This window comes from Artibeus jamaicensis, unplaced genomic scaffold, assembly GCF_021234435.1.
Source record: "Artibeus jamaicensis isolate MK-2021 breed Jamaican fruit bat unplaced genomic scaffold, CSHL_Jam_final contig_797, whole genome shotgun sequence".
In the NCBI taxonomy this organism is placed as follows: domain Eukaryota; kingdom Metazoa; phylum Chordata; class Mammalia; order Chiroptera; family Phyllostomidae; genus Artibeus; species Artibeus jamaicensis.
Window position 1 is genome coordinate 22247948 of NW_026521977.1, and position 72089 is coordinate 22320036.

Here is a 72089-nt window from a genome sequence, read left to right on the forward strand (position 1 = left end):
ATAGATCAATGAAATAGAATAGTAAGTCCAGAAATAGACCAACTTAAATGTAGTCACTGATCTTTGACAGAGGATCAATGGCAATAGAATGAAACAGAGAGTCTTTGCAACTAATGGTGCTGGAACAACAGGGTATCCACACGGAAAAATGGGTCTACACACAGACTTTACACCCTTCATAAAAACTAACTTAAAATGGATCATTGTCCTAAGTATAAAATGCAAAACTATACCATTTCTAGAAGGTGATGTGATGGAGGAAGAACTTTCCTCTACCCTTCAAGTTTCTTTTAGATTGAGCTTTTAATAAAAAAGATGAACAAGAGAGAATAACCAAATTTAATTACATATATATGTATGGAAACCCTGCTTACAGGAGAGAACGAGAGACAGAAGTAGAAAATAAGATATATATGACTTTCTGAGCTAAGGATAAGGTAAAGTACCTCAGGGCTTCAGAGGGGAGGAAGGTCATTCCTGGGATCTTAAGAAGAACAGATGTTCAGTAATTAGAAGTATGTTCTGCCCTACAGATAAGTCAGAGAACATAACTTCTGGTGATACTATCATTATGGCAAGGCACCTAATTTAAATTCTTTAAGAGAGAGCTAAAAGTTTCCCCTGAGTTTGAGGGTCTCAATTGCCTTCAGCTCAAAATAACTCACATGCCAATGGTATATCTTAAGGAGGCCTATTCTGAATCCCAACAATAATTTAAAAATTAATCTATATGACTTTGGGGTATGATGGTGACTTTTAGATACAACATCAAAAGCATGGTCCATGAAAGAAATACCTGATATGCTAGTATTCATTAAAATAAAAAAAAAATTCTCCTCTGTAAAAGATAATGTCAAGGAAATTTGAAGACAAGTACAGACCGGGACAAAAGATTGGGAAAAGACACTTAATAATAGGCTTTTACTCAAAATATACAAAGAAGTCTTAAAACTCAACAATGAGAAAATAAACAATCCAATAAAATGGGAAAAGACTTTAATAAACATCTCACCAAAAAAGATACACATGTGATAAATAACCATAAATGTTGCTCCACGTCACATGCAATCAAGGAAATGCAAATTAAAATAATGAAATACCACTACACACCTATTGGAATGGCTCAGACCCAGAATAGTGACATCAAATGCTAGTGAGTGTATAGCAAATGGAACTCTCATTCATTGCTGGTGGACATGCAAAAAGGTATAGCTACTTTGGAAGTCTGTTTGGCTACTATTACAAAACTAAATGTACTCTTATCATATAATCCAACAATCATACTCCTTGGCATTTACCCAAAGAAACTGAATACTTATATCCACTCAAAAATCTGGACACAGATGTTTATAACAGCTTTGATCATAATTGCCCAAACTTTGAAGCAACCAAGATCTATCAGGAGGTGAGTGGATAAACTTGGATATCCAGACAATGGAATGTTATTGAACATTGCAAAGAAATGGGTTATCAGGCCACGAAAAGCCATGGAGGAAGCTTAAAGGCATATTACTAAGTAAAAGAAATGACTATGAAAGGGCTATGTATTGTATAACTTCAGCCATAAACCATTATACAAAAGGCAAGACTGTGGAGACACTAAAAGATCAGTGGTTGCCAGGAGTTTCAGAGTGTGAATGTATAGGTGGAGCACAGATTTTAGATTTAGTGAAAATAATCTGTATGACATCATAATGATGGGTACATTATATAGGAGGTCTGTCCAGAAGTATCCAGCCAGTAATTTGAAAAAGAGACATTTATTGAAGAAGATACAAAAAGCATTCTGCATGGGACAGTGATGCCTCTGTCTTTTTCAAAGTAGGCACCTGGAGACCTCACACAGTTCTCCCAATCTCCATCAGTTGCCCCATTGTATTTTCCTGAATCTCATCAATGGGCTGAAGTCTTTTCCTTTTCAAAGGCAATTTTATTTTGGGGAAAAGCTAGAAACTGCAAGGTACCCAAACTCCACTGGGCTGGGTAATTTGATGTTTCATCAAAAAACTGTATGTGAGATGTGATGCCTGAGTGAGCATGTCGTAGTGATGAAGCTGCCAGTCACCAGTTGCCCATAGCTGTGGCCTTCTGAGTCATCAGAATAGAGTCCACAGAGGAATATTCAAGCTTAATGCAAAGTTTGATGCAGATTTGTTGCTCTACTCTCTCAGTCATTTTGAATGTGAGGGCCACACAGTATACATGTTCACTCAATGATTTCTACCACCCCACTGACAAGTGCAATGAAGTCATCATTGTTCGTGCATGTGCATTCCAGTCCACTGTCCTTGGCTGCCAGGTTATGTAGATATCATGGGAACTGTTCTCATTATATTTACAATGATTAGAATTTTTCTGGACAGACCTGGTATTTGTCTAAACTCTTTTTTAAAAGATTTTATTTGTTTATTTTTAGAGAGAGGAAAAGGGAGGGAGGGAGAAAGTGAAAGAGACATATCAATATGTGGTTGCCTCTCAGGCACCCACTACAGGGGACTTGGCCTACAACCCAGGCATGTGCCCTGACTGAGAATTGAACCAGTGACCCTTTGGTTCTCAGGCTATCACTCAATCCACTGAGCCACACCAGCTGGGGCTTTCTAAACTCTTAGCTTGTAGGAAAGGAAGAGTAAATCGTAATGTAAACTGCGTATTTTGAATTATGATATTAGTGTAGTTTTATCAGTTATAATAAGCATATCACTATGGTGGGGATATCAACAATGGGGGGCTATTGTGCCAGTGTGGAGGCATGGAAATCTCTGTACCTTTTGCTCAATTTATCTGTGAACTTTAAACTGCTCTAAAAATAAATTCTTAGAAATTGCATTCATGTGAACAATAGTACCATTAAAAAATAACACCCAAGATGTTTTCAGAAAACAAGTTGTTAATGGGCTTCAAAATAATGATATAGAAAAATGTGAGCTAAACAGAAAGAGTAAATTAATGACAAGAAAGAAGGTGAGAAAAACAAGTAGCAATTAGTATTAAATGAAGCACATTATGAATTCAACACTTAACAAGCAAGTTTGTTTCATTTATTGTCTTGTGTGGTAGAACATGAAATTTTTGAAATGAGAGAAAGAGGTGACAACTTAGGAAAACAAGAAACAAGGATCAGTTCACTAAGAATGAACACCCTTCAGCAACAATTCTCTAAGTTACATTAAGTGTGTACATAATTCTTTCTACATGTTATATAATAATTAATTTTATTGCTGTGGAGACTCAATATTAATATAATACCCCCTTTTAATACTGTTACTTCTCTGGATTAATCAAGGGTAGATAGCATCCTAAATATTTTATAAGTCTATTTGGACAAGTTTGTTCATTACATGCCCAAATGAGGGAGGGTACAATTTATCATTCTGTGCTAGAGTCTCTTCCTTTATCACTCCATACTCACTTCCTTGGCAAATTCATCCACTCCCAAAACTCTAGGCACTAGGTATATACCAATGAAACTAATTCAACATATGTCCTGAAATCCAGAAGTATATATCCATCTGCCTAATGAACATCTCATTTTGCTCCCCAAATGTTGAAAGCAAGTGCTTCCTAATTCACTGTCTTTTACCTTCCTCTCCCAACCTTCCTGTCCTCCCTTGCTGTCCACGTGAGTGAAGGGAGCCACCATCATCTAACTGCCCAAGACAGAATGGGGTCATCTTTCTTTGTTACTCCCCCTGCCTTATAATCAGGCTTCACAAACTAAACTCTTATCCACCCTCATCCTACATGAGTTTCAAATGAAAATATTCTCTTCATGCCATCATTTCCCTTCTTCATGTCAACCTTTTACTGGAAACACTTGAAAATCCTCCCTGAAAATTCTAGTTTCCTTCCTACGTTTCCCCCATTATTTTTTTCTCCCCTTTAATGTACCTCCAGAAGAATCTAAAATAACAATCTGATCTTTTCAGTCACTTATATAAAACCTATCAAAAGCTACTAATTTATCTCCATTAAAGCGCATATTTCTTTCTACATCCATTCTTAAAAGTTTGAGATAATTGTTAAATTCACACACAGTTGCAAGAAATAATACAGAGAGATCCTGTGTATCCTTTACCCATTTTCACCAATAGAAAAATGCTATAATAACTATAACTCATCACCACAATCAGAAAATTGATATTGATACAACCCATCAATTATACATCTATATATACCTATATATAAATGAAATCATGGTTTATTAAACCCTTCATAATGTGGCCTCTACTTCACAGCTCCAGCATTATTTTTCACTAAGCCAACTCTAAACCATTGATTATGATAAGTCATAATTACACTCAACATTTATAGATTGTTTTACAACTTTCATAAAGCATTCACCCTGTGATCTTATGTTCTTAAAGAAATCCCATGACATGGGAAAGGTATATATCACCATAGCCATTATTTTCAGATGAATAATAAATGCAAATAAATTGTTTAATTTGGAATCAGAAATCAAGTCAATGGCATCTGAGTAAAGTCATAAGGTATAAAGACTTGGATGATTATTATATACCCAGAAATGTATTTGCAGTATATCATCTAATCTTCAATGCTATTCCATGAAGGAATCACTCTGTTATATGAATTATATCATCTAATGTGAAAAACCATGTATTGTTATAGATGAGGCTTAATGACATCATATAATTGACATAAGATCACATCACTATTCATGATGGATTCTACCTTTGCTCCATCTGCTTTTCAAACTCTATGAAAGCTTTAGTGTGCTTATGAGTCCTTCACAGATGATTGCTTTTTTGAACACCTAAGAAAGTAATTAAGACCTGAAACCTGAAGATATTTGTTGTTTTGTACACCTACTTGGTGTTTTACCCTTATCGCACACGTGGTCATTTAGAGTAAATGTAAATGTTTGAGACCAGTTTAATGTCAAGACCTCATTCTCACTCTCATGGAGAGATGATGATCCTAAAGTTCCCATTGGAATAGTAAGAAACAGTTGTAAGAAAGCAAAGATTCATCAAAGCATCGATTAAAAAGGTGTGTCAAGATGTAGGCTGTGGATCCTTTCCTTCTAACTGCAGTTTCACTTCCAAAATTTCCTGCCACAAGCTTGTAAAAATGCTTACTTATGTTTGAAACTTGCTTTTTGTGTAAGAGGTAGATGGCATTTTCTTGGAGCAGCACAGAGTGGGCTGGCAAGCTAGCAAAGGGGGGGCCAACAGGAGGGGAAGAGAAAATATTTTCTCATGGTGTTTCTTTCAGCAGCAGCTGCTGTGATGTGCAGTTGACTTGGCATGGAAGCTCCATCTCCAGGTCAAGGAAGTGAGGTCTCCAGGGACCCCATTAAAACTTACAGTTAAATCACAACAGGACACACCCATCCCAGTCTCCATGTGATAACTGTATGGCATTCAGACTAATGTGCAATAACACAAAAAGAGGTTAAAAAATATCATCTCCTCTTCCTGTATGATCAGCTTATCAATCTGAAACATCCTTCTCAAAAGACATTAAATTTCATTAATGGCCTTTGGTGTCTTTAAATCACTTAAGTGAAAGTTTTAGTCTCATAGGGGAAGATAAATAAGCATCTTGTGTTTTTTTTTTTCTGAAATTGTACCTGAGCAGGGTTTCACCTTCAGCTATTTGGTAATATCTGTATGATAGTACTTCTCCCCCTACCCCAATAAAATTGGACTATTTGCATCTGTCCACCATTGTATATAGGATATAATTAAAGCAATTTCCCACTAGGTTGTTGGATTTTTCCCCCTCATATACAATTACTTTTAAAGAGAAGGTAGAACCACCCAGGTAGCTTAGAGAAGCCATTCATGTTTGAAAACTGTTTTTTTCCTGAGATCAATTCAATCCAACTCTCCAAGAAGTAGCTGAAAAATCTTTGGTGACATGCTCTCTCCCTTTCCTTCAGGTTGTTTTTTCTAGAGGAACCCTGCTATCAGGGCTGCTAAAAAGACACATGTCCCAGGGAGTAAATGTGGACTAAATAAAGACACAACAGCAGGGAGCGGAGCTTCATTTGTGCTTCTTTGAAACGTTAAAATAACACTCAGCATCGTCAAGAATCCCTGACTGCTGATCACAATGCATAAAATAAAAGTCACAGTCCAAGTGAAAAGCATCTCATTCCCAGGGACATACTTCTCAGGGCTTTGCAATCTGAACAGTTACTAAATTCAGAGCCTCCTATTTTCTTTCTCATCTCTGTCCTCCAGGGGTAACAGGGGCCTCCAAATACAGTCTTAGTTGGCCTGCTCTGGCTTAACAGGGCCATCTGCTGTGGCTTCAAAGACTCTCCTGGGTCTCTGTTCTCTTCTCTGAGAAGAGCAAGGATCTTTAACTTATCCATTAGCTGTATGCTAAATTTCTATGTATAGGTTTACTTTATTTTAAAGACTTTTGTCTTAAATAAGAGTTTCTTTAAAGTCAGGTCTTTTTAAGGCACTTGTGCTTAACTTTTTGTTCACAGTGTGGAAAAAATCATTTAAAAAAAAAGCAAACAAACAAGGGGAAAAAAAAACCCAGAAGCATGCATTGCCTAAACAAGAAGTCCTCTTTGTATTTGTAAATAAGGCAGAATACATAAGAACACATTTAGCTCGGGATGGAATTTGTATACTTTAAGGAAATGGATTTATAATGTGTTCATCTACTTAGCAAACACATTGTAATGCCAGGATGAATTTTGTAACCATCAGTGTCTGGCTTCCACTACCAGAATCAGTATTTTAAAATAACCAGATTCACTGTAGGATATTTTGACTGAGTTATACCTAATCCTTCTTTCCTTCCAAAGTCATTAACATTGTCCAAATAATTATGGGCATTCTGGAGAGAGTACCCACAAATATTCTTTTCACATTCTGCAAAATGTTGAATACTTGGGCATTTTAGAGGGCAAGAGTTCACTTTTTCATGAATTGAAACCTGAATGAAGCTGTACTGCTTAGTGTCTATAAAACTTGCTCTGGTCATGAGAAGATTATGGAATTATAGAGAACACTTATTAAGAGTTGACTATATTCCAGACATTGTTCTAAGTGCTTAGCATACATGAACTTATTATATCTTTTGCTTTACACTATTTCTAAATAATCATGGTTATGAAGTAAGAAACCACAATAGGATATAGGTCAGACTCATAACTTTTTAAAGTTCTTGATTAGTTTTGGTTATATTTTTATAAATTCTGGCTTATCCAAGGCTATCACCCACCCTTCCTCCATGTCACTTCAAGGTGTAGATGGCTCTCCCTTTGGTGATAAGGCTGCCATTTTGATCAGCTGATTCTAACTATGCGTTCATATTCTGAGTAAGAAATAGTTTCTCTATAACCTGCTTTCAACGGAGCTCTCCCTATGTGGGGAGATTGTGCTGGCCAAATGCATCCACTCTGGACTTTGCCCATGAAGCCCTGTGAACACAGATGGTTAATGGCTTTATCCACAAAAGATTGGAGCGCATTCAGTGACTTGAGCAAATTAAATCCGTATGGTATTTGGGAAATCAGAGAGGAACCAAATTCCTCTCAAAGTCAGGGAGCTACTGTATAATGAGTGTATAATATTCTGTGTTTTGGTTAATAGATAATATATAGTTATAAATATTTTTAGGTATACTAAAATTCCCTTTATGTGTTTGACCAAATTGGGGCCTTCTCATTCAAACCATGTGATTCTAGATTGCAATGTAAATTGGTGGCAAACTCTCTGAACTGCAGAGTAACTAGTTTGAAGAAGAAATGAAATGCTTTGGTGTTTCAGTGGATGACCTGAAAGTTAAACATTTAGAGCAAGGTCTGCTTTTACAGAGAAGGATAAAATGTAGATAGAAAGGCAAGAGGCAGCATTTAGCAGGAGAATCTAAAGTTTACTATTACTGAGCTTTTACATTGCTATTCTTTTTCCTCCAATTGAAATTCAGTAATTCATGCCCATGTTTGGAGATACACAATTTCCACACCTTGCAAACTGTTTTTGAAATGTACATTGTCCTTCACGAAGGAAAAAAAATAACCCACTATATTCCATCTGCTCTTCCATATGCTGGTCTTTATGTTTAAAAAAGAAAGTGTTAGTGTTTGTTAATTCTTTTGGAGAAATTATAACTAATGGCTGAAAGAATTATTTATATTTTACAGAGATAAAATCAGAAAATTAGACTCAAAGTAATTTAACAAAGAGAAACCTTTTAAAAAGGGAAGAAAAGACTGGTGAAGTCTTAATGCCAGAGAACATCTTCAGATTTCCATTCCAGTGAGAATTCCATAGAGCATGACATAAAACTGCACAAACACACATGCAAGAAGAAAAGAAAAAGAAAGAGAATTAGTTGGTTGTGGTATGAACATCAGGGATCTTGTCAATGGTGTTGTTTTGATTCATAAAACTTTTCCACCATTTGCAGCTGTTTTAGTAGCTATTTCAGGTAGCCAAATGAATGATATTGAGCAATGAATGCTATTTGCTTTGCCTATCTTTAGGGATAGACTGGGGGCAATAAAAGCACAAAACTAATAGGTAGAAATCTATCACAGTGACATTTTACAACATGCCAATTTTTTTCTAGTCACAAATTTACCCTCAAATTCTCCATTTTATTTTTCATGGGGTTGTTTCAGATCACAGTTAAACCTCTCTCTTTAGGAGAATGTTACTTATTTTCATTCATTATCTACCATTTCTTATCTCTGTTTATATATGCTGTAGGGTGATTGTATAACTAATAATAAGGTCTGCAATTGTTAGTACTCCCCTTCATTGTGGACTCCAGTTTGTTCTTGTTAATAACAAAAAAGAGTTTATATAAAATACTTGTTTTAGAAGCTTTTGAGTCAGTGAGATGAATACTGTATATCGTTAACGAACTATTGTTATTTAATTCTCTAGTACTTAATATTTACTCATGATTTATGGCTGTAATGCATGATGATATAACATAGCCAGGGATGGAAATAGGAGGCTTTAGTTTTCTCATCTGATTTGCCCTTCATTTATTTAGCAAGGGCTGCTATTCAAATTCTAAGGGCTGTGGATAAGGAGGACAAGGAATGACTAAGTTAAAACCTAATTAGAATGGAGATGTGGAAATTCTATTATCATTTCTAACACCATCACTAGCTATTTTTAACTTGATTACTCTAGTTAATGATGAGAGTTTATTTCAAGTCTGTCAAATACCATATTGTGTTGAAAAATACATTTTGATTTATACAAGAAAAATGTGTATCCCATAACCTTGAATAAATTCAGAAAGTAAAAACATTAATGTTAGTTATATTACTTTAATATGAAGTGTTTCTTCACTAAATAATTGATGTGAGGGGTTTGATTAGTACAGACATAGAATATCACTGATTTGTGTAAAAGTGTTAAAACTAGTGTAAATTACCATAGCTTTACCATAGTAGTTGGTTCTCTGTTAAAGTTCATGCAAAATTTTTATGTTCTGCATGGTTGTTGTGTGGTTAATGTAGTCAGTCTCATCAGCTTCAGACCAAGCCAAGGATCTCTGTATGCAGAGAGGACCAGGTATTTCCTCAAAGGATGTCATTACAATTCTGTTCTTTGCTTGAGAAGGAAGAGTTTTCCTCAAAACAGAAAATTAGAACTGAGTAAAGTAATACCGTGTAGGGTTTGCATTTTCTCATAGGTGAAAATGGGACTCATAAAGACACTGTTTTATGGTTTTTACAGTTTGTTTTTGATTTGTTTGTTCTCTCTAGGAAAAGGATTTCAAAAACTTCTAGGCAACTGGTAGGAAATTTATTTAAAAAGTCAGAGGTCATGTTGGAAAGGAAGATTCTTATAATCTCCAGCTCTTCCTTGATATTAACAATGAAGAAAATTTATCAGAGCATCTCAGGATAATCAATATCACTAATAGCAAGGCATATTGCTGAATAGCAAGGAAATTTAATGAGAACTATGACTTAAATCAACAATCAAAGGAAAAGCGTGTGCGTGCATGTGTGTGTATGAAATCAAGCAGATATAGAGAATAAAGTAGAGAAGATAACTCTTATCAGCCTCCATAGAGAATGGGAGAGCAAACATCATTCTTAGTTTCTCAGGGTATCATGATGACTTCTATTTTGTTTATTTTATTCATTCCCAAGATTTATCAACTCTGGTTTCCAGGAAATTATTCTACATGTATTTATATATTAGCAGCTGCTCAACTCGGTAAAGGTAAACAAAATCTTTAATAATTTGAACAACATGTTATATAGTCAAATAGGTATTAACAATATAGTTTTCTAGTTATAGTACTATTCTATAATTTTTAATGTTATTATTGAATAGACATTTTATGAATGGTATACAGGAATTCTGTGTTATTTTTACATTTCTTTGTGAATCAGTAAATAGCTAAACATTTTTTAAAAATTATAAAAAGTGATCTAGCATTCAAATCTAGGCTTCTAATACTATTCTCCTGTAAAAGAGTTTAGGTCTCAGATAAATTGCTGATTCCAAGACTGAGTCAAGAAATACACAAACTCTGATGAGCAGAGTCTTAAAGTGCCAGAAAGTCAAAAAGTGCTCAGAATGTTTCCCAAGATAGGGATATTCTAAAGGAACTCAGAAGCCAGCTGAAAGAATTTCCAGTGTCCAAAACTGGGATAAACTGAACAATAAGATTAATAAGATTGTACTGGATTATAATACAGAAGATAAAATAAATATCTATGAGTCCATACTGATATAAATTAATGATTGAGTAAATATATAAGCAGGGAGAATAGAAAAATCTTCTGCGCTGAAGAATTCCAAGTAACCTAGATAGTGAAATGGAGCATAATTTCTCATTCCTCAATTGTGGGCTACTAATATTGATTTCCTTCAAACAGGTATGAAAAGGTAGGAGAAAGAATACCTGTACAGTGAGGAATCCATTTCCTTAGCCAGGTCATGAATGTCAACATCAAGGCTTTAAGTCATGTTCCAGTAAATACGCTTGATATGATGTGATGAAAGTGGCATTTTACTGCTGTGGTCTTCTTCTCAAAAACCCAGTTCACTCACAGGAGACACAGCAAATAAATCCCAAGTGAAAGACATGCTTCAAAATGTCTGCCCAGTAATTGTCAAAACTGTCAAGGTCAACAAAAACAAGGAAAGTCTAAGAAGCTGTCACAGCCAAGAAGAGCCTAAGGTAACAGGATGGCTAAATACAATGTGGTCCCTGGGACAGGATCCTGGAAGAAAAATGCACGTTGGATAAATCTAAGAGAATATGGGTAAAGTATAGACTTTAGTTTATAATGTCATAATATTGGTTCATTAGTCATGATAAATGCACCACAGTGCTGTAAGATGTTAATTATAAGAAAAACTGGGTGTAGAGTACTATCTTCACACTTTTCTATAAATGTACAACTATTTTAAAAATAAAAGTTTACAAAAAATACGAAGACACTACTAACACTAGTTTTTGCCCAGATTATTTAGAATTAATTTTATAGTTCTATTTGTTGAACAAACCAAACGATCTTCATTTGGGCTTTATGCACACACATACACATACACGTTGTGGAAAATTTATTAGGGAGCAACATTGACTATTATTTTGATTAGTCTGCTTTGTGCTGACATGACATTTTCACTTTTATAACTTTATTATTCATTTTAGTATCTGTGTAATAATTTAGTTTTCTCATTTATGAAGTCAGGATATTAATATCCACTCACCGTATTGCTGTAGGACTACAGTTAAATTATATTTGTAAGGCACTAGTTGACATTCAGGCCACAGATAAATTATACATGAGTATCTAAAGTCAACTTTCCTGAAGGTGTGCTGCATATCACATTTAAAATTCATGTTCTCTAGAAAAGCTGGTATTAAATTGATAATATACCTATACATTTACCTATAGGTAAATTTTATAGGTAAAATTTTATTTACCTATAGGTAAAATTTATACCTATAAATTTAATAATTATATCTTAAAATCAAGGAAATTATTCCCCATTGATTATTAGTATTACTTTCAACTTAGTTTCATGTGCAGTAAAAAGTTGCTATGTACCTATAGCAGGTTGTATATCCCACACATAGCCACATCAATATCTCCCATCCCACTTGTTCTTCTGCAATATGGCCTTACCACTTCCCTTTCAACAGGTGAACCCTCATTCTCCTGTTCTTGTAGGATGGACTCAATGACTTGTCTTTCTCAAGTGGAATGAGTCAGATACGATATTGTGTGATTTTCTAGTCTGACATAGAGACTTTTACCCACCAAATCTGTGGGTTTAGCTAAGCCACAGAATTGAAGCTGGTTTATCTTGTTTAAGTCTATAACTATACATATCCATATCAAACCTCACATTCTTTCACATTTTAGAAGTCTAGTAGGGTTTTTTATTGATGTTTTGTTTTGCTTTATTTCAATTTTTGTAGGCATTTATATTTCTGACTAGGAAAATCCATATATATTTTTTATGTACTAGAATTGGTTTCTATTATGTATTTTCCTCAAAAATTATCCCTTTTTATATCCACTCTTCTTACATAAGCCTACATTTCCAGGATAATATCTAGTAATAGTGTTGACTTTATTTTTATTTTATTTGTGATTTTAACTACAATGAATGTAGGATGTGAGCATAAATATATTTTTTATTGTGTATTAGTCTGGATTCTTGGCTGTCAGTAATAGAAGCTAACTGTGAATAAGTTAACAAAAAATGAATACACTGGAAATATTCTGGATAGTTAGCAAATCAATATAAAAGTAGGACACACAGCCAGGTTTACAAGAAAAGTTGGCCATTGTCAATAGGTTTAATTATAGTAGTATATTTATTGCCCCTGAATACCAGAGCAGACACTCCCTGAATCATTTGTAAATGGTTAATTTGAGTCACTCATCTTGGAAGCTGCCATTCTTTTAGTATGTTTTTCACTCCCAAATTAAATTCATCACACCAAAGACCTTTTAGAAGATTAGATTACATTACTAAAACCCTCATCAGTAGTCTTAAGACTTTGTGCTGAATTGACAGGAAATGCTGAGTTTGTGTTATAGAATGAAAATAGGGAGCATATGCTTCTAGGCACTGCAACTCTCTTAAATAAACTAAAATTGTAATTTTTCTTTATGCATTCTTAAACATAGAGGGAGTACATTTCTGTCCCATGGTTCTAGGCAGAGTTTTTCTTATGTCTTTAACATCAGCATGAGCATGAAGTCATTCATTCGTCTGACTTTGATCTTGGGTGGTTCAGTGTAGCTTCTGCTTCCCTCTGGTTGAGGCAACATAACCCCAGGGAGCCAATTTCCCATAACTGATGTGGTCTGAGACAAAGGTCCAACTGACTGCAATAACTCTGGGGAACTAAGTCATTCAGCTTGCTGTGTTCATCATTTAGTCTCACCCCATTGTCCCAGTCCCATTTCAACATTAGTATGCAAATGAACCCAGTGGCTTCTCATTAGCCTCTGATATTTAAAAAGGAGACCTCCAGTTTCAAGTAACATTTATTGTCTCTAAGCAAAAATATCTGGTGAAGGGGTAGAGGAAAGGAGACAGCAGAACACTCCTAATTGCTATCCATAAGTCTTCAGCATATAACACTTGGATGTTTGTCTCTTAGAACCAGAGAGAACTACAACACATCTTTATAATTCTCCCATCTTCTGCAATGAGCACCCTAGAAAATATTATAACTGTGTGTAAACATTAGTATTTATTTGACAAAGCACTCCTAGATGTTACACCTAATTTAAAGGAGTAAGATACTTCTACCATCAACAAATATCAAAGAGTGAATAATTTGTTGAAGAACAGAAACTGGAGAAAGCTTTGAAGTATGCACTTATTGATTGGAATATTCTTAGTGTGGACCCATCAGAAAGACTCTAACTTGTCCTCCATCATGCACTTTCTCATTCTTTCTTCTCTCTCTTTGCCAAGTAAGGATTCTCCATTCTATGTGACTTCTTTGTTTTTATGCCACTCAGGAAAATGGTGCATTTTTCTTCATCTAATCACTGTGTGTGTGTTTGTGTACTTGTGAAACTTTTAAAAGGAATGTCTTTGCTATAGAGTGCTATTTTTATTTTATGATATTTTGTGTTTTATAGTACATGAAAACTATGAGTTTTATACATTTATTTTGTCACTAGTCATATGCTCAATACATTTAAAGTATTAAAATAATTTCTAAAAATCTATATTCTTTATATTATCAGTTTGACCATTAGTAATTTATAATAATTATGTCATCTTATAATATTTAAATACTTAATTTTATCGTATTAAATTGTCCAGGATTACCCCCAGATTTGTGAAATAGTGGTGACTAGACTATGTATTCTTGTTCTTCATATTAATGCAAATGCTTCTAGTTCATTTCACTGTTAAATACAATGCTGTTATTATTAATCTTTGTTCAAAATACTATTTATATTAGCTTGTAACATTTTTGCATTCTTATAGCAATCTGGTAGCTCTCGGCATCTCTTTTAATATCTTGAATGTTCCATTTTTAATTATCATCTTCTGATTTTCTTTCTGTCTTTGGGTTTTGTGAGAGCAGAATCTAGCTACATCATTCCAGCCAATCATAATTTTATTACCAACTTATGATATGGTTATATTTGTTGGCTGACAGAATTAATAAAGGAAAATAGGAGGTAAAATGGAATTAAATTATTAGTTTTGCTCTTGTAAAGGATTGATCTTAACTGCTTTTAAAGCCTCTCTGTGTATTAGTCAGTGAAAAACATCCCAGAGATTGGTAACTCTTTGCCAATATCCTTAGTTTTGAAAGCTTTTGTGGTTTCAAAAAGACTCTACAGTATTTTCGTGGGCATTTCAAAAAGAAGTTGAGAGAGGACAACTAGCTCTGCCCCAACACAAAGTAAAACAAAACTTTAAAATTTGTAATTATGTATGGTGATGGAGGTTATCTAGACTCACTCTAGTGATCATTTTGCAATATGTATAGATATTGAATGAATATTTTTACCTGCACAACTAATATGTCAATTGTACCTCAATTTAAAAAAAAAGAAACCTTTTAAAAAAGATTTTGTTTATTTATTTTTAGGAGAAGGGAGAGATAAACAGAGGGAGAGAAATATCAATGTGTGGCTGTCTCTCGTGAGCCCCCTACTGGGGACCTAGCCTACAAGTCAGGCATATGCCCTGACTGGGAATTGAACTGGTGAGCCCTTGGTCGGAAGGCCAGCATTCAATCCACTGAGCCACAACAGCCAGGGAAAAAAACAGAAAACTTTTATCCACAGCAAAAGAAAACACACAAAAAGATTCAAACAGTATTTCTTTTTGTTTCTTCTCATGATTATTACACCAAAAATAGATTGATATAGCCAACTCTTACACTTAAAATCATTGATTCCTTCTTTCTTCCTAAAATACATATGATATATTCCAACTATTGTCCAACTATATGTGCTTGTGACTAGGATAATTGCCACACATTCAAGTTATATACTAATAAATCCTTGCTCTTCTCTGTGTGAAATTAAATAGTTTAATGGAACAATCTTTAGGTAATACAAAACAAGGTACCCCTTGAGATAACTTGTGTAGTCATGCTGTTCTGTTCTTCAAAATACTGGAACTCTTAGATGCTGTTGGTTTTATTTTTCCCTGTTTGGAGCCCTTTGTTTGGTGATTCTTAAAATTCAACTTAGAACATATTACTCATTGATCCTAAAACTTCATGTCTCGTTGACAGTGTAATACAGCCCAGGTTTAAATTAAACTGTAGCATTTGGAACTGTTACTGAATAGTGACATGACCTACATCTTTCTACTCGACCTTTCTGAAATTATAAAATATCCTGTCTCCCTGGCATTTTTACTTTCATAGTTTTCTCTTCTTTTAGCTGCTTTAGGGCACTCTTCCAGACTACCTCGAGTTTCCAAAAAGAATTGCATGACTTAGCTATAATAGCCCCTGACTGCAGCAGAGAAACAGTCTTTCTTAAAAAAGTTAATGGATTTTTCAGAATGCTGTCTGGGATGCCACCTCTGCCCACATCACTGATTCATGAGTTCATCTTTGGCAAGACAGCCACAGAATTACTTTTCTACAGAGAACCGATAACTTCTTGGGGGAGAAGAGGGTCAGCGCGTCACTAGGTGGCTATCATACAACATAAAGCCCAGATGCTCTAATGCTATAGAAGTCGTCAAGTATTTTAGAAAATGAGGTTCTTGCTGCTTGAATTCCATCAGGTGGCAATTTTTATTCTGGTTTCCTAAAGTCACTTCGTTTGCCTCTCAGCATTCCCCGGCCTGCATCTTATCAACTTGACCTTGAAGGGGTATTTGATGTTCTGTCAGATTCCCCATTATTTATGGCACTGTGTTGTGTAGATAGTATCTTAAAATAAACCAAACAACTGAACAACAAAAACAATGTCAACCTGTCTTTGCCTCTTTGCAGAATATCCTAAGGTCTATAAAACCTTCTGGCAAGTGATGACATTAGAACTGATTCAGATCTCTGTGTTTGTGTCTCCTGCTTTTGTAAGCATTATTTAAGCTTTTTTAAAAAAATATATTTTTTACATCCAAAATTGTTCTATCCAGCAAAGATTTCATTTAGAATGGAAGGGCAGATAAAGTGCTTCTCAGATAAGGTCAAGTTAAAGGAATACATCATCACCAAGCCCTTATTATATGAAATGTTAAAAGGACTTATCTAAGAAAAAGAAGATAAAAATATGAACAGTAAAATGACAGCAAACTCACAGTTATTAACAACCACACCTATTTAAGCTTTTTTATAAAAGAGTTTCTCTTTTGTTTAGAACTTGAGCCATAGGTAGCAAAAATTCTTCCTGATGTTAGTATTTCTACTCTGTTTAATTTTGACATATGCTAACTTGTTTGTGAGATTTAACAGCAATGGATTACAACATAAAAATGGAGACTTTGTTATTCTCTGTATGGAATGAGAATATCTTGGCCTCTCTAGAAGGAAATTATTACAAAATTATAATGGATGCTACTTAAAGGGGGCGTTCAAGGACCTAGCTACTTGAAGGGAAGTGGGAGGACCACCAGGGAGCTTCTTAGAAACACAGAATCTTGGGTCCCTCCTGAGATCCCCTGAGTCAGAATCTACATTTTCCCCAAATCCCCAGGTGACTTAAATGCATATTTAAGTTTGACCAATACTGTTCTAGAAGCTATAATAGAATTAGCTACTTTGTTTTATGCAATCTTCTGTATGGCATGTCAAACAAATAAATATTAATCCCATTGAAAAGATAAGAAATATAACTCAGAATTTCTTTAAGTATTTCAAAAGTTCTCAAAGCCATACAGGTAAATTAGGATTAAGGGTGAGAAAAGTTTGTCAGAATTTGAATCCAGATATACTTGACCAAAACCCTAGCAAAGAACCTATTTTTCATTTTCTGTTTTTAAATAGAGTAGCCTTTGCTAAATCTAATATAAGTGCTCTTGATATTTTTGGATGTCTTCAAGAGACTAATTTTGGGCTTCTATAACATAACTAGGAAAACAGAAATTTCCAATTTCCCTCCAGTGGATAAAAAGTTTAATAAGAAGGTTACATAATGTAAAACTCATGCCACTAGCACTAAAACATGTTCAATAGAACTCATAACTTGCATGTCTTATAAACTTCATTTTGAGTGTGAAAATATGATTTTATACTTTCATTTATTTGCTACTGAAGGCAATACTAATGATTGTTTTCCCCCCTAAAATGCCATGTTAAGGCCTGAGTTAGCATAAACAAGGATTTCAGTAATCAAATTAAGTACATGGGGGAAAGTATGACAAGATTAATACTGAGCTAAAGCATCTCCTAATTTTTTGTAAAGATTATAAAAATGCTTTAGAACTTGCTCACTGTTAGTAGATGCATTTCTAGGATGTGAAACACTGTGTACTCTTCTAAAATGAATACAGTAATGTAAAATCCTTCAGAAAAAAAGCAAGAAAAAAAATCTATGCTCATAGTAATTAATCATTATGCTGATTGTTGAGACACTGCAGAAAACAAATGAAAGAGAGAATCCTAGAAGCAGCAAGAGCTAAGGGGACAGTCACCTACAAAGGAGTTCCCATCAGACTGTCAGTGGATTTCTCAAAAGAGACCTTTCAGGCAAGAAGGGGCCGGAAAGAAGTATTCCAAGTCATGAAATCCAAAGACCTACAACCAAGATTGCTCTATCCAGCAAAACTTTCATTTAGAATGGAAGGACAGATAAAGTGCTTCTCAGATAAGATCAAATTCAAGGAGTTCATCATCACCAAGCCCTTATTATGTGAAATGTTAAAGGGGCTCATCTAAGAAAAAGAAGATTAAAAAGATGAACAGTGAAAGGACAGCAAATTCACAGTTATTAACAACCACATCTAAAACAAAAGCAAACTAAAAGGACAGCTAGATCAGGAGCAGAACCATAGAAATGAAGATCTCATGGAGGGTTAGCAACAGGGGAGTGGGAGGAGGGAAAGGGGGGAGAAGGTACAGAAAATAAGTAGCATAGATGGTAGGTAGAAAATAGATAGGGGGGAGGGCAAGAATAGTATGGGAAATATAGAATCTAAAGAACTTGAGACATGTGGTCATAAACTAAAGGGGGGAATTGTGGGGGAGGAGTGTGCAGGGTGGAGGGGAATTAAGAAGGGGAAATAGAATAACTGTAATGGCATAATCAATAAAATAAAAATAAAAATAAATGATAAAGGTAAAAAAACCCACAAATGTGTGCTCTGCAGGTGCGACTCAACATAAGAGTGGGGTAGCAATGCAGGGACTATATGTGACAGATGAACATTCTAAGGCAACCTGACAAAAGATTTTAGTAAGAGAAGCAGGTAGGAGCTCTAAATTGAATGTGAAAATATTTAATTTCCAGGACACCTTGGGGTGGTTTTTTACAGCAACAGTAGAACTTTCAAAAATAAGAGAAGTATGTTTCCCTTAACGATACATTATTTCCCATGGAAAGGCTCAAAAAATAAAGCTTGGAAATAATAAGCTAAGGGGAACTTACTATAGATGCAATGATTTTCAGTTTCCTGTGACAAGAGAAGGATGACTTTTCAGTTCTAAACATTTGTCTTTCAAATGCTCTTTATTTATAAAATATGGCCAACACTTCAATCTTTCCACAGTAGAGAGTGGTTTCTGCTGAGTATATCATATGTAACAACTTTTTATTCTTTTTCGATGATACATAGCTGTTTCATTCTTTGATAAGCAATCTTTATCATTCACTTCCATTCTGAAGTCATTTACCCTCATATAAGAACCTGTTAAAACTAATTATCCAAGAATCCATTGAACTTGCTTTTGTTATATCTGTAAGAAGCATCCTTGATGATATTCTTGGTAACACTGATGACATATTAATTTTGCATTTCATTGAATGTTAAAAATTGACTTTTGATATCTTTTTATTGGCTAAAGTCTCCAAATTAAATACAGCAAACTGTTAATATATCTTATTTTAAAGTGCATATGTTTGCACAGAACTCGTATTTAGAATGACTCATGGCTTTCTGGATCTCAGAGCCTGTATGCAGGTTTAAGCCGATCGTGGTGGTGGGGTTGGCATAAGACTAACCATACGGGAGTGCCCATATTGTGGACTTCTTGGGAAGGAGCTATTGAATGACTGACTGCCTAGTTTTCCATTCTCCACCAAAATGAGAACAGGTAGTTTCCACCTTAAGTCGAGTAATGGACTTTTAACATATCTACTTATAAAGCTTCCCTTGTGTTATGTGGGGTATGAAGGAGAGGAAAACCAGTATATACCTTTTGCCTGGAAAACTTTGAAGGTAGAGAGAGGGTTGAGACTGAACTGAATGTCCAGAGATAGCCATGAGGCAAAATAAATGTTCCCTTATCCGGAGCGGACTCCACAAAAGCTGACCAGACCCATATCCTCATGAAGGGACACCCCTCAGGTGTTCTGCCCTGGGGACTACAACTGAAAGACTACATAGGATACAGGGTCAGGAACAAACATGGTGGGGGCAGTCATATGCTTATATTAAAGAAACACTAATTTTATTTCATATGATTTAGCCTATAAGCCAAGTATGAAATGGCATTACAGTGCTAAATCAATGGAAAAAATGTCTTCTAAGCTACTTCACAAGTTCTGCCTTGTATCATCATTTAATAAGAAAAAGACATGTAAGACAATGCCTTTAGAGCAAAAGAAAAGACTATTTGGTTAAAGTCACTAGACTTCAGTGATAATCAACTGATCCTCATTGATATTCATAGGGATAGATGAGTAACTAGTTTCCTGGAATAAGCATTCATTTAAATAATTTCATCAACAAATTGCTGAAGCATTTTATCATGCACAAAAAACTTACTCCAAAAAGGAGGTGGAAAATAAAATCACTCCAAGTCAAGATTTGGAACATTTTTTTTTTCATCCAGAGATCATAGCCTTCAAACCTGAAAAGAGTGTAATGAAAAGTCCACACCTGAAATGAAGCTATGAGAGGACTCTGTCTGGTTGTGTAGGTTTTCATGGTGACTGAAGAGGTAAGGGAAAGGGTATAAATAACCCTAAAAGGCAACCACTGAAAGGACCAGTCTGTGAGTATCTCTCAAAATCAACCATTAGAGTAACAACATCTACCAAATCAATCTTTTGGCATCTCCTTTGCCACCCTCCCTTTGCTAGAAGGCGGAGCCAGGCTCAGCCTAGTCAGTAAGAAAGGAGTGGAGATATAGAGGTGAAGAGAAGAAACCAATGATGATGACAATAATTTATCTTTCCTGGTCTACCCCTTTCAGTTCGGGCCTTTGAAATCCAATAAGCTAGTTCTATGTATAAAGAACAGAACATAAAAAATTGCCATTTTAGAGAGCCCAAATTATAAAATTTTTATGAAATATCAGAAACATGTTAACCAAGTATGCATGAAAAAGTGTTTTTTTTGACAATCATGTATGTAGTGTGTTATTTATGTCAGGCAGTTTTCTAAGCAATTCACAGCTGTTAATCATTTGTAATCTTTACCTGCCAAAACAAAATTCTGAGGGACTTTTTCTATGAATCTTTCATTTTAAGTTTATTGGAAAGAATTAGAATAAAAGATTGCAATAAACACATACATCTAACATTACTACTTGAGTTTTGCATAATCATAAAAATGCCTTGCGAAACTACTTTGCCTAATGCTTTGATTTGGGTTAACTGCTGGTTTTGTGAGGGTCTAGAAAGTGTAGGTTTTAGTAGAAATGCACTTTTCCACAGAGTGAGAATATGCAAATAGCACTTTATTAAGACAAAATTATACTTGAAATGCTCATCAGATCCTTGTAAAGCTTTTCTAACATGCTAATTGAATCTATGCATGGCTGGTGGCTGATGAGAGTCAATATAACTGTAAATTTCATACCCAGGTGATCCTCAAGAAGATCTTGTATAAAAATAGAGTTTGAAAGCAATTTTTAAAATTGTGTAACGTGTGAAAACAACTAAAATCTATAAACCTAACACCAAATTCATTTGGAGAGGCTGAAGTAAAGAAATAAATATTTTCCACTCATAATCTATTCTAGTTTGTAAGTGTAATGGCTGAGACCCATGAGAAATACAATGTCCATTCTCATCTCAAGATACACAACATAAAACTGTGTTTACCAAATTTGAAATATGTAAAATTTTTAGTGAACTCTTCCAAAATGCTAATTAAGTAAACATATTGTCACTTTACTTTTAACAATTAATTTATATACAATAAACTACATGTATGTAAAACTTACCATTTGATAAGTTTTAGTATATGTTTGATGTGCATGTATGTCAACATATCAAATTTTAAAATTATATACATGTAATTTACCAAATATATATAAATATAAGAATATATAACTTATCAAATATACATGTATATATATATGAGTTTGTATATATATATATGAGTATGTGTATGTATGAGTATATGAGGTAGGCAAAAGTAGGTTTATAGTTGTGAGTTTATTCTTGTATTATTTATTAATCATTGTATTATTGTCTATATGAACAAATGTAAACATACATTTGCAGTTGTCCACACAACTGCAGTTCACACAACTGCAAGTATGTTTTGTAGTTGTGAATACACACACACATACACACAAACACACATGAGAGAGGGACCTCAAAAACCCAGAATTTATTTATTAAAAAATTGTGTATCTACTCATATGTTTAAACTTCAGTCACTTTCAAAGTACTCTCCATCTGCTGCCATACACCAATTGAGATGTTTTTCCCACTGCTCAAAATGGTTTTGAACTCATCAATTTTGATGCCTTTTTAATGCTTCTGTTGCTTTTGTTTCACTCTTCCACATTGGCAAAATATTCCCTTTGAGAACTTTTTTCATCTGGGGGAACAAAAATGGTCACCTGGGGAGGGATCAGGTGGGTGAACAGGGAGGGTGGGGCATGGAGGCCAGGCCCTTTTTGCTAAAAAAATTGTAAACACCCAGTGCAGCACGGGCAGCTCTAATCACAAACCACCCATTAGCCAATGGGGAAATGTGTTGAAAGAGTCTTGAAAAAATTCACTAAGGCCAAATTCAGCCTCTCACAACAACACCAGCTGGTAAAACTGACAGAGATGGGTTCTCAGAACACTCATGTACCAGGGGAAGCCTATACTACAAGAGGCCTTCCCTCCAGAAGGTAATTCAATTTTTAGGCACCTTCTTATATATGTATCTTTGAAACCATTACAAATTAACATAATAAACATATTCATCATCTATAGAACTTTTCTCCTGTCCTTTTGTAATTCCTCTCTTCCACCTTTTCTACCAGATGGTTTGTACCTAGGCACATGCTTCCTGTTACTATAGATTAAATTGCATTTATTAGACATTTATATAAATAGATTTATATAGTGTGTACTCCTAGTCTTTGACTTTTTTGTACTTATCATGGTTGTTTTTATTTATTTATTTATTTATTTATTTATTTATTTATTTTTTATTGATTATGCCATTACATTTGCTCTATTCCCCCCTCCCTTCCCCTCCACCCTGCATACCCCTCCCCTACCATTTCCCCCTTTAGTTCATGAACATGTGTCTCAAATTCTTTAGATTCTGTATTTCCCCTACTATTCTTACCCTCCCCCCTATGTATTTTCTATCTACTGTCTATGCTACTTATTTTCTGTACCTTCTCCCCCCTCCCCCTCCTCCCACTCCCCTGTTGCTAACCCTCCCTGAGATCTTCATTTCTATGGTTCTGCTCCTGATCTAGCTATCCTCTTAGTTTGCTTTTGTTTTAGGTGTGGTTCTTAATAACTGTGAGTTTGCTGTCCTTTCACTGTTCATCTTTTTATCTTCTTCTTTTTCTTAGGTAAGTCCCTTTAACATTTCATATAATAAGGGCTTGGTGATGATGAACTCCTTGAATTTGGTCTTATCTGAGAAGCACTTTATCTGTCCTTCCATTCTAAATGAAAGTTTTGCTGGGTAGAGCAATCTTGGTTGTAGATCTTTGGTTTTCATGACTTGGAATACCTCTTTCCAGCCCCTTCTTGCCTGTAAGGTCTCTTTTGAGAAATCAGCTGACAGTCTGATGGGAACTCCTTTGTAGGTGACTGTCCCCTTAGCTCTTGCTGCTTCTAGGATTCTCTCCTTCATTTTAATCTTGGCTAATGTAATTATGATGTGCCTTGGTGTGTTCCTTCTTGAGTCCAACTTCTTTGGGACTCTCTGAGCTTCCTGGATTTCTCGGAAGTCTATTTCCTTTGCCATCTTGGGGAAATTCTCCTTTATTATTTGTTCAAATAATTTTTCAACTGGTGGTTGTGCCTTTCCCCTTCTGGTACCCCTATAATTCGGATGTTGGAACGTTTAAAGATGTCCTGGAGGTTCCTAAGCTTCTCCTCATTTTTCTGAATTCTTATTTCTTCATTCCTTTCTGTTTGATCATTTTTTTCTTCCTTCTGGTTCTCTCCCTTGATTTGAGTCCCAATTTTCTTTCCATTACTATTGGTATCTTTTGTATCCCCATTCATTTCAATTAATTTAGCTTCCATATGTTTCTCTAATTTGTGACTAAAGTCAACCAGTTCTGTAAGGATCCTTATAACCAGTGTTTTGAACTGTGCATCTGAAAGACTGGCTATTTCTTCATCACTTAGGTCTATCGGTTCTGGGGCTCTGAGTTGTCCTAGAGCCATTTTTGGTCTATTCGTGCTGTTAAGTGAGCGGAGCGAAGCCTTAGTTGTTTACCAGGACGGGGCGACCCAGGTCGCTGGTTTGTGACGCTGTGTGTGGGGTTGGGGTCAGAGGGAGCAATGGCGTTCCTCTCCGCTAGCCCAGCGCATCCAGTCACTCACACGCCTCGGGCTTGTAATTGTGCGAGCCTGCTGCACCGCGGGTTTCCCTTCTCACTGGTTTCTCCGCACGTAAATGCGCGAGACCGACCCACCGCGCCTCTTCCCTGTGCGCTCCGGCAGCCAGCTCGCTGGCGATCAGCGCCCTCGGTTGCCTGCGCGCCGCGCACCGCCCCGGGAATTTTTTCTTGCTAACCTGCTCCGCTGCTGGCCTCGCTTCTCGTACCGGTCCAGCCGAGTATCTAGTTGTCCTTTGGACTCCGTATTGTCGATTTTCCGTGTGGCTTGGTTGTGACTGCTGTTAAAAATAGTTGTTCTTAGATTTGGTTGTGCACAGAGGCGAGGTGGATCCTCCATCTACGTCTCCATCTTGGCGGAAGTCTCATGGTTGTTTTTAGATTCATCCACATTTATATGTTTATTAATAATAGTTCATTCTTTCTTACCACTGAATAGTAGTATGTTGAATGGATAGATTAGAAGGTATATCTATTGAACTAGTAGACATTTATTTCCAGTTGTTGACTATTAAAAATAAAGCTGACAGCAGTATTTCTGTGCTAGTCTTTGTACCAATATATGTATATATTTTTCATGTGCAAATAACTAGGCAAGGAGTGGCAGAATCATATAGCCAGTGTATGTTCACTTTTTAACTTTCTTTTTTCAAATATTTTTGATTTAAAGAAGAGCTACAAAGATAGTACAAAGGATTCCAGTGCATTTATAACCCAATGGTACCTGGTGTCAATATCTTATGTAATCTTAGCTTATTTTTGCTTTTTAAATAGATTTTATTTTTTAGAACAATTTTAGATTTACAATAAAATTGAGCACGTAGTATGGAGATATCTCATCTACGTCCTGCTACTACACACCCACCACCTCCCCAACTGTCAAAATCTCTCACCAGAGTTGTCCTTTTGTTACTATCAGTCATTTGCATCGATACATCATTGTCACCAAAAGTCCATAGTTTACAGCAGGGTTCACACATGGTGTTGTACATGCAATGGCTTTAAACAGATGTATAATGACATGTATAGTATTATGCACACGGGTTTCACTGCTATAAAAACTCTCTGTGCTCCCTCCCTCTCCACTAACCCTGGATTTTTTTCCCCCACCATCTCCATAGTTTTGCCCTTTAAAAAATATCACCAAATTTAAATCATATTATATATGGTCTTTTTCAGATTGGCTTTTTTCATGTAAATATATGAATTTCACTACATATATTTAAGACTTTTTAGCTCATTTCTTTTTGGAGGTCAACATTCTACTCTCTCAAGGGACCCCAATTTATCCGTTCATGTCATGCTGGCTGCTCCAATTTTGGTAATTATGAATAAAACTTTATTAACACCCGTGTGCAGCTTTTTGTGTGGACATTAATGTTCAATTTGGATTCCAACCAGGAATGAATGAGAGTTCCTGTTGCTTCACATTCTCCTTAGCATTTGGTGTTGTTGGTGCTCGGGATATAGACATTCTTTAAGGTGTGCAGTTATCTCATTGCTGTTTAATTTGTGTTTTGCTGATGAGATATGATTAGAAATTTTTTCTATGCTTATTTGCATTAGTATATCACCTTGAGTGAGGTGTCTGTTAAGGTCTTTAGCCCAGTTTTTATTGAGATTGCATTTTGTTGTTGAGTTTTAGGAATTTTTTGTGTATCATTGGTAGCAGTCTTTTGTGAGATATGTCCTTTGAAAATGTTTTTTGTCAGCCTGTGGCTTGTCTTCTCAATCTCTTGCCAATATCTTGTAGAACAGAGCTTTTAATTTTAATGAAGTCCAGATTATCAATGATTTCTTTCATGTATTGTGCATTTGGTATTATATCCAACAAGTCTTCACCATCTCCTGGTGGTTTAGTTTTAGTTTTTCTCCTGTGTTATCTTCTAGGAGTTATATAGTTTTGCACTTTACATTTAGATCTATAATCCACTTGGATTTAATTCTGTGGATGATGTATGGTATGTTTAGAATATTTTGAATTTTGCATGAAACATTTTTATATAGATTTTACCTTTGTTTAATGTAATTAAATATAACTACTCATATTCGTCTAGAGCTGAATATTTGAGATGGGAAAGTTATGATATGATATTTTGGAAAGCTAAATTACAGGAATTGCTATTTTTATGCACAGTTCTTTCCACATTGTATTTAAACAGATTTCAAGCTTGAGAAATTATATATTCACTTTAAGTTACATATAGATAAAAAAGCTATACTTTTCTAGTTATAGAATATTCAAAGTACTGTCTTTCTTTCAAATATTATCACCCTGTTGGATAAAATTTTTGTAACCAAGTCTGCAAAGTAAATTAGAGACAAAAGGAGAAAAAAAGCAAAAAGTAATTTACATGTAATATATTTTAGTGATAGTTGATGATATTTGTCCTATGGCCCAAACTTCAGAATTATATATTTAGAAGATTCAATAAAGTTTATTTAGTGTAATTACTTGCTTTCCTGATGGTGGACTAGAGAGTCAGTGAAGTTCAAAGACTTGATGAATTTCTTGCAGGAGATGGTTACAAGAGTGATGGTTTAAATACAAATCCCTGACTGTCTGGTACATAAATTCCTGGCTTCATTTATAAAGAAGGTAGTAAAGTCTGTAAATCAAATGGTATTACAGAATAATCAAGCATCAACTCCTCTTCTTTTAGAGCTTTGTATGCTTCCTACACCCATAATAACAGTACTTGCAGTTGTTCCATGTTATCTGTTCTCTCAATTTTCCTTAGTAGTAAAGTTCAGATACTTTAACTGAGCACATAGATATTTGGGATAAAAACTACACTTTCCAGTGTTTCTTGTGAAGTATGGTCATAAGACTAACTTCTGACCAATGAGATTCAAGTAAAAGTTTTAATTACAAATTCTAAAAAGTGTTCTTTAAGTGGGAGATACACACACACACACACACACACACACACACGTATGTATTTTCCCCTATGTTTTGCCTTCTTCTGGCTAGAGTTTGGACAAAGTGGTGAGTGTGGAACATGTTACACTATTACATGGTAAACCTGCAGGTTGAGGGTGAGAGAACAACGTGACAGTAAAGGCCTTGAAATCTAATACGTTCGTTGAACCATCATAGACTTTTTTGTTCCACCCACTTCAGGTCTACATGCCCTAGTTAAAAAAAAAAAACAACTTTCCAATACTCCTGGGGAAGTAAAAGCCACTTGATTTTATAAGCTTATACCTGGGCTTGAATAGTAAACCACTTGTGTGGGCGTCTAATAGATTTCACTGATACTTTATTGCCCAATTTATCAACTGTTAGGCCAAGAATGTTGATCCCCTAAGTTTTTACAGGGGATTCTGGGGCAGCCAGAGCTCTCAAGCTGGTTGGCTACCATGTATCTCAAGATGGCTCAAAGATATTAGAAAATATTGCATTATAGTCATACATGCACTTTTAAAAACCATTTCTTTTGACTTCTGCCATTTTAAACATGAAATCATGTATTCCAAGGTAGCCTAAAAACTTCCAAAGCCTCACCTATTTTAGGCTGGAAAGAAAATCTCTTACAATAGAAGCTCCCGTCTTCATGTTTCTTACAACATAGCGCTGTCCTTTATAAAATGGCTTGAATTTTGGCTACAAAGATATGAAATTACTTAGTACATTTCAGGGTGAATATTAATTTTTGAATTATTATATAAGAAATGTGTCCAGAAAAGTGGCCTAATAAAAATAAATTGAATCATGGGCCATTCATATCATGACAGATGATGAAAGTCAGACGATAGAGGAAAGAGGTCAAAATGAGTTTGACAAATAACCAAAGTTAATTTTTATCACCAGCAATAAACTATGGTACATCCATAAAATGAAATAATATGCAGTTATTAAAATGAGTAATGTGAATTTCTATGTAATCACACAGAAAATGTATCTTCATGAAGATGGTTAAGTGGAGAAGATCAGATTAAAGAAAAAATATGTATAATGTTGGTTCATAGTCACTTATCTGCAATTCTGAAATGCAGAGCTTGGGGTATTTTTATAATGAATTTGGTAACAAAATCTAACTGGTTTTTAATGTATGTAGCACCAGATGACCTAAACTGACATGAAGTGATTTGTGGTTGTTATTTATTCTAATCATTACAAACATATACTTGGGTTTGCTGAAGAAATACTACTTTAATAGGTATTGTAGTGATTGCCCTACACTGGTAATTCATCAGGTATGGTATTTCATTATCTTACCTTGCTAAAATTTAAAAAAAAATTACTCAGCAACTGTATATGGCCCAAGAATTTTAGAAGAAATATTTAGTAATAGGTTAATGGTAAATATTTTCGGTGATGGAAGATTACTGGAAATATGTATTTTGAATAAAGAACATTTTGATATCGACTGCCATTTAAGGCTTTATACTTCTATAGCCAGGAAAAATTAATAAACTTTTGAAAAATCAAAGAAAACAGAAGTTTCTAAACAAGTATTATTTCATAGAAAATACCCAACATTGGACATATTTTCATAGACTTTAGTTATACCCACACTGTGTTATTACAGAGTTGAGCCTGACACCCCCAGCTCCAGAACTGAATAGACTTAGTTTGGATTTTCTGCTATGTCACTTACTAAATTTATAAAAGAGACAAGTTACACTTATTGAGCTTTTTATTTTCACCTAAAAGAAGGGGATAATCGCTTGACCTATGGCATAGTACAACTGGGAGGAGGAAATGATCTAATGAGTATAATTCAATTAGCCTAATATGTTCCACTTACTAAAACCCTTGATAGTTGTTAATTATATTATTGTCATCACATTTTTCTAAAAATGTCCTTTCAAAACTGAAACTATTTTTGGATGCTATTATATCTGATAACGGAACCATATTTTTTTCCCCCATCACATAATCCTGAACCTGTTCCTCTTCTGGCCGGTGTCTGTTTGGGAGCCGGAGATATGAAAAGGTGGGACAAAATGGTTTGAGATAATGTCTGAATTGGCTTTGTCTGTTTGGTTTTTTCAAACAGATCATTTAATCATTTTCAGTTTCTAGTGCTGATGGCAATACTTGCTTTTCTTTTTCCATTCTACTGTTCTGTTGGTTTCCTTTGCTTTACTCATGCCTGACAGATAATGGTATTAACCTTTGTCAAAAGTAAGCAATTAAGATTTTTACCACTAGTTTCTTCTCTTGAAATGACTCCTGTTAAAACCTAGTGCAGTTCCTGTTAAAACCTAGTGCAGTCTTTTAGCGTACAAGTGTATCAATAAACACCCTTCAAGTAATATTACACTCTCTAAAATTAAGCATGTAGCTCATTTTGAAGTTCTCATTCTTGCCTCAGTGATTGTTCAGGGGCTCAATGGAAGTCCTGTCTTGTGGGGGCAACTTTCCTCGCAAGTCCCCCTGAGTGCCACAGATGAGAATAAATATGACTGAGACATGATGTGATCTGTTTGGGGAGGAGGGGTGGCCAGTTTCTCAGGGGAGACAAAGGCCAGCAGTGGCCAGTTTCTCCAAGGAGAAAAAGGCCTCAAGCCCCCTCCTCCAGGGCCTTTTATTGGGTTTTAATACACAGGAATACAGGGCAGCAATGATCAAACAGTAGATAACATTTCAAAGAAATCTGAGGGCTTAGTATGAGTCACAGTCTGTCAGGAACAGAGTTTTAGGGTTTCCCACTCAAACCCTTAACATATGAATGAAAGCACTCTTAGCAGAGCAGATCTCACAGGTTTATCAGGAAGTCTTTGTGATGCCAGATTTTTTCCCAGGACACGCTCTAGCAAGGCAAGGAGCTGCACCTCTCCCAAGAAGTATTCAGGCTTAAGGGGATTAGAGCCAGGAAGTGCTTCTCCCAGAGAACATGGGGACCTGGGCTATGTCAAAGCCGGGGGGCAAGAGTCTATTGCTCTTTGTTGCAGCCCCCTGAGTCCTTCCATGAAGGCCTCCCAGGTGATTGAATCTGGCTTAGGTTGCCCCCTGCTGTGAGAGATCTTACCCGTCATTGACTTCCGACCAAGCTTTGGGGGCAGGAAGAGGAAACTGAGGCAGCAGTTTGCTACCAGAGACAAGCTTTGTCTCCTGTGGCTTGAATTCCAAAGGTCATCGCTCCCCCTTAGCCACAAGGGGTCGAGATACAATTCCTAGAACCAGGCAGAGTGGTCTACAATACTGTCTTGTGAAAGACAACTCCTGTTCAAGTATGTTTTGATTCTGGCATGAGAATGATAACAATTACTGGGTCTGCTGCAAAGCCTAAAGCCTCATTGATCATCCTATTAATTCTCATGACATTCTTCTTACTGTAGAACAGGAATCTATAGTAATAGTAAGTAATCTACTATAATAGTAAATGTGATTGAAGATACTTTTTAAAGGGAACAATGGGCAGAAATATGGTTTGAGCCTTCAATTCTGCTGTTTTGAACTGGTCTCCTGTATTGTGTTTACGATGCCTAGAAGACTGGATAATTTATCAACAGAGCACAAAGACATCCTTAGACGTTTTGTGTTCTAGCCACCTTTCTGTATACACAAGATGTTGATCAGGGTGTGCTTACTTCATATGACAGTCACATCTTTATTTTTTATTATTTTATTTTTATTTTTTTCAGTACAAGTGAATTTTATTTAGAAAATCACAGAGGTAGAAGAAGTGAGCCAACTGGGCTGCATACATCAGGAAACAAATTAACAGAGGCAAAAGAAGGGCCCTTGGAGCTTAGGAGAAAGCCAGGCAAAGAAAATGTTCCTGGGGGCGGGTGAGGGGAAAGCATGGGCGTGCTCTAGAGAGAGAGCGTGTGCATGTGTTGGATTTCTCATCTGAATGAGTTTTTTCTCTTTCCAAAGGTAGTGACTTTGGAGGGTCTCGGGGGGCATCTCAATAGAAAATTTATCAGCTTTTCCAGATGTGCTTTAAGGATATTGTAGAAGATTTAATGAAAAACATTCTAGTTGTTGCAAATTGCTAGCATCATTTTCTAGGTAGAATTTCATTTGATTTGTACTCTGATCAAATGTAAATTTTCAGTCCCTTGCCACTGTATTTTCTGAAGATATGTGATTCTTTAGTGATAGGTAATATTACAGTATAGACTAAATGGAATAGAATTTGATTCATGTATAATTGGGCCACCAAATGTCTTCTTTTCATAGATAAGTCACCGTTAATTTTATTTGTTTTATAGTTTATTTTTTCTTTAAAATGGCAATCAGCTATATCTGTAACTATTTTACAAGTTTTATGGAATTATTGAATATGGCTCTATATATGAAAATGCTATAAAATGTAATTTACTCTACAGTATACCAAACAGTTCTGCTTTGAATCTGGTTCTTTTGAGTAATGACTGCTTTAAATATTTTTATGAAAAATATGGTTCATATATGAGAAAAATATACATAATGTCCACCTTTATCAGTACATATAATTTCAGGGTCACAGTTAGGAGTTTAATTGTTCCTTCATATAATTTCACTGTAAAAGGTGACCAATTATCTAACTTGAAAAATGTATCACAAAATAAATATATCCATGAAGGAGTTATTCTCTTTATTCTAGCTCAGTTTTAGAAAGTAGGAGACAGAAATTTTCTCTCACTTCTCTCTTGAATCTGTTTTTGTTTTCTGCCCAGTATAAGAGACAGGGAAAGAAGTTGCAACTGCATGTTAGAAAAGAGAATTCAGGGGCCTGTAGTCAGTAACAAACTGGTCGAAGCTTTAGTCCAGCTAAGAGGAACCTTAAAGCCATCTTGGTCACTTTCTACTACACAGAGTGAAAATGGCCACACAAAAGTCTGGACCCCCATTGTGTCCCATACCTTGCAGGATGCAAAAGGACACGTTACATGCGAAACACTTTAAAAACAGTATCTTCATTTTATTCTGTGTGCAATGAGTATAATATTTCTTTAACCCATTCTCATACTTACATTAATTATTGTTGGTTGATGAAAAGAATTCTTTTTAAAATACATATACAATTTTATTTCAAAATAAACTAAAAGACTCCCTTCCTCCTGCCCTCAAGTGATTTCTAGAAATAAAAATAAGAATTCCCTAGTCAGGGTAATATGTTCCAGATGATTCTCTGAATCCTTGGTGTTATTTTGGAAAAGAAATAATCAGAATGATTTAGCAATTGTTTGAACAAATAATAACAGTGAGAAGAATTTGTCAGATAAAACCATGAGTTGGAATTAAATATGAGGATTTATCTAAATGAAATGATTAATACATAAAATTCAGCTTTGAATATTGAATGCATGAGAAAGAAACTTGCTTTAACCTTGTCCCATAGAATCATATAAAACCAGAAAATATCTATGAAGCTTTGTAAACTGAAATTAAAATTAATCCTCTAAATTTTGTTAAAAAATTTAATTTGAGGAAATGAGATATGAAGGACCTGAGAGATGGGATGTAAACTTTCAAATTAATTCTGTTTGGTATCAATTCTATTATAAAGAGACATGCAGATTTTGGAACTGTAGTAGAAGGAAAAATTTTCCTTCTTTGCCTTCTTAGTTGGCATGAGACTGATCAACATGAAAAACAACCAAATTTAATTACATATGTACATATGGGGATTCTGTAACGATATGGGACCCTAGACAAGCTGGCAGTTGAGGTTTCTATTCCATTCTAAACTAAAAAGAGGGAGCCTTTGGGGAACCTCACCGGGGAAATAGATAGTTCACAGGTAGATGTGAAAGTACAAACATTTACAAACAAATTTTTGTTGGGCCACAGAAACAATGGGACGCAAAGGACTAGCTGACAAAGAGACTTTACTAGGTTCTCCCTGTCTGCCAGTCTTAGTTTATATTAGCTGAGGTGATAGCACATTTCCTGTACCAAATATTTTCTGTAAAATAATGTCCATCTGAATTATTTAGGCCATTAGGGCAAAATAAAAGGCTCTTCCTCAGTCTTATGTTTCTTAAGCATAATGAGCTTGACATGATACCCACAAAAAGTCTTATTTGGGAGAGGCTGAACTCTGCTCCCCCTCAGAAGTAGAGATAAAATGACTTCCTCTAAAAAAACGTGGGTCTCACAAAGGAAGAGACTGTATAAAAGTTTTCCGATTTATTTTCCACAAGGACATTTCTGACACCATAAGTGGCAAAACATAAAAGAACGTTTTATTTGTCTAAAGCCAATGGGTATCTATGGAATGCTCCAGCTGCTGGGGCTGTTTGGTACGCCCTTTGGCTCACTTGGGAAGCATGATATTTTAATTCTTTGTGGGCTTCTTTAGAGTGTACATGCTGCTGCATATAGCAATGTACGTACTAGGTGTTCTGAACTCTAAAAAATAAAGAGAATGACTTTTAACTGGCCCAAGATGTGACTATATTTAAGAACATCTGTATTTAAGAACAAGGACAGATACAACAAGGAAAAGAAAGCTAGATTTCAAAAACATACAAGGAATGATAAAGGGAATAGCTTTTCTAATAAATAGAGATGCTGAAGTTGAACTTGTATGACTCTTTGTTGAAGCCACTTAAACACTGAATGGAAGTGTAGAAGAGCAGGTGGTAATGATAGCTGACATCACTGAGTACTTTACATGTTCCAGCCTTTGTTCAAAAGGCTTTACACATTTGGTGTGATCCTTGCAGAACTCTTATGAAGGAGTCAGTCAGTGTCAGGAAAATATGTCAACTCTCTACTGTGGGCCCACTATGGAACAAATTGTTTAATATGTTCTGTTATTCATAATTCTCATAATGGCACTCAGGACAATTGTAATATTGTTCTCATTTTTAAATGAAGAAACTGAGGCATAGAGAAAGTTAATTTCTTGCACAGTGACATGTATCAAGTGAGATTTAGCCAGGACTGTGCAAAGATAATTAAATCCCCATGCTCAGCTCTTTATCACCCACTATACCAATAGTCTGAATGCCTTTTTATTTCCTTATTGCCTCATTTGAAAATTTGTACGTGCTATGAACATTGGGGTACATAGGTTCTTTGGGATTGGTGTTTTAGGGTTCTTAGGATATAATCCTAGCAGTGGTGATGGCTAGCGATATTGATCATCTTTTCATACATCTCTGGAAAGCATTATGCTGAGTGAAATAAGCCAGGTGTTGAAAGACAAATACCATATGATCTCACCTTTAACAGGAAGCTAAACAACAAAACAAACAAGCAAGCAAAATAAAAACAAAGACACTGAAACAGAGAACAAGGGGACAGCGACCACAGGGGAGAGGGGAGGGAATTTCAGGGGAAATAAAGGAGGGATTTAGAGGAACAAGTATAAAGGACACAGGGACAATAACTAAGGGGGTTGGAAATGGGAGGGAGGTGGGGAGCATGGGGCAGGGTGAGCTGGGATGAGAGTAATAGACAGAAAACTGTACTTGAAAAATAATTAAATAAAAAATAAATTTGTATATGTTTATTGAGTAATCTACCTTGTGACATGTAACTTCTGACGATATGGTATCTTCTGGGGAAGTCCAAAGTTCATTTCAAATAACACACACAGATAAATTTACCCTTAAAAAAACATTCTTAAGTTGGTTTAACTCAATGTTTTCAAACTTTATCTTTCCAAGGATTTCACTTTGTTTATAACACCTATTAATATGATATAAAATAGGGTATAGAGGAGGTACATGTTTCATGGAAAAGATAAGACTTAGATATTAAAGGCGTAAAGATGTTAGCTTTGACCTGATCAAGAGGCATTCCTGCTTGGGGCCATCTGTGCTCTTTGGAATGCTTCCCTCAAAATATTTAAGTCCATGCTGATGCTGGGGACTAACTGGGGCTATAGTGTGATCAGAGAAAGGACCCTTAGTCCTTGGTTATCCCTTCAAGGTACTTTTGACCCCTTACATACCTTGCCATAAGTCAGGTTGGCCGCATGCACTGAACAGCTCCAGGACTTGTACCTATGAGGGTTGTCTCAGGACTCCATGGATGGGCTAGGATCAGGAAAGGTGATCTGGATTGTCAGCACACTACTGCTCTGCTTGGGTTAAGTGAGGTTGAGCCTCTAGAATGGTGCTGATATGCTGTTTGGGGGAGATGCTCACTCTTACTGGACAGCAGATGTGTTCAGGATGAAATCACAGTTCTGGACTATGAGGGTCCTGACTTGGGATACTTGGAAAGGCTAGTGTGTCACCTCTCACCTATTTGTATTCTGACCACAGGCAGAGACAGGACAAGAGGTGGCAGATGTCCCCAGGCTGTGTATCCCTTCTTATTGGCACCCAGGGCAATAACTCCAACTCTTTCATAGGCTACACATCACATGTGAGAACATCCTGTGAGGTTGTCTTTCCTACCTGCTCTGAGGGGTTTTGAGACCAATTATTATGTCAAGGATCTTTTTAGACATTTGTGTTTTCTTGTGTCTGATCAATGTGGCAGTGTTGCTCTCTTAGAGTAGTCTAAAGCCCTGCTAGAAAGACAGAGACACAATTTGTACAAATAGGATTGTTCTTCTTGCCTGGGCATGGGAGTATCTCTGCTTGTGGACATATGAAGCAGCTGTGCCATCAACATGAAAAGAAATGATATTGTAGAATGTAGTGATTATAGCCTACATATTTCAAGAGGGGACATTGTTGGAAGATGTGTTGTTGTAGATATATTTTATAAAATCCCAAACAAGTTTAACATGACTAAAAATATGAATTATTGTATTTATTCTTTTGCATACCCTGGGTAAGATATTCATTTGTGTTCTGCATCAACAAAGTGCAATAAACTTTGAGTTATCTGGAGTGTGCATTCACAAACAAATGGTGCTATGTTATGCATAACGATTTATTCAGCATTAAATAAGTGTACATTAGGCAAAGGCAGAGGCTGAAAGATCTGTGTTGTTTTAATACAAATAGATGCTAAAGAGCCCTGAGATTATGAGGAGTAACAGCCTTGTGTCCCTTTCTCATAGTAACAGGTTTGAAATTAGCCAGGAATAACGTACATAAGAATAAAGAACAGGAAGGAATGGTTCCTGGCCCTGAACGAAAGGAGGTGGTGCTTGAAATCAGTGAGGAAACTTTCCATGCACTTCATAAGGCAATAAACTAATCTGTTAGCTCCTCTCTCTATCCATTTTTCCAAATCTTCATCAGTAGATTACTAAGCCTCACATGGACTGATATATCTTAGGATGACTTTAAAAATAACATTGTTATAAAGCAATGGCTTACTGAGAAAACATTTTGGTCCAAGGTTCTACATACCTCAGAAGTGACCCTGATAAAAATTATAATGCTTTTCACTATTTAGAAAAAACCCTTCATGTCTATTATTTTCACATTGTTTATCTTTAAGTAATATTAAGATATACTATATTACATTTAGTGATCTCTTATTCATGAAGACATTATTTCTAACATCAAAAGACTAATTTGCATCCCTGTTTACATATGTATGTTCCACTGAACGATTGCCTTTTTGTTCAGTGACTCTGAGGAACTTTATATGTTCTATTTAGGTGATACATACTGCTCGTCTACTCCATGAGAAGGTCTAGGTAAGGTGTATGCACAGTTGTTATCATATGTTGCTTAAAGTCAGAAGTTGCATTTGTAGGAGTTATATGGAGAGCTAATGCTAAACAGAGAGCTTATGCCTATTGATGTTATTAATATTTCATTTGGTCTGTGGCTGAAGTCAGCTACCAGCCAACAGGCTGTGACTCCTATAACACCCCCTCCTCTCCTCAGCCTGCTCGTCACTTCATTTGTAATTAATAGCATTTGCACACAGTCTGCATAATAGCCCTTGTGAAATTGCATGGGACACATGTTTTCATGTCTGCCTTTATTTGTTGTACACAATTTCCTAAGAACTGGAACTTACTGGTTTATCTTTAGAGGATGAGTACCTAACACAGCCCTTGGCTCATGAAAATATCACCCCCCCAATATAGTTTCCTTTTTATTTAAAAGAAATTTGATTTCAACTTTGAGATTAGATTGCATGAAATTGTTCACTTGAGCTAAGCACCTGGACATGAAGGAACATTTAGAAGAGTCAGACCTGATAGAATAAAGAGGAAAGTTAAGGCAGCTTTCAGACTGTTATGTAACTGAGCAAAAATGGGGACGAAATCGACCAGGAAGAAGCCATATGCTAACTGAGATTCTGACAGTAGGAAATACTGCCTTAGACTCGAGTCTACCACTTTATAATTTGTTCCCTAGAGCAGTTGCTCCCCAGTGAGTCCATAGGATTTTATGTCTCCCAAGATGTCGGGCCTCCTCCCAGGGAGTCGCCGTGACACTGAGGGCATCTGGCTTATTAGAAACATTCAGATCACTTCTACTTTATCTCACTTTGTGCTACTAAGATAATACTAGGAAAGTGAAACATATTAAGGATACGGGTAAAAATAACACCAAACATTTTTAAGTCTCCTTATTAAGCACCAATCACCGCTCCAAAGTGTGGTCTCACTTAATGCTCATAATAACCTTGTGAACTGGGTGCTAGTAAAGCCCTCATTTTATCAGTGAGGACACTAGGGCACAGTGCTGCCCTGTGCAGACCTGCTTGGTCACGGATGGGATAATGCAAACTCTGGGGCTCTGGGTTAGGAGTTTAGGATTGGAAGTCCTGCATGTGAGTCTTAACTCTACCCTGATTCTTTTCATGAGTTTTCACAAGTTGTTTAAACTGTATGAGCCTCATGCTTTTCACCGGTAAAGTCAAAATCATATTATCTACTGCCTTGCTCTTCTATGAGAATGCAGTGAGATTTGACATAAAATAGTGCTGTAAACTTTGAAGTGCTGTACCCACTCATTGTTACCGTTTTGACCACATCCAACTTGCTTGAACAGCGATCATCCTTCCTAAGGAGCGTGAGCCCTACTGCCTACATATTCTCTCAATCATGCATTTTCTAAGGCAAAATTATCGTACTTTTATGTTAGAAATTTCTTCCCAAACATTAGAAAGCATGTAATTTTTCAGAATAAGTATAAAACATCCTCTTCATTTTTACTCTTAATACTCCCTTTAGTTTGATTAATCTGTTTTTATAATAGAACAAGACTACATCTATTCAGCTTAAAACTGCTATAGAAGCCCCTTCATTACCAGAATACTAAAAAAGTGGAGAGTGAAATGATGCCAGACACCTTTTAAATATTACTATTAGGTTTTTAGAAGAAATAGAAAGTCATAAGTTGGTCCTCTTTTCCCATTTTGGACAAGTTTTACAACCGTTTTTGTGAGGCAAGAAGCAGAATGCCTACTCCTGGAGCCTATTTCTCTAGGCTCTTGTTCCATGTAAGGGAAAATAACCCGTACTTGTCCATCTCCACCCAATAATAACAACTATAATTATAGAAGATCAATGTCATGTTGACTTCTGTGTGATTCACTTCAATTTTATTACCTCAATGAATTTTCACTGCAATCCTTCAAAGTGGGTGTCATCAGTCTTATTACAGCGATGAGGGAACAGGCTCCAAGACACTAAATCAATTTTCAAAGCTTACAATGCTATTCATTAGCCATTTGTCACTCCTAGGATTTTACTCTATAATCAATAATCGTTTGTATGTTTGATTGCCTAATGAATCTTGATGAGTAATACAAACAGTTTCATTTTCAATATGGTCTAACATAGGTTTCTGTATGAGTAGGAAGGTGGAGGTTATGGTTTGGCCAGCCTATGAAACGTTCCCAATCTTTTGTTAGCCTTTTCTCTTCTGTGTTTTCACCACAGAATGTGTAAAAGACATTGATAAAGCAAGAAATGAGTCATGGCTGGTGTGGCTCAGTGGATTGAGAGCTGGCCTGCGAAGCAAGGAGTCACTGGTTCAATTCCCTGTCAGGGCACATGCCTGGGTTGCAGGCCAGGTCCCCAGTAGGGGCTGTGTGAGAGGCAAACACACACTGATTTTCTCTCCCTCTCTCCCTCTATTCTCCTCTAAAAATAAATAAATGAAATCTAAAAATAAAAGAAATGAAAATTACATGCTCCCCTATAGGAAAATATTGCAGTATTTGTTGCAAAAATGAATTGTAAATTTTACACTGGATAAATATTAACTGATTGAATACACTGTTGTAGGAACCACAGAGTTTTCAAAATTAAATGAGATCTGACTATGTCATTAGGATTCTTGTAACATATTAAGGATTGATTAAAATAAAAATGAGATGGTTTTTACTACTGTTACATTGCTCCCTTGAATCTATTCAGTTTAATTTTAATGAAAACTTTCTCTTTCCCACTGGGAACAATACACTGTGTAGTAGATTGAATTTCTGGCTGCAATTATTTACCCTTCTCTGTAGCATGCCCTTGAAGTACCTAATACTGTAGGTAGGGTAACCTTCCTGCTCCTTAATTCTGCATTTAACTTGCTTTGGCTGATATTAGTAGATGTGATACAAACAGAAGCTTGAAATGGTCTTTCACAGAGAGTCTTGGTCTCTTGAACCTTGGACATTGCCTGATTAGTTCACTGGTCCCAGGAAGAGAAAGAGAAAAATGTGCAGTGAGGCTAACCTACAGAACAGCAATCAACCTTGTCAGGATCAACTGAACCCTAGATGATGAGGAGTTAATGTTTCAGGTTATGCCATTGAATTGTGGGATTTGGGCAGTAAGCACCCACTTATACCTGTGTGTCCACCTGCTTTAAGTACAACTGATGATACCATAATTGGTCATTTGCTCTAGATTTGTCCACTCAGTGTATTTAATTCTCACCAATTTTAATTCATAAATAGACTCATCACCATACCCTGGTCTTTCAAATCAATTCAGTGGAATTTTGTAATTATTAGGAAAAAATCTCTTCCTACATGGTTTTCTAGGTCTATGAATTATATAACTCTAATGCTGGGGATCCCATATGGATGTTTCTGACCCGATAATGAGGCCAACACTGAAGAAAACACTGTTTCAGTTTGGCTTCTGTTGCTTGTCTTAAATAGAAAGGTCCTCAGAACTTTCAAAGATAACCACAGAACAGGGAAATATTAACACACACACACACACACACACACACACAGGGAGAGAGAGAGAGATCAATAAAGTATTCCCAGGAGACCCTGAATAGAGGATGGGTAGTCAAAGAATGTTTTATATTAAGATGACATTTCAAACAATGAAGTGTGAGAAAGAGAATATCCTAGTGAGGTAAAAAAAAACCCAGTAAAAAATGAAAAGTGTTTTTCAGTGATCATAAGCAATTTACTTTGACTAAAGCATATATCACTTAAAAATGGAGACGCAGAGAGTGGGTTGGACAATATTTTAGAACTATTCTCCTCAAAGCCTTGAAAGCCCAGATAAAAAGGTTGTGCTTAATTTATTACATGTTGAAAGGTTTTGGAAGGGAAATCACATGATTAGAACTTGGTCAAATTTATTCACTTGCTAGAATTTATTGAAAGGGAAAAATGAAAGTGCATAAGCAGAGCAAATAGAAGGTGGGTCCATCACATAACCGGTCTCTCCCAGTGTTTGACACAAAGTAATGACTTAAATATTATTGTCATATTTGATAGAAGACTTCTGTAGCATTATAAATGAGACATAGGCTAACCTGAAGGGAGAGATGATGCAAATGAGAAGGGGAGATTCACTGGCATTTGGTAATGGAATGAATGTGGGAGCTATAAGGGGATTCGCCAAAAATACAGTCAGGAGGATTTCAACGTTGTTAATGGAGGAAACTTAGAATTTTCGGAATGACAAGAAATTTGACTGAGTCACAAAGTTTAAGGATGCTTTAGTTCAACAGAAATCATTTTCTCCTAAGTGAACACATGATTTTTACATATTTATGATGAACTGGACTTTTTAGACAAACTTGATTTCTTTCAGGTATAAAAATATTTTTTTCATTCTAAATCAGTGAAAATAGTATCATGCATAACCCATTTTAAATTGGTCTAGTTAAAGTTGATTGAAAATACAATTCTGGAATGATATGAAATCATGGGGAAATTTTAACCAGATATTTCAGGAACAAATCCCCCATCCCCTGTGTCCCTTGGATTGCCATGATAATGATTAAACATTTATTTTCAAGAAGCTATACTTTGCTATGCACCAGGAAAAACCATTCAGTTCATATAGCTGTTATAAAAACAGAGAATTAGGTAATTTTGAAATATTTCTTAAGCCTGAAGACTGTGTTTATTTTTCTCTGGCTAACATTTATATGGTTTCATTGCCTTCATGTTCAGAATGGAAGTAAATATGTTTACATGACAATCATTCCACACTCCAAAATATTTCTAAAGTACTAACATCTTATACAGCCTGACTTCTATTACTGTAGAAATCTCTCTAACTCCTTTTCCAGACATGGGAACTGCTCCTTTTAGAATGACAGTGTAAATATTTTGTGAATTAATCTTGAAGATAAATTCACCCAGGACTCTATTAGGAATTATATTTAATGATGATCTGATCACTTTAAGCTGAGCTGTCAGAGTATGGAAGGTCCAAGTAACACATAATTCCTTTTTGTCCTTGTGTTTGTCCCCACTTTTTTTCTGTTGACATGTAGGAGGGACCAACCAAGACCAGAAAGCCATGTTAAGACAATACAATTCTTAGATTCTTCTCTAAGTCTGATAATGACTAATTTTTAGATATCATGGAGGATGTTACAGTATTATTGATGCTGGTGGCACAAACAGTTATTTCAGAAACCAAATTACTTTAAGCCAAATATTTATCTCACTTTGAATCAAATACACCAAGCATATGGAAGAGTAGCTATGTTTCTTATAACAACTAGCCCTGTGAGTTATGCATAAGCACTATTTGTCTCAAGAAATGTGAGACTCATATATAGATTACATGAATACTCCATCCTCACTGCTAATTATTGTGACATTCAGCTTGATTACCAGTATGTGCAATGCTGACATCCTAAATTCCCAAGTTTACAAGTTTAGGTGTATTGCCACCAGATAGTGGTCCTTTCTTGAGACAAAAGATTAGATGCATGAAGCTGAATTATCTTGGAGATTCTTAAGAAGTGTGCTATTTTTCTAGACTTCTCATTTTGTTTGCACACATGTGATTTTTCACATTTGCTAAACAACTATTATTATTTTTTTTACCTAATCATACACCTAGGCTATAATCATATGAGAATTTTCTAGAGCAAATTTTTAAACACATGCACTTCAGCAAAATTTTCGTATCCTCTCAGTTGTATTCATATTTTGTTATGCAGTCTCATAAGCACTGTTTCATTACTACATTTTAGTACAGATATATCTGTGCAATAAAATATATGTTGTAGATCTATAATATTTCTGAAAAGAACAGTAGCTAGACAGAGACTTGTAAAAGTCATTTGACATTGAGGACTTTCTTTCACGTCACTTATCAGAAAGAAGTTGCCCCAGATTTGAATGGAAAATGGAAGGAATCATGTCCAGGTGTGTGGCACATTTCAGGAAATTGGAAGAGACTGACATGGCCATCGTCAATGTGCAATGCCTGCCTGTTACTATAAACTGTGCTGTGATGATCCCACGCAGCACTGATTACAGAACATATCCATACATCCTCTACCTGTCCAACCCTCACCCTCCTGTCAAGTGATGTATACCTGTGGTCTATGACCTGTCGTCAGCCAAAACTTCATCCTACATTTCTCAGCCATGGGTATTCTTAAATATCATCCTTGGAGCTTCACATGCATGCAGATGTTTGATCTCCATTCATAACCTACTGAATCAGAATCTCTAAAGCGAAGTCTAAGCAGGTGTGATTTTTTATAACATTTCACTGGTGATTCAGTTGAACATCCTAGGCTGGGAACTATCGTCTTCATCAAAATCTACTCTTATTCAAAAAAATACTACTCTTCTTTCACCTTAATTCCTTTCCCACTTTTGTTCATTCCTGTAACTACAGATAACAAAGTCTACTACATTAACTGTTTTTAAGTTTATAGTTTGATGGTTTTAAATACATTCAGATTTTTGGGCAACCATCACCATCATTTCCAGAAAACTTTTATAATGCAACACTGCCTATCAAGCAAGAATTCCCCATTTCCTTCCCCCATCCCTTAACAATCAACATTTACTTTGTCTCTGTGATTATGCTACTTTACGTACCTCATACAAGTGGAATCATAATATTTGTCTTTTGAAACTGAACTATTCCTTTTAGATAAAGATCTCAGTGTTCATCCATGTTTAATATATGTCAGAATTTTCTACCTTTTGAATGCTACCTAATACCACGCTTTGCATATCCATTAAGTTGTCCATGGACACTTGGGTTGCTTCCCCATTTTTGCTGTTGTGAATCATGCTGCTGGAAACACCGGCATTTCCCTGAGACCCTGTCTTCAGTTCAGTTGGGTGTATACCCAGAAGTGGAATTTTTGGATCACACGGTAATTCTATTACAAATTTTTGATTAATTGATTATTTCCATTATTCATTTTGATTAATGTATTATTAGTTATTAATTCAGTGATCAGAAACAACTCTCAACTATCAGAGCAGAGGTCCTTGAAAGTCTTGCCCTGCCTAGCTGCTGTAAGCTCTGTGCAAACAGCTCCCCAAATCCACATACCACTGTGGCTCATGGGCTGAGGAGTGAGGGTGGGGTAGCTGCTGAGAACTGTGCTAAGAGCTGAAATGGACAGAAATTAACCACAATTTACCATCTCTTTCTTCCCCTGAAAGTCGCAAACCTTTAGTACACTCTGGGGCTCTGTTTAACAGATGGGGCAGCTTGTGCCAGTGCAATTGTTGTCTAGGTAGAGAGACAGAAGCTTGTGCCTTCTATTCCACCACCTTCTTAGAATCCCCACCATAAGTCCTTCTTAACTGGGGCATCAGTCTAGGGCTTAAACCAATTGATCCTGAGAATTTCTTCTGGGTGACCTTTTTAATCTCCCAGTGGTTTCTCTACATATTATTTATTTGCCTGTGCTTTTGAAATGAGAAATTTGTCTAATTCTCTAGGCTTCGGATCAATGAAAGTTCTGTTTCTAGCAACCTACTGCCCATATATTCTGTATATGTAAGTCATAAATTAACCTACATCAGTTATACCTAGTGATAAACTGATTCTATCCAGGTATTAGAATGAAACAAGCCACTGAGTAGCCTCTTCAGGCCAGTTCACTAGTTCTGAATAAACAATTTAATTTGAATATACTGGGTAAATCTAATAGATGTAAACTATATCCTTTTAGGAGAGGTGTAGCACCACTGAAATATAAGGTTATAAATTACTTCTCAGTAGTATCTATCTTTACATCTGGAAAGTCTACAGTTTATCTCCTAAGATTGTTATTAAATAACCCATTTTCAAAAGGAAAACAAGATTTATGAGCATATATTTTGATATGTTTTATTGCAGTGTTATTTAAATCAACTTTTGATGCAGTACTTTTTGAGCATTTTTGAAAACACCCTCCCTTGAAGTATTTCATGTAGAAAACCATTTTATTGATTTTAAATCATTATGTGTCTAAAATGCTTTTCCCTCAAGTATTTTACCCATTAAATGCAATAATGATATGTCTGTAATTTTACCACTGGGTATATTTTCATATCTCAGAACTCCAACTTGAACATTTTTCCTCTTGAAAAAAATATTGAATGCATAACTAATTAGCTTCTAAGTGAATCATGGTATTGAAGCCCTTCTATGTAAAACACAGAAATAAGCAAAAATCTAATTAACATTCAAGCAGTTTCATTATAAATTTATACATTTTGTAATATACAAATACACATGCATATATATGCAAATGTTTATACCAAAAATAATCTACCTGTATACTCACAAATTATTACTATATCAATATGGTAATATTGTTATATTTTATATATGTACTATTATATATACTAAGATTATATGTGCCTAACAATACCTATGATTATATCTATATCTATATCTATATATATATATATATCTGCAATTATATTCCTGAGTTCAAAAACTAGTTGGGGGGTTTCTTTTTGGCACACTTCTGACAGGACCTTTTAAGAGTGATTCAGATCTATATAGTTCTTGTTCTCTGTGTTAGAAAGTATAATTGCTATTTCCCAGGATATAATCTTTCTGAATTAGGTTCTCCGATTATAGGAACCAGAAATCTGCATTGATAACAATACATTCATAATTTATCCTACATGTAAAAAGTCAGTGTAGGAATTTAAATGGACCGAAGTTTACTTTAGTTAAAACCTTCTATGAAGAATGTATTTGAGTAGGGAAGGACTGGAGGCAGAATTGTCAGGAGACACTTGTTACTCCAAACAAGACATAATGAAGGATGAATTGGGACAATAGCAAGCAGCAACAGTAGTAGATGTTGAGAGAAATCAGATTAAGAATTATGTAAGAGATTTAAAAAGCTTTGTGATAGATTCAGTGAAAGCCAAGTCAAAATTCCAGCAAGGTATTTTGTAGCTATTGACATTAAAGTCTACATGGAGAAGTAAAAGACCCAGAATAGCTAGTATAGTACAGAAGAACATAGTTGGAGGATTGAGACAACTAGACGTCAAGAATAATTAAAAAGCTACAGCCATCAAAGCAGGGTGGTAGTGGTGAAATAGTTTACACACAGATCCATAGAAGGGAATAGAACACAGAAGTATACCCATTCAAATGCAATCAACTAATATTTCACAAAGAAACAAAGGCAAGTCAGTGGAAAAAGGATAGTTCATCTTCTTGTTTTTTCTACCTTAATAAACTTTTCACTGGTAATCTGGGCAGTTAAAACCACATTTCCCATAACTCTTGGGTTTAATTTTGGTTATGTGATGAGGTGCTGATGAAATCACTAATAAAAGTGCTATACTTAGCCCCAGCCAGGTGGCTTAGTTGGTTGGAGCATCACCCCATACACCAAAATGTTGCAGGTTTGGTCCCCAGTAGAGGCATGTATGAAAGGCAACTGGTTGATGTTTCTTTCTCACATTGATAGTTTTTTTCTTCTCTTCCCTCTTCCTCATTTTGTCTCTAAAATTAATAAGCATACCCCCAGGAGAGAGTTTTTAAAAAAGTTCTGTAGTTAACCTCTTCACTATGCTTTACAAATAGAAAGCATTTGCTTTCATTTTCTACTATCTGTTCATTAGGTGCGGTGGAGATGTGCAGCAGGATGATGAAATAGCCACCTTAGTTACACTTTTGAGAGCCCTGTGTTTGAGAATACAAAATACCAGATCAAATGGTCTAGTAACTGTGTGTTGTGGAATGAGCACGCTGTTTCTCAAGAGCTTAAATTTAGACTTTCAAAAAAGAGATGAATACACTTCTATTTTATTCAAGCAAAGGTTAAAATTTGGTCCTGGTTATAGTAGCTGGAATTTCCATCCTAAGTCTTCTACCTCCTACAGAGCTGACATGATCTGTTTGTCTCTATCTTGGAGCCCCACTCATACTCTTTTCTTTCTTGCTCAGTTCATCTCGGCCATAATTTCTAGTATATGTCAAGTCTCCTTCTAAATCACGGGCTTTTAAAATTGCTGTTCTGTTTATCTTCAGTGTTCTTCCCAGAAGAAATATCTGGTTATCTTCATGTTGCTCATGTTATTATTGAAATGTTACCTTACCAGACTCCTGACACTGCTTTATTCTTTCATACAGGAATTAGTGTAACCTGAAAAAGTATATTTAACTATTTACTTGTACACTCTCTATAGAGATTAGCTAGAATACTAGCATAATGCAGGCTGAGGTTTTGTTCAATTCTCCAGCGTATAACCGTAATCTGGATCACTGCTGAGTACATAGTGAGAAGTCTGTAAGTATTTATTAAATGACTGAGCGACTGAGGAATGAAATCACAGAAGAATATGATGCTGTTATGGGAGGCTGTGTAGGAGAGTTGAGCACTGAGCTCAGTACACCTACATCTAAGGGAAGGAAGAGTAAGAGAGCTCACAATGGGGCAATCCTTGGCAAACAGAGGTAACTAAGAGAGGGTGGCACCTTGAAAATCAGAGGAAACACAGCTGCATGGTGAAGAACTTGTAAAACACAGCAGAAGGGTTCAAAGGCACTGGCTTCAGAGAGGTCAATTAATAATGCAGAATCATGAGACTGTTATTGACCTTGATGAGAATGAGGGTGGTACTGTAGAGAAAGCCGAGGGCACAATGCAAATGGCTTGAGGAGTAGATAGGTTTGTAGTTGTGAAGCAAATATAAGTTACATTTTTTTAGGAACTGAAGACAGAAGGAAGGATGGGGCAGACTGACTGATGGAGCAATGACTTATAAGAAGGTTAGGAGCACAGAGGACGGTGACAAGATGACACTTGTTAGTTTTATAATGAAAAAGAAGAGCAATAGCTCATCCTTTGAGACTGACAGAAAATAAATGAAGGGATGAGTGGAATGTAAATATATGTTGGCAAGATGAGAAGTATCTGAGGGAAGTTGAGATACGTAATTTTAACTAGAACATGGATTGGAGAAAATTATAAAGGAAATAAAGACAATTCTTAAGAGTGGTTGATGTAGATAAAGGAAATATTTTTGGCAAGAATAAATAAAAGTTTTTCAGTCAGCACTAAAGACATATATAAAATTAGAAAGATAACTTTTTGTTGGTTATCTAAAAGAAAGATATTTCTGTGGTTTTGATCAGATCTACTAAAATACTGATTGTGATCTAGCAAGCCCTGTCTTAAAACCTGAATTCCATTTCTTAGCTCTTCTCCTCATTATGGTTTTTGGGAGAGTTGCTTAACTTTCCGATCTTTGATGTGTTATCTTCCAAAGCAAAGATACGAATATCTGTTCTACCTATCAGAAATATGTTACATAATTTAAATTTTCACTATGTTTATCAGTGAAATTAGATATATTATCAAACGGGACTTGGATCTCTCAAATCTAGGTCATTATCCTAAAAATAAGGGCCAGATGTTTTGAAATCTGTAGATACTCTCAGTGTTAATAGAGCTCAAGGAATTGGGCAGGCAAAGTAAGAAATGGCTGCAATGGAAATGACCTCTTATTGTTTGTACTATGTTATTAAGAAATGTGTGTTATACAAAGAAAACTTACACATTGAAGAAAGGACATGGCCTTATGTTTTGACAGATTTTGGTTCAAATAAAACTCTGCCAAATACAAGTTGTATTAATTCGAGACAGTTTATTTGTGCTGAATTTCCTTCACATACTCACATACTTTACATACTCAGTACTTAGCTCATGGTTCAGCTCGATAAATGGAGGCAGCATAGCATTATGGTAGGAGTCAGCTTCACATAGCATTATAGCACTCTTGTGTTTAGCTTCAAAACTGTCATTTCAATGCAAACTCTCCTACTTTCTAGCTCTGTGAAACTGGACAAGTTCACTGTCTGCACTCTCTAAGCCTAGATTTCCTCATCTATACATGAACAACATCACCTAATTTGGTTGTTGAAAGAACTTAATACTATTGTGTATAAAGCACTTAGCTCAGTGTTTGACACACAGAAGATGCTTACTGAAGCTGCTGTCATTATTACCATAGTGATAATTATTACAATAAACATCGATGAAGCCAGTAAGAACAGTCATTTTTCCATGCATGCAGAGTCCATAGTAAACATTTTGCAGTAATACAGTATAAGACTGCTTATATAAACTGAAAGTATAAATTCCTCATCCTTACCACATGAAATTTAATAATGGCACTTCCCTTCAGTCTATAACCCCTAATTCCGGGCAATCAGCATTTACGGATCACTTACTATAGGCTGGGTTTCTCACACCACACTTGCTGGGAGTAAAAAATGAAAGAGGATGTGGGATATTTCTTTTTAAGGTCCCAAGCATGACAGAAGCTTGTTATTAGTAGGAAGCTGTATTCACGCTCTGATCCATTTCAGCCACATTATTTCCTCTCGTATTAACTGTACTGTACCATCATCACCCTGGGTCTGCTATCCACTTATCTACTAAACAGATATTAAGAAGCTAATTAGGTGGTGATCTCACTGATGTCCAAGACCAGCTTCATTGTCTCAATTAAAATTTGATTTATTAATTAGCTGTATAACTGGTCATTTCAGAATCACCATGCATTGCAATGTGGCAAAATTTAATTACAGCACAGGCTATTAAAAGTGCCTAGAAAAATGCCATGGGACCAAATAGTAATAAAATACCTTGAAATTTAACTATTATGAAGCCTTCAGTGGTAATTTTTACCAATGCTGAAGCAACCAAATTGTTCCTATTATGAAAGGATGTTTCAATTGATGCAAATAGTTGATTTTAGTTTCTTGAATAGGAAATAGATCTAAATAAATCATCCCCAAATTAAAAACAATATAAAAATATACTTGGAGAAGTCACTTTTGTACATATGCCTTCCAGGTGGTTCTTTTTAAAACATTTGTATTTTTTAGTGTTTTTTTAACTTTTCAATTACAGTTGATGTATAATTCATTTCAGGTGTCCAACCCAGTGACTGGACATTTATATAACTTAGACTGATCACCATAATAAATCTAGTGCCCACCCCGCACTGTACATGGTCATCACAATATTATTGACTATATTCCCTATGCGGTCCTTTCCATTTCATGGCTATTCTGTAACTACCAATTTCTACTTCTAAATCCCTTCACCCTTTTCACCCACTCTCCTAACCCCCCTCCCATCTGGCAACTGTAAAAATGTTCTTTGTGTCTATGAGTCTGTTTCTGTTCTGCTTGTTTGTTTATTTTGTTTTTCCAATCCCACAGGTAAGTGAAATCATATGGCATTTATCTTTCTCTGACTTACTTGGCACAATACTTTTTGAAACCTTTTTCCCCCTTAAATTATTGTGGCATATTTGGATTGCTTCTGACAGTGAAGATGTAAAGAGAAAGTGTTTGCTTGTTGTAAATGTGTGGAACAAAGACACATTCACAATGCTGAATTATGAGTTATTGTCATAACTCAAACACCTGAAAAAACTACTCTATGGAACACTTTTTTTTAAATTTATTTATTTATTTTGAATTGTTTATGCTGTTACAGTTGTTCCATTCCCCCCTTCATTCCCCTCCACCCTGCCCCCCCGTCCCCACCACCACCCCCCCCAGCCCATGTCCACGCATCTCAAGTCCCCCAGGCCCCACACTTCCCATACCATTCCTGCCCCCCCATCCACTTTCCATCCACCGTCCATGCTACCCGCCCTCTGCACCTTCTTTCCCCGTCTCCTCCTCCCACTCCCCTGTTGCCAACCCTCCCTGAGATCCCCATCTCTATGTTTCCACTCCTGATCCAGCTGTCCTTTTAGTTTGCTTTCGTTTTAGGTGTGGTTGTTAATAACTGTGAGTTTGTTGTCCTTTCACTGTTCATGTTTCTTTAACTTCTTTTTCTTAGATAAGTCCCTTTAACATTTCATATAATAAGGGCTTGGTGATGATGAACTCCCCGAACCTGGTCTTATCTGAGAAGCACCCCATCTGTCCCTCCGTTCTAAATGAAAGTTTTGCTGGGTAGAGCAATCTTGGCTGTAGGTCCCTAGACTTCATGACTTGGAATATTTCCCTCCAGCCCCCTCTTGCCTGCAAGGTCTCCCCTGAGAAATCTGCTGACAGCCTGATGGGGACTCCCCCGTAGGCGACCGTCCCCTTAGCTCCCGCTGCTTCCAGGATTCTCTCCCTCGTTTTAATTTTGGCTAATGTAATTATGATATGCCTTGGTGTGTTTCCTCCTGAGTCCAACTTTCTTGGTACTCTCTGGGCTTCCCGGATTTCTTGGAAGTCTGTTTCCTTTGCCAGATTGGGGAAATTTTCCTTTATTATTTGTTCAAATAGTTTTTCCACTGGTGGTTGTGTCTTTCCCCCTTCTGGTACCCCTATAATTCGGATATTGGAACGTTTTTAGATGTCCTGGAGGTTCCTAAGCTTCTCCTCATTTTTCTGAATTCTAATATCTTCATTCCTTTCTGATTGATCATTTTTTTCTTCCTTCTGGTTCACTCCATTGATTTGAGTCCCAGTTTTTTCTTCATCTCTATGGGTTTCCTGTGGAATTCCATTCATTTCCCTTAATTTAGCCTTCATATGTTTCTCTAATTTGTGGCTATAGTCCACCAGATCTATGAGGAAGCTGATGACCAGTGTTTTAAACTGTGCGTCTGAGAGATTTGCTATTTCTTCGTCACTTAGATTTATCTCTGGGGCTTTGAGGTCCCCCTGCGACATTTTTGGTCTGTTCTGGCCCTTTAAGTGAGAGAAGCGGCGCCTTGGAGTCCCAGGTCGCTGGGTTGTGACGCTGTATGTGGGGGCGTGGTCAGAGCGGGAAATGGCGCTGCCGCAGCCGCCACCGCCGCCGGTCGGACCGCTCACTCCCTCACCCGCGCGCAACCGGGCAACCACAGTCAACTCGCTGCCACCGCCTCCCCACTGACTCCTCCGTAGTCGCTCACCCAGTGGGCCGCTGGGTCGCTCACTAGGTCCAATCCTGGGTTTGGAACCCGTGCGACTGGATTCGCCCGTCTGGGTTCCGCGCCCGGGAGGATCGAGCTCTCCTTTGTAACTCCTCACCCGACGCCGGTTTCGCCCCTTACCGGTTGGCCGAAGAATTTGTTAGCGGACTTCCGAAAAGTTCAGTTTTCCCTGTTCTGGTTGTGCTTTCTGATGCTAATATTTAGTTGTCCCTAAACTTGGTTGTGTGGGGAGGCAAGGCACATCCACCTAAACCGCCATCTTGGCGGAAGTCCTCTATGGAAAACTTAATTTATCTTTAAAAAAATCATTTGATTACAAAAAATCTGCATTGCAGATAAACAGACAGCCTGTCTTCCTCTACAAATGATGTTGTGAGGTAAGAATGTGCTTGCTTTTTCCAGTGTGATGCTGTAAACTCAGAGGTAGTGTCTTGGTTACTCACACCAGTGGATTGTCACTTACATATTTAAATAGACATAGACACAGATGCAGGTAGTTCTGGAGAATATCTCTGAATGCTGTGAAAGGATGGCCTAGGAAAGAAGGCATAAGGGAGTTCTGTGACTCTCGGCCTTCTTTAAGGTGGTCACGTTATAGGTATTTTCATGTGAACAAGGAACCAAAGCTCTAACAACTTCCTCACAAAGCTGAGGCTGGTCTGAGTTATTTTATTATGCTTCTTTGTTTAAAAGATTTTATCTATTTATTTTTGGAGAGGGGAAAGGAGGGAGAAAAAGAGGGAAACATCAGTGTGTGATCGCCTCTTGAGCACCCCCTACTGGGGACCTTTCTGGCAACCCAGGCATGTGCCCTGACTGGGAATCAAACCAGTGACCCTTTGGTTTGCAGGTTGGCACTCAATCCGCTGAGTCACACCAGCCAGGATATTATGCTTCTTATCAAATGATACATTTGGCACAATATGTTGTGACTAATTTCACTTTAGGTAGCAAGTTTACACAGCATTTAATTAAAATTTAATTTAATTAAATTAAGATTGACTTGAAAAACAAAAATATTTAATCACACTACCTAGTACACAGCCTATAATAACATGAGCTAAACATTAAGACTTTCCTCGAAAGTTAAAATTAGTCCAGGCATAGTTCATCAATTTTGCAAATTTTGCACAGTGTCACAGCTACCTCTTCTATCACTGCTGTTCTTATTCCACCAAACCTATGGCAGGACAACTTAAGGGGCCACACCAGTCTCCCCTGACTCCCTTTCACGGAGCTGCTGGAGCTTTCTCGCTTCCAGGAGCTTGCTGCATCCTTGTTTCTGTTCCCTAAACTGCGTAATCATAAGTCTATTTAAGTTAACCTCCCCTGATCAAAGATAGACCCTTAAACAGATTATTGATGCCCTTTAAGGATGTTTAACTAAGTGACTAGTCAATTATCTGGTCTTCAAGAAGGAAATGATTAGATTCAGCCTGGGAGAAAAGTAAGGTTAAATCTAAAGAGAAGATCCATCTCCTCCTTCATTTCCTTCTGCTTTTAGCAAGTCTTCATAAACTGATTAATCATAAATTATTAATGTCAGTGGGACTGAGATACGTTCTGTCTTCATTTATTGAAATGTATCTCCCAGGCATCCTGGAGGCGGGTTTAATGATAAAGCGATGGGGCTAGCATTTGCATAATTGCTCTGGCACCTTGCTGCCAAGCAAACTTGCTATACCGTGGACAGAGCTCATGATGTATTTGCAGTTGGCCTAATCTTGATGGTCCAATCAGTATCTTTGACTGAGAAGAGTCCAAATAAATCATTTTTAAATTGTAATTTTTCATCAGATTGATGCATATGTCTAATGATAAACAGTTTGTGGAGAATATAATCTGTCTCTCGATGGTGAAACTGGGGACTGGACACACAGACTTGCTTTAAGATTGAGAGGGCTGGGTTCCGGCATTTCTGGAAACTGCTATATATCTTGAGTAAACTCAGTCATTCATTGGAGACAGCTGCTACCATCCATAGAATTTAAAGTATTTTCTGTAATATGAGACCCTTTTAGAGTGCAGAATAATTTTGGATAGCTCAATATTTAGGAAGCGATCAGTAAGAAAAAGAAAGGAAGAAGAGAAAAGAAAAACAATGGCCAAGTTTTCATTTTGGCCATTGTCACTGAATGGACATTGTCACTGAATGGCCAAGTCACTGAAACCTAAAGCCCTGGAGTTGGATGTGATTTTCCTTGACCTGATGTAATTCAAGAGGCACTGTGACATAAAGTAATGGAAACTTCCAATGACCGCTTGTTGTTAATGGACTACAAGCCAAAGGGGACTTGATTGATGTTGCTGGTCTGGGGGTTGTCATTTGAGAACCACTAAATTAGAGGAAGGAAAGGAATTTGGACAGCAGTCTAGAGTTACCTGGATATATATTATTACCAACATTTATTACTATGAACAGTTGTATGTATTGCCCCATAGACATCTAGAGAGAGCTATCCGCTATCGAGTAGTGAGCATTTGCTTCAATGGTAGCTTGAGCTAATGCCCAATGTGAAGCCTCATTGATAAACTTTAAAGAGAGAGTGAAATATTTTAAGACTGTAAATTAAATGTTTTAAAGTTGGAATTTTAATCTTGCATGTCTTGGTATGGTGCCTCAATGATTAGGAGGAACCGTAGTCATGGAAATGAGAGGGAAATACAAACTGTGTCCAGAAAGTACTGAGCTATGCACTGTGCAAAGGAGACATTTATTGAAGAAGATACAAGATACAAGAAACAGTGTACATAGGACAATGACACCTAAGTCCCCTTCAAAGCAGGGACCTTGGAACCTCATATAGTGCTCCCAACTTCTCTTCTACTGTTCAAAACACTGCAAAATTCTTTGTCGGAATAGCCATCAGCTGTCCTTTCATATTTTTTCTGAATCTCATCCATGGTCTGAAATCTCTCCCCCTTCCAAGGTGATTTTAGTTTTGGAAAAGCCAGAAGTTGTAGGGCACCAAATCTGGGCTGTAGGGGGCTGAGTCACCTGGGTGATTTTATGTTTTGCTAAAAAACACTGCATGAGATGCGCTGCATGAGTGGGTGCTTTGTGATGGTGAGCTGCCAATCACCACTTGCCATAGCTGTGGCCATTTTCAACACATTGCATCTCTCAACTAATGAATGGCTTTGAGGTGGTGCTCCTTATTAGTTGTTTGTCCTGGAGGGGTATACTCAATGAACATCAGATTCCCAATCAAAAACAACAGTTAAGATGCTCTTGATCTTGCTGAGACTTCACCACACCTTCTTTAGGGGTGGAGAAACAGGTGACTTCTATTGTGGAGACTGGGCCTTCAATTCTGGATCATAACTGTAGACCCACAGTTCATCTCTGGTTGTGACCTTCTTGAGGAAATCTGGTTCATTGGTAGAGGTTTAAATCAAATCATTAGCATCTGCAGTACAATGTTCCTTCTGTGCTGGTAGCAGAAACTGCAGAATGAATTTTGCCACAACATGTCTCATATCAAGATCCTGCCTCAAAATCTCAAACACGGTAGTATTTGGAATCCCCAGATCAGCTAGTTCTCACACTCAGTCTCCAATCTTGGTTGATTGCAGCCCGTACACGTTCAACATTCTCAGGTGTTCTGCTTATTGTAGGCCTGCCAGAATGTGGATCACTTTCAACAGATTCTCGACCATCTTTGGAGCATTTGTGCCACACTTACATTTGTGCTGCACCTGTTGCATCATCCCCAAAAGCCTTCTGAATCATTCAAATAGTTTCCGTGGAGGAATGTTCAAGCTTAACACAAAATTTGATGCAGAATTGTCTCCTTACTCCTTCAGTCATTTTGAATGCAATGACCACACAAGTACACATACCACCTCAACAGCATCCACTGCCCCCACTGACTAGAACAGGGAAGTCATTATTGTTCACACATTACATTCAAGTCCACTGTCCTTGGCTGCCAGGTCACATCAATGTGGCACAAACCCATTGTTCTGGTCAGTATATGTTCATGTTCAGGATTGATGGAGTTGACAATAACAATTCACTACATTCATGCTCAGCATCCCAGTGGCACCTTCAGAGAGCACCAAGCGGTCAAGGTGAGCTGATTCTGAATGAATCTTTTCCCAAGATATGAAAGCCACAGTTCTCATGTCTGTTGTAGACTCTGGGAGACCTGGGACCTACAGAAAGGCTAGACTGGCCTGTTGGGGAACATTATTAGTTTTATGTTTTTCCTCAAGCACTGCAGAAAAGCAAGTGGAACAGAGCCCAGCCCAAATTCCCAACAGTTTGTTTAAATTTAGTTTTCTTACAATATAAAGCTCTCTTTCAGCATTTCCATGTAAAATAGTCAGAAAAATGACTTTAAATGATCACAATGATTGTTAATGATGTAACTGTTATTTGCAAAATAATCATGATGCATACTATCATTAATATCTTTTGCTTCATATCTCATGGGTTTTTCTTAGATATAAATGTAAAAAAGATTCAGTCTATATACTCTTATTCCAGTATGTTATCTGAGTAAATGATAAATACATTTTGTCACAGGAAAAATGAAGATCAGTGCTATAAAATATTTAGCACAAAAGCATAGTTTTTATGAGCCACATTTTCTAAATATATAATTTATTACAATGAATAAGTCACTCCCTACGTGTAAGGGGACATATTAGGAGCAGTAGATAATTTTGTCATGGATCTTCATGCTATATTTATGGCATTCAGCTTTTCCAAACAAATTATACAGTTTATTTCCAGAGGGAGAGAGTTCCAAAGAAATAGAGTCATAGAACTTTACAGTGAAAATGAAAGCAATAACAAAACCACTCATAGAGATTCCCACTTTTATAAAATTACCCATGTCTGAGAGCTTCCAGACGACAGGCTATTCTGTGGCTAGGCTTTTGTATGCCAATCCTAATCTCATTTCTACTAACAGTCCGTCACGCCTTCTAATAAATGTTATGACAGCATTCATTATATGAAAATAAACAGATATACCAATGTTTAATGTAGTTGACTAAGAGGCCAAAACTATTTTGGAAAATATCATGAAGACTTCCATTTTAGGCAACCTGGCACATCAGATCATGCAAATAGCCCTCCTGATTAAAGAGCTAGATGTCTGAATGAAACTGTTTTTAAAATTGCTTGTAAACAGGCATTAGCACATAAAGGAAGTCTCTGCAAAAGCAACAGTGAGGCACAAGCAAGGCCATGCTAACGAACCAGTTTTTCTACTTGATTTCCACTGTGTCCAGGGCAACCTGAGCTGTGTTTTAGTAATTGGAGTTATACGCATGGAGTGTAGGGAGCAGGAGAAAACGTCAGAGCCCAACTAATATGGGAGTTTAACTGGAAATTGAGGGTCAGGGGGCAGAATTTTGGATCTATAAATCTACATGAGCCTTGGTCGTAAGGGTGAAATAAACACAAATTTCCTACTTAAGAGGTTGTTTCATGTAACTGGGAAGAGAATATAAAATAGTTATTTTTGAGTCTTACCAAGTAATAATAACTTTGAAAATGTTAAAGGCCATGAATGATTTGTATCTCTACAATATCGCCCAACTAGTTTGATTTTTTGTTTTTGGCACTGAAATGATTGTTTTTAACAATCGATCATTGGAATTGACCTGTTATTTTTGATGTTGCAAAAGCACAATCTATGTTACTCAGAGGAGGACGGTTTCCCATTAAGGAGCATTGATCCACAGAAAATGCATTCACCAAAAGCTGCTCAACTATAAGACATCACTTATAAGCCATCCATTTTTCTCCTAAATTAAGAAAAAACAAATTAAGTAGTTATTTTACAGAACATACATAATTTCTAAACTATGCTGTTATGATAGTGTGATAACTATTAAAAAAAGAGAGAGTATAGGAGACAGAAAAAGAAAATGTTTGCCAAAGACCCTGCACAGAAGCCAGAGGAGAGAATCATGTATTCATACATAGAAGTAAAAGGGAAAAGAGAAATGGAGATATCAGGGGAAAAAGCATGCAGGTTGGACTGTGTGTGTTTTTGGATGAGTGGATGAGTGAGGGTGGTGGTATAAACCCACATACTGATAAGAGAGCAAAGAAAAGGAGAAATATATTTTGGTATAGCAATATTTTCCCTAAAATACTAGCACCTTATTACAGTTCTTATTTAAAAACAGAACTATTAAAAAAAGACTGCCTCTTTACCCATGTATACTATACTTAATGATGTTAAGTTCCAGGTTAATGTCCTCCAATCACGCCACTCTTGACAAGTAAGCCAAATTTCAGTTGTAGCTTTAAAAGTAGCTCCTGGAGCAAAAGTAAAACAAATAATATATCCAAGCAACAACATTCTCTAAAGTGTTTTCTTTTCTGTAACTGGCTTTGTCCCAAATGGTTAATAAACTCAACAATGTTCACAGTTATTAAAAAGTGAAGTTCTCTATGGACAGGTATCCAAAGTTCACGAGTCCAGTTTATATGGGAAGAATTTATTTAAAGGGACAGGAAAAAAGGTTGGAGTTTGGATTTGGTTTGTATACTTCAAAATTCAAGGTCTGTCATTTACTACGCATGTAACTTTAAGGATACTCCTTAAGGATTCTGACTTGTTTTCTTGTCTTTAAACTGAAGATAGTATAATTTTGGGTGGGTCACGGTGAGGACAGGAGCTGATGTGTGTAATATCTGCAACATAAAGCACTCTGTAAAAGGAAGAATTGGCACTTGGCATTTGTTATATTTGGTACATAATGGAGCACAGGGATTGTTTCATTTTCATAAATTATTAACATGAGAGCTTTAATTATATTTGGGTATATATATGCACACACACACATACACACACCTACATAATAGACTAAGTGACTCCTGGTAAGAGACATTTTAAGATACACTGTAGTTCTATGAGTATCATATAACATTACATTCTAGGTATGAGATGACAGTTTGTGAATTTATTCTCAGGTATTGACTTAAAATATCAACAGAATATGTGGTATTCTGTTGATAAATATCAACAAAATACCTTGCTAGACAAGGTAAACCACATATATTTCCTTTCTGGTAGTTTAAAAAAAACCTACCCATATTTTTTACCTTTTCTTAAATCTCCAAAGTATATATTAAATATATTTACTTCTTTGCAAGTTAAATGAAAATAAAACTGCATGCTTAATTCAAATGGATTTTATCACAGTGAGCTCTTTTGTTTTTAGAAAACTTCTCACGCAAAGATACAAGTATGTAACTATCTTTTCGGGTTTATTATTGCCATGTTTCATTCACCTGTGCTATAAAGGGATGATACTTGCCTGCAGCTGAATGCTACCAAACTCCTTTCCAGAGTTACCTTTCCCAGTTTCAAAAAAAGAAGCATGGCTCTGGTAGGATCCCATCTCAAGATAACATTGCTACTGTGGTGTTTGCTCTGCATTGACAAGACATCCAATTCAGTCACACAGGAAAAACTGTATGGACATCGAGCAGACGCATGTCTGCCCACAAATTCACAGATCATCACCCCTGGCCTTGGTAAAGGACTGTTGGGCAGAAAGTCAGTGACAAGCAAGGCTTCACAAAATCTGAAATCTTGTTTTTACTTAATTGCACAATTCACTCAATGATGTTTATGTATTAGTGGACAAGCTTTCCTGAAATTGCCACTTTTAAGGTAGTATTAAGATGTGTTTATTCTCCCCAAAGACATACCTGCTGATGGAAGAATTAATAATTTTTCACACATAATTGAGACTCTACCATGTTTGTATATAGCTAATTCTATACACAGAAATATCCATGGAGAAAATGCCTCTCCTCTATTTATCTTAAATATTTGGACAATTTTGGCACCACTTACTTCATAATAACATGGATGTACAAATTTCATTGCAATAACATTATGAAACCATTGTAATACCCATTTCCCCAGCCCCAAACACCAAATTTTGATTCAGTCTCTTTGTCCAAATGAAACAAGTTATAGATCTATTGTAACAGATGGTGCAGTTTCTTATTCTGAAATGAGAAGGCGTAATTATTGCGTTTCAGAAATAATGCCATGTTTTTACGTTAAATAAGACAAAGATACAAATGTTTCTTAATGGGATTGCTAGTTAATAAAAAGGCTAATTCACGTACTAAATATTATGCAGTCTTTGGGAAACTTAATATCAGATCCAAAATAATAAAATTCCATCTCGTGATTTTGAACATTAAATTCATAATGATAATTTCTTTTGTTCACTAATTAAAATAGTATTTATAGTATATATTTTTCCCAATTATATGCCAAGAACTATGATCCTTATAAATATACCACTTTAGTCTGCTCAACTTGCTATAATAAATACTACAGACTGGGTGGCTTAAGGAACAAATTTTTTTTTTCTCACAGTTTTAGAGCCTGCAATTTCAAGATCAAGGTCCAGCAGGCTCTGGTTTTGGGTGTAAGCTCTCTTTTCATCTCCTGGCTTGTCCATCTTCTACCGTGTACCCACAAGGGCTTTTCTCAGGGCATGAGTGCAGAGAGGATTGTGGAGGGAGAGGGAGAAAAAAGAAGACAGATGCAAGACAGAAAAGAAGTGCATGAGAGCAACCTGGCTAGTTTTCTGATATCACTTCTTCTGATGACCAATAGCTAATCGCCGCATCTCATCAGAGCCCTTTAGACCTCCCTTTAGACCTCATTTAGTCTATTTTTTATTTTTATACTTATATTTTAATTTTTATTGTTCAAGTACAGTTGTCATTTAATCTAAGTAACTCCTAAAGGCCCTGCCTTCACTTAGTTAAAATAATGGCCTGGGCTTCATCATATCAACTTTAGGGGGTCACAGTCAGTCTACGACATAGACCGAAGTGATACAGGGCTATGCAGTGTGGCTAAGGGCAAAAGCTTTCAAGTCAGAAAAATGGAGTTCAAATCCTGACTCTACCACCTGTCTATGAAAACGGCAAAGGTGCCACCCTTAGCTTTGTTATCTTATCTGAATCACAAAATTGTTCCAGATGGTTAACAAATTCCATGCAAAAAGAGCTACTCTGGACTTCTGTTTTCTAACTTCTGATTCCCCAAGTAAGAAGCTTAGGTATCTTCACTCTCCTAACAGGTAAAAAGCTGAAGAGACAGAAATATCAACAGCATTTCTTGAATCTTACTCTTAGCCTGGCTAAAGGTTTATTGGTTTCACTGATCCTCTGAAGTTTCTGAAGGTGGAAACTTAAATTATTCACTTTAGTTCTTTTCTGATATGTGTATCCAATGCTATCAGTTTGCATCTAAGCTTTGTTTTCGCTGCATCCCACAAATTATGATGCTTGTGGTGCCCCAGGTGGCATGGCCCCAGCTCACCTCTGACTTTAACCAGAGGAGGGTGGGCATTCATGTGCCACTTCAGAGTCATGTCGTGTTGACTGCATCCCACATGATGGGCATGCTCTCTAGCCAGTTCCCACCAGGATCCAAGAGTTTCTCCCTGATCTCAAGAATCCATTCACCATGGTAGGTCAAATAGAGAAAGCAAGAAGTCAGCGACAGAATATTTTACTCTTCACTCTCTCACACACCCACACTTGCACTCACACACATATATACATATACATTTAATCAGTTCTTATGTGGGGGATTAGTTGTTATACATTGAATGTTCGTGTCTCCCCCATCCCCCAATTCCTATGTTGGAATCCCAACCTATTGCATTAGGAGGCCGAGTGTTTGGGAGGCGATCTGGCCATGAAAACAGAACCCTTATGGATTAGTGCCCTTATAAAAGAGACACAGAGACCTCTCTCTTCCTTTCCACTGTGTGAAGACACAGAGAGAAAGCAGCCCCAGGAGATGGCTCTCATCAGAACCACACTGGCACCCGACTTCCACACTCCAGAACTATGAGAAACAAATTTCTGTTGTTCATAACTGGCCCAATGCATGGTATTTTGTTGTAACAGCCTGAGCTGACCTATAAAGTTGACACCAACACTAAAATGGTAGTCCTAAAGCATTTCTCCTGGAAAACAGTAGATGCCTCATTAGGTAGCAATGAGTCTTTGGTCGCATTTTCATCAACAAATCGATTCATAACCTTGTTGTCTGTGTACTTCTGTTGAAGACAATCTAGTATGTATTGTTAATTTGTTAACATTGAACTCATAGCCAATGACACTGTAAACTCATGCCTGAATGAAGCTTATCCAACAAAAACATTTTCTCCAGAAGGCATATCACAGATTCTTGCTTTTAGGAACAGTAGACAATAATTTAGTGCTATACTTAGGGTCTATTTTGAACTGTAAAATCACCAACAGAAAGCACACACACACACAGACACACAAAATGGCACTTAACAAATGCAAAGAACTTATTTATAAATGGCTTGTTAGATTTCAGCTGCAAATGTGTGCATTTGCACACATTTATTTATTTTTGGATGTGCACACATACACGTCCACGAATGAACTCGAAATACCATGGGTAATAATTTGGAGGTTAAAATCAGCTTTATCTGCCCTGGCAGGTGTGGTTCAATGGATTGAGTAATGGACTGAGAACCAAAGGGTCACCAGTTTGATTCCCAGTCAGGGCACATGCCTGGGTTGCAGGCCAGGTCCCCATTTGAGGGTGGGCAAGAGGGCAACCATACAGTGATGTTTTTCTCCCTTTCTTTCTCCCTCCTTTCCCCTCTCTCTAAAAATAAATAAATAAAATCTTTAAGAAATTAGCTTTGGCTAACAGACAAATTCACAAATGTGGAATTCATGAATACTAAGTATCAATTGCATATATGGGCATATTTAAAGTATATTTACATACACAATAAATCTGTTTCTTGAAGTATACACAGATACTTATCCACCGTATAAACATATATGATACAGATATACTAAAAAAAGAAGAGTAGTTTTTTTTAATATCATAGAATTATTTGCAAAATAGCTTTCTTTGTTCCTTGTGAAATGAAAGATTACACCACATGGGGAAATTGTTTTGCAACTGCCATGTACTGTACATCCAATTAATTAGAAGTGCATTGAAAACCCTGGGCAAGGTTTTATAGTGGTACACAATAAAATGTTAATGCCTTTTGTAAAAAGTAAGTATGAATAGATTTCGTTACTCTAATGGTCTTTCCTTTAACAGAATATGATTTTAAGATACAGGAACTTTTTTTATTTGAACTTAATTTAGACATGATTTGAAATCAAAGTTTGTGTGACAAGATTCTACAGTCTTGCTAAAACATCTTCAAAGGCTTTTTCTATCTGTGTATCTCCTTCTTCCTTTCCCCCCTGACTGTGAAACACATTCCTTTGACAATCTACTGTCCACTGAGATTAAAGGCTCAGGACTAGCGTACTTAGAAGAGCAAAGGATGAATTGAAACCGTAACTTCACATAGAGATCATTTGCAGGCTCACTAACTTCTTCTTCTTCATTTCTTCTGCTACTTTTTCATGCAGGAAATAAATTTGGATTTTTAGAATATGAAGGCCTGGTTTTTTTAACCTTAATATGGAAATGAATTTCTGACTCAGGGAAATGCTGTCAACTTTTTAATTTATTTGGCTTCTTCTATATACATTCCTGTGAACCTTTCATATTTCTGCTTAGTCTCTTGTGGAAATATATTATTTATATTGAACAAGGAGCTGACACTCTCCCTTCAAATCACTTAATTTTAGAAGATAGAGTACAGGAAAAAAGACATGTTCACTTGAAAGACCAGCTTTTTGAGCTAAGCATTTTGTTTTCTCCTGGGTATTTTTTCTTTGCTCCCATTTCTGAAGCAAAATGAGGGGAAAAAAACCCTACAGAAAAGATTTATTGCTCTAGCTGACATGTTTTGCTGCTATTCAGGTAAATCATGAAAACTTACATCAAATTTATAAAGATCAAAATATTTAAGTTGCTTTGAAGGGAGCTATGAACTATTTATGATAACAGGCTTGGAGAAAAGGAAGAATTGCTTAGTATTCCTCATGTATTAGAGTATTCCACGGTTCTGTAGAGCAAGTTATTCCATAAACTGACATTTCTTCTCAATATTTATTATCACTATTCCCCTGGACCAAAATTCTATAACAGAATTAAGGTGAATGATTGGTGAAATTTGATAAGGTAAGATTAGAGTATGGCTGAGACTCTACCCATTATTCATTTTTTACAAATCTGTCTGCAGCCACTTCTTCACAGAAGTACAATAACATCTTCTTCTGAAATTTGCCCACATTTTTATGTGGTATAATAAAAGTACCACTTTACGAGGAGTCAGTATGTTGCACTGGTATTTTGCATTGTTGAATTTTACAGCCAGAACTTACTAGCTGTTTGGCTTTGGTCTTGAGCATTTACCTCCCTGGCCTCAGTTTCCTTAACTGCTTTATTGGCTATAATAATGTTTCTGTCTTACAGGATAAAATTTTAGTTCTTAGTGGGTGGTACTGTATAAAGTTCAACATGCTAGACAGCTATAGCTTCCTGAAATATTTAAGTAACATGATTTGAACGATCCCCACCTGAGAAATATAATAAAAATGTTAAACTGAAATTTTGAACAAACCTCCAAAAGATAGAAAATTCTGTTCCCCCAAATCACCAGATGTAAAATTTCCAAAGGAAATTAATTAAAATTGGTGGAATGATTTTTGGACCCTCAGACAATAGAAGGCTATTGAAATGATGTGGAGTTGAAGATGCCCTTCTGGAAACAGTGAGTGATTGGTTGGTTGTAAGTCTTCATCTCACTTCACGTAGGAGGAGTGGAGTAGGCTGACTCTTTGGCTTCAATCATAGTGATGGAAGCATCCTATAGATGTTTTCTCTTGCAGCTGAGAATAATAGGAACTAATACCTGACCCATTCTGACAAAAATGAGGATGGCTACAGAAAAGGGGTGTTGCAATGGCATGAGTTTGTAAATTCAGAGTTTGCTGTGGGCAAAGGATATACTAATGTATATCCACACTGAAAAAAAATCAACTTAGCAATATTTTTCTCCCTCCATAAAAGGGTTGGGTAGAAAAGTAAGGGAACCCAGGATCCAAAAGCTGGATATAAATTCTTTGGGACTCAAGAAGAACAGCAAGTGACCTACTGAACTGGATATTATTTTGTCCAGAAAAGAAGACCCTATGATCATGGCCAATGAGACTCATATTTAAATATTATTCGTTCTCAGAGTACAAAAAAATTTTGGAGTAAAAATATTTCAGATAACCTTTACTATGCTTTTATTACTTTTCTCTCCTTAGCTGTGATACCTGACCCAGAAGGGTTTGGAATTGGCTAGCAAGCCAGATCGAGGAGAGGAAAAGGAAAATGACCCAGAGGAACAGGGGAGAATCCAACTGGCCAACTATTTGTCATTTCCCCACTATAAGTTTTGATTATGTATCAGATTTAAGCTGTGTGAAGTAAAATCTACTCTTACATCAACTTGCATTTTATGTTTCATACCTGTCCTTGTAAATTATACATACTGAATAGACAGTATATCTATGACAAGTAACTCTTAGACTATTTCTCTGCACTAAGTGCATGGATGTTTTAAAAATTTTATCTGATGTCAGGGAAAACTTTACTTCACTGATTGAAGGTAGATGGAGATAGTAGGATCCAAAAGGGTGAAGTCATATTTTGACATTGCCATGACCTGTGCTTGTGCAAATTTCCTGTTATAGTGAAACAAAAAGCAACAAAAGCAAGTTTGTCCTTTATTTTGCCTCTTAAATGGCACTCAAGAAGCTCTACAGTAATTCTCATGGCCTCTTTTCCTATTCACTTTTATCTTTTCCATTTTACTCACCATTCATATTTTCTAAAACCTCTCAATCTCCAATCTCCCCTCCTCCAAACTTCATCTCACTGCCCTCATCATACAGTGCTCTGTCTCCTTCTGGCATTTTTCTCTTATTTCATCATTTTGTGTTGGACCAAACTCCTCTCATAGACTCTTCTTTGAGCAATGTCCCAAGTAAGGGATAGGAGATGTATTCTTGCAGTTTCAAGATTATCTTTGTTTTCTGGGATGAGATTAAGTATGTCTCTTAACATATCTGATAATAATTAATGTTGATTGTTTCCTATCACATATTCCCACAGTTAACATTTTATTTATTTATTTTTGGAGAGAGGGAAAGGAGGGAGAAAGAAAGGAAGAGAAACATTGATGTGAGAGAAGAACATTGGTCAGTTGCCTTCTGTGTGCACCCCAGCTGGAGACCTGGCCCGCAACCCACACATGCACACTGACCTGGAATCAAACCCGTGACCTTTCATTTTGTGGAGCAATGCCCAACCGACTGAGCCATACCGGTCAGGGCTACAGTTAGCCTTTATTGTGCTTTATACACATCCATACCCTCCAAGCACCACTGACAATATAATACCCAATAAGAATCTTTACTCCTTCACCTCTTCCTCTTCCTTCTTTTTTGTCTGTTTATCTTTTTCTTCCTTCTTCCTTTTTCTCCTCTTTCTCCTCCTCCTCCCCCTCTCTGCTGATGCTCTCAGAGAGAAAATGACTGATTCTATTTTAGCCTCCTCTAATATAAATCATGCAGCAGGAGGATAAATAATTTTCTTTGAGTAAAACATTAGTCTGAGAATTGAATATCCAACAATGTCTTTGTCACGGAGAGGAAATGAGGAATAAGCAAGTTCTAAATTTTTACCTTTGCCATGGTCAAAGAGAGCCTGAAACTGACCTTTGAAACTTCAAGGTTTCACCTACCTTAGGTCAGAAACAAATCAGAAGGTAAGTAGCTGAATGGCTACAGAGGACAACATGACCCAGTGTTCTGATGATATTGCCTAAATACATCTTCTGGTGATGTGTAAAAGAAGAACACTACTTCCAGCTTGAATTTTAAAGGCTGCCTTGTGAAGGGTCTTGTGATTACACACTGAGTTTAGGGAAACTCGGTACTGGTTTCTGTTGTCACCTTTTTCCTGTCTGAGGACACAGGCATATCTGACATATGGAACCAGGTCTAGAAATTTCCAGCCTCTTTTTATTCCCCAGAGTTGTTGAGGTATAATTGAAAAATTGAGACTTTCAACTTCCTAAGCCCCACAGATATTTATGGTTCACTTTATAGGATTGGGTCCTGATCCTTGTTGGCCGACATATCTCCCTCCCATTGTCCCCTGCCCAAGGTTAGGTTACTGACAGTGAGAATTTGGTTGCCACTTAGAGCAGAAATTATGGTTTATTACAACATTCGTAATTATATCTGATTGTATATCATCCTCAGGCAATTTTAGGTTAAGTGCTTCCAAGGTTCATAGCTGCACTCCACGGCTCACTGGCAGATAGCCCACTGGTATAGTTCTTCCACTTGGAGCACAAAGACAGACCAATTTTCTCTGGGTCACTGGCATGCTATATTGAATTCAGAATATGAATTCCAGTCACTGTCCACCCTGTCGAATACTTGTTCTTTTCCTATACATAAATGTCAGACTTTATGGATTTTGGTCAAAACTGACCTGATGGTGGTAGTCATAGTAAACTCTCACAGCCTAGCAGAGTCTTTTACCACCCCCAAGCCTGTATTTCCCCTGTGATTTTTGAGGCACAGTCTAACTATAATTCCAAGCCACTTTATTTGGATCCTAGATCACTAATTATCTGCTACTTCTCAGATTTTTCTGCTGCTGGTTCTGAGCCAGCAATCCCAATGCTTTCTTTCTCAGGGGTCTGTTAACATTGTGCTCATCTCCCTGCCAATTGTGTTTGCAATAATAGACTCCAGCACTGGCTTTGAATTAGCTTTAGTAAAAAGATAACTTTAGCAAAAAGCTTTAGTTATAGAAAGAGATTTTAATCTGTTAAAGACAAAGAGTAAAGTTAGTCTTGTCTTTTTCACGTTTTTTTCCTTGATTTCGTGAGCTTATGTATCTGAACGCCTTGTTACATGCTTGGGACATCCAATTTCAAATGACACATATCTCAAGATTTGTAACTTTGAATTCTTTATTTTTTCAAAATACTGCTAAGATGTGTAATTACTGGCAAAAATCACAATTTCTCATAATTAAACACCCATCTCTATGACCCATAGTTCAAATATTTGGCTCAGGCTGGTGTTGAGGAACGCATTAACCTGAGGGACACCTGACTGTCACTTGACTTAGAGAAGGCTTTTGGCCCCTTCTGTGCTTTTGTTGTGAATCTATTGTGGTTGGCCCAGCATGGTTTAATCCCTCTAACAAGATTGCAGGGCAAATCCTGAAGAAAATCTCCAAAATACTTTCCTTATTGTGATTTCTTCAAACCTTTTTTTTTTCCCCTAGAGAGTTTCACTTAACTAGCCTCTATGTCTCCCTTACTCCAACCTCATCTACAGTTGCTAGGAAATGTAGCTCCTTCGCAGGGTTCCTATTTTTCTCATTATCCCATCTCTTTTTTTTGTGGATTTACTTAATACCTCTTTCTAAATTGTTTTAGTCCTCTGCCTCCTTTCAGACCCTGTACTTTTCTGATCATTGTTTGATTTTGTTTTACAAAAGTCAGGAATGGCTATTACATGAAGTCATTTATTTGGTATGCTAGGAAGAGGGAACGCTGTATTTCCTTCTTATTATTTTTTTCTGGTTGCAAAAACTATGGCACTCAAGATAGGTAGATTATGTGGGGATGTGACAAATCACTTTAATGGCATCAATAAAATCCATATGAAAATGGTCATATTATCAGCTACACACTGGAAAGCCTAGAAATTCATGGAAGTAAAGTGTTTCTACATCAAGTTAAATTTACATGGCATTTTCATGGTCAGAGCCAGTGCCTTTCCAGTACTTTTCTATTCTGATAACATTTCCAAAATGAAATACTTGCCTTTATTCCAGGGATCACTCTATTCATATAAAAATTGAATTACATTAGCATTTAGCAAATATAATAATGTCTACAAGCTCTCTTTTCATCCATTGGAGATTCAACCTTTTCCCAATTTCCCTCCCCACCCCTGCTTGTGATTCTACCCAGAAGGGCTTATATATTTTCGTAATTTTATTCCCGGTTCAAGTTTTTTCCCCCATAGGTGGAAAGAAAACACAGAGAGGCCCTTCAGCCATTAACTCTTTGACTTGCGGTCTCAAAATGGCTGGACTAAAGATGTAGAATTACCAAGTCCATCTTAATCTAACTTATCATTGCCCCTATTATCTTTTTACACGTGAGAGGTGTACATTGCTTTTGTTGTATTACTTGAGAATAGTTGAATCTGTTGTGGCGAACAAGAAACTTAAATAACCAGAACAATAGAAAAAACTTGTAGGACATGTTCAATAAGAACAGTAATTTAAAAAAAGTATATTTTGAGAAAGAGACCAAATTAATGAGATGTATTATATACAGATAGGAAGTTAGCAATATTGAGGAGATATGATTAAAAACAAAATCATTTCCCAGCCCAGAGGTCATCTCCACAAAGTTAGTAGAAAAAGAAAACAGTTACATTCTTGAATAAGCATTAAACCAGAATGTGGTAAACATCACAGGCAATTTACTGAGAACATTACAGAGACAGAATGAAATCTCATCCTTTTGTACAGCCCAGCAGATACGCTCACTGTATACGTGCTCTTAAGATAAACAGGAACTACTCCTCAAGAAAGAAGACTTGGCAGATGAATGCTAAAACTACCTGGTAATTGGGGTGAACATCTGTATTAGCTGCTTGGCTTTATGCAGAAGAGAAACAAACTTCTCATATCTTTGTGATAGTAGCAAGACACCCACTGAAGTTAGGCTTCTACCCTCCTACAGAATGTGTTTGCTGAGCCTTTCTACTCCATGCCTCTGAAATTCTCTGCCTCAGTGGTATGATAGTAAATGTGTGACAACTGGTTCTCTTAGTCCACTTCATTCTATCACTGAGTCCTCTACTGAGGGTTATTTTTACTTATTTTATTTTTCTATTCAAAATGGCATTTGCTTATTTTTTTATAGCTTCTATTTCTTTCTGAGAATTTCTGTGTACTTACTGAGGATTTCTATTTTTTACTGTTTTAAGCATGTTTATAATTGCTTTTTAAAGAAAGTCCTCATTGGACTAGTCAATTATAGTTTATTCTTCTTTTCATTGTTGCTCAAGTACAATTGTCTCAATTTTCACCCACCACAGCCCCTACCCCAATCCTTCCCACTGTCACTCTTGAACCCACCCCCATTGGCTTTGTCCATGTGTCCTCATATATGTTCCTTGATGATGGCCCCTCCTATTATCCCTACCTCCCCACCTCCTCTCTGGTTACTGTCAGATTATTCTTTATTTCAATGTCTCTGGTTGTATTTTGCTTGCTTGTTTAAGTTCTACCTATAGGTGAAATCATATGGTATTTGTCCCTCACCACTGGGCTTATTCACTTAGCATAATGCTCTCCAGTTTCATCCATGCTGTCATGAAGGGTAGGAGCTCCTTCTTTCTTTCTGCTGCATAGAATTCCATTGTGTAAATGTACCACAGTTTTTTTTATCCATTCATTTACTGATGGGCACTTAGATTGCTTCCAGCACTTGGCTATTATGTCACTAAGATCAGGAACAAGACAAGGATATCCACTTTTACCACTTCTGTTCAATATAATATTAGAAGTCTTAGCTGCAGTGATCAAACAATAAAGAGAAATAAAAGGCATCCAAATTGGAAGAGGAAGTAAAACTGTCACTGTTTGGAGATGATATGATACTGTACACAGACAACCCTATAGACCACCAAAAAACTATCTGACCTAATAAGTGAATTTGGTAAAACAGCAGGGTTCAAAGACAATGTTCAGAAATCAAAGGCATTTTTTATACACCAACAATGAAAGATCAGAATCAGAAATCAAGAAAAAAACCTCATTTGCCATAGCAACAAGAAAAATGAAGTACCTAGGAATAAACCTAACCAAAGAGGTGGTTTGCAGAAAACTACACAACACTGAAGAAAGAAATTAAGGAAGACATAAATAGAAGCATTCATGTTCATAGATTGGAAGAACTAACATCATCAAAATGTCTGTGTTACCCAAAGCAACTTGTAGATTCAGTGCAATCCCTATTAAAATACCAATAACATATTTCACAGTTTACTCTATAATACATTTATATATGACATAATAATTTATGTTATGTATATGTACATGGAATACTAAGTCTCTAGAGATTACATCTGTATTAATAAATCTCACATAATCTGAAATTTATACTCCTTTAATTTTTATTGGACTAATCCATTTCCATCAATACTTGTCAGATTTTTGCCATTATGCAGTGACACACTTGCTCTTCTTGAGGTATAGGCCCTGCCATATTTTCTATATATCAGGTCATACTAAATCTACCTGGTATTACTTGGCTTTTCAGAATGAAATGCTAATTTCCTTTTTGTTTCCTTCAACCCTATAACCCCAAAGTGTTTTTACTGTGTTCATGAACTCTACCTGGGCTTCAATGTATGATTTGACTTAAACATTTAGGGATTGAAGATTGTGGTTCTCTTCCCTTAAGTTGTCCAGTGCTGTTAGAAATAGGTATTACATGTTGAATTCCTTCTTTCTTCTTTACTATTTTGCATCAGATCTAACTCAGTTCCTTAAACTTTGTATTTCTTCCAGGTGACATGCTGATACATTAACTCTTAATTTCACTTCAGCATTCCATTTGCTTCCATGAGCCTATCACTATAAATGTATGGATACATATAGGGTTTTCACTGATGTCTTCCTAATTCTGTGGACCCTGTTGCTAATTCCCTCCCCAAACCCAATTCATAGTATCATAAGAGTTTTTGGTCACAGAGAAGAAGAACTAACTCTAAGTAACTCAAACAGAAAAGGTATTTGGCAGCATAATTGCAGGTACAAAACTGACGGAGAATCTGATAAATGAGGGTTAAAGAATAGGCACTAATGGAGAATAGGCTGCTGTTGGAACAAAACACACTGCACCATAGAATCTATTTACTACCATGTGTTCTCTGAAAAAACTGCAGCAAAGGAGCCTTTACTGTGCTGACACCCACTTCATTGAAAACTGAAGTCAGGACCACAGTGCTACAGTGAATTTCAAACATTCCTGCTTCTCTAAGTCACTTCTTTGATGTCTAATTTTCCTTGCAGTCATACCTCTTTTGCTAAGATTAGATTAAGTGTAGTATGTAGGTAGGAAAGTCTAGGTATAGAAATATATCCAAGAGGGTGAGCATAGAGATCCAGGTAAAGATGATTAGTTGATTGGTAAATGGATGGATGTTGATAGATGGAGAAATGAAAGAGTTTGTGTATATGTGTATGTGTGTGTATCATTGTTTCATAAATTGTATAATATGCTTCAGAAGTTCATGGCATAAAAGAAGTACTCAAAAAATTAGGTA